This window comes from Helianthus annuus, chromosome 11 (genome assembly GCF_002127325.2).
Source record: "Helianthus annuus cultivar XRQ/B chromosome 11, HanXRQr2.0-SUNRISE, whole genome shotgun sequence".
NCBI classification, from domain to species: Eukaryota; Viridiplantae; Streptophyta; class Magnoliopsida; order Asterales; family Asteraceae; genus Helianthus; species Helianthus annuus.
Genome location: NC_035443.2, coordinates 133,461,734 through 133,533,822, shown reverse-complemented (window position 1 = coordinate 133,533,822; position 72,089 = coordinate 133,461,734). Strand labels below are relative to the sequence as shown.

The 72,089-nt window shown below is 37.3% G+C and overlaps 3 protein-coding genes and 3 long non-coding RNA genes across 11 annotated transcripts; 2 read left to right on the top strand and 4 right to left on the bottom strand.

Annotated features, from left to right (window-relative positions):
• Nucleotides 1–8,439: 8,439 nt before the first annotated feature.
• LOC110890264 lies at nt 8,440–13,788 on the bottom strand. Its single transcript, XR_002564379.2, has 3 exons — nt 13,633–13,788; nt 13,063–13,129; nt 8,440–8,563 (listed from the first exon to the last, which is right to left on the bottom strand). It is a non-coding gene; the product is annotated as an uncharacterized LOC110890264 (long non-coding RNA).
• Nucleotides 8,725–11,273, top strand: LOC110892006. 3 transcript variants are annotated; one of them, XR_004873203.1, is made up of 4 exons: nt 8,725–8,830; nt 10,046–10,149; nt 10,222–10,496; nt 10,835–11,273. It is a non-coding gene; the product is annotated as an uncharacterized LOC110892006 (long non-coding RNA). The 3 variants fall into 3 exon arrangements; XR_004873202.1 differs by having other exon boundaries at nt 10,046–10,294; nt 10,391–10,496; XR_002565755.2 differs by having other exon boundaries at nt 10,046–10,496.
• Nucleotides 13,789–17,914: 4,126 nt separating the features above from the next.
• Nucleotides 17,915–19,750, bottom strand: LOC110892007. The gene is made up of 3 exons (XR_002565756.2): nt 19,595–19,750; nt 19,025–19,091; nt 17,915–18,037 (listed from the first exon to the last, which is right to left on the bottom strand). It is a non-coding gene; the product is annotated as an uncharacterized LOC110892007 (long non-coding RNA).
• Nucleotides 19,751–34,031: 14,281 nt separating this feature from the next.
• Nucleotides 34,032–38,820, bottom strand: LOC110890265 (dnaJ protein homolog 1). Its single transcript, XM_022137860.2, has 3 exons — nt 38,510–38,820; nt 36,769–37,199; nt 34,032–34,608 (listed from the first exon to the last, which is right to left on the bottom strand). Exons 1-3 carry the CDS (start codon nt 38,672–38,674, stop codon nt 34,167–34,169), a joined length of 1,038 nt encoding a protein of 345 aa, XP_021993552.1. The 5' UTR covers nt 38,675–38,820; the 3' UTR covers nt 34,032–34,166.
• A 2,372-nt stretch (nt 38,821–41,192) lies between these two features.
• LOC110890266 (pentatricopeptide repeat-containing protein At5g66520) lies at nt 41,193–43,332 on the bottom strand. Its single transcript, XM_022137861.2, has one exon. The coding sequence runs from the start codon at nt 43,314–43,316 to the stop codon at nt 41,433–41,435; it is 1,884 nt and encodes a 627-aa protein (XP_021993553.1). The 5' UTR covers nt 43,317–43,332; the 3' UTR covers nt 41,193–41,432.
• Nucleotides 43,333–55,953: 12,621 nt separating this feature from the next.
• LOC110890267 lies at nt 55,954–63,184 on the top strand. Of its 4 annotated transcripts, none has more exons than XM_022137866.2 (12): nt 55,954–56,109; nt 57,057–58,286; nt 58,487–58,494; nt 59,491–59,648; nt 59,737–59,797; nt 59,899–59,997; nt 60,090–60,190; nt 60,596–60,709; nt 61,074–61,141; nt 61,941–62,051; nt 62,144–62,354; nt 62,923–63,184. In XM_022137866.2, exons 2-12 carry the CDS (start codon nt 57,064–57,066, stop codon nt 63,031–63,033), a joined length of 2,265 nt encoding a protein of 754 aa, XP_021993558.1. In that variant the 5' UTR covers nt 55,954–56,109; nt 57,057–57,063; the 3' UTR covers nt 63,034–63,184. The 4 variants fall into 4 exon arrangements, with proteins under 4 accessions (XP_021993558.1, XP_021993555.1, XP_021993557.1 ...); XM_022137863.2 differs by having other exon boundaries at nt 59,470–59,648; XM_022137865.2 differs by having other exon boundaries at nt 55,987–56,109; nt 57,042–58,286; nt 59,470–59,648.
• The last annotated feature ends 8,905 nt before the right edge of the window (nt 63,185–72,089 follow it).

The window sequence follows — 72,089 nt, the reverse complement described above, 5'->3', positions numbered from 1 at the left end:
GTGGTCGTTGTGGCGAAGTCTACAAGAAGAATGCGTTCTGGATCGCGTGTGACTTCTGTCCATTATGGTATCATGGCAAGTGTGTGAATGTCACAACCACATTGGCCGATGAGATAGACAATGACTCATAGTGAAGTGAAAGTTAGACGTTGCAGTTATGACAAAGGAGCCATAACCTTGATGAGAGGTATAGACTACATTTAGGTTATGCTCATTTGCGGATTTTGGAGAACAAATAAACAGTTTTTAATCTGATATTGATATAAGTTTACTTTCATTACATGTATATACTATTTCATTTATATTTTGTGAGATGAGGTCATCCTTATGTGCTATTTAATTAGGACTTGCACAAGAGTTGATTTCAGTATTGATCTCAATTTTGAGATTTTTGTTGGCTTTTTAGTCTTTACTTAACCCAATTAATTTAAATGTGATTCCTTCTTTTATTATATAAAATAATGTTTGTCTATATCTATATATTATATAATGACCGAGGGGAAGGGTATACTCAAAATGTATAAAGTGCAACACTAAAATGAAGGTAAATTAGTCTTTTAAATACCAATTACATTTACATCCCTCATCTTTATTACGTTTTAATTCCTCATCTTTAATCAAATTCTAATGAATTAGTTCTTAGTTACACTTTATCCCCTTATGAAAAAACTGCCATTTTGGTCCCTGAGGTTTGGTCACTTGTGCCACTTTAGTTTAAAACTCAAACCTTTTGAATCTGGGTCCCTGTGGTTTCAGTTTTGTTGTCATTTTCATCCAAAAGTAAAATTAGCACAAATTTCTCAGATAAAATCCTGGTTTTTTGTCGTTTTTCTCAGTTTAATGAAGGGCAAAATAGTCACTATAGGTTTTATTATAAAAAATTATTAATTAAAATAACACACATCATCATCTTCCCCAAATGCAAACCCTAATCTTCATCACCTCCTCCTCTTCTTCATCACCACCACCACCGCCGAAACCTGCTACACCTCCCCCGGATCCGACCCCTGCCCCATCATCCCCTTAGCTTCACATAACAAATTCAAAGCCTTTAATACCACAACATCAAGCATGAATATATGAATTCCAAACACAGATAACTGTTTTTTGTACAACACAGATATCCAAAGTGCAGCCAAAGTGAAATAAACCAAAGAGAATAGGAAATAAACCGGGGTAAAAAAGTAATTCCAGCGGATAAATAATCACGAGATCTGGACAGTTCGTCTAAATTATACGTAGCGGATTGTACGTCCATGGTAACCTTAAACTGAGGAACACAATTAGCGAACACGAGTGTGTACTGGTCAACATCTTGCTGGAGATAAAACTGGTTGAGAGATTTGGAAGTGAGGGAATCCGAAGTGAAGGTGTAGACGTGTTTGATGATGTCGGATAGGAGGGCGCAAGTGACGTCACCGTCTTCGATCTGTTGGAGAACGTGGAGCCATGAGTCGCGAGTGCAGAGGAAGAAGCCTAGATTGGTGGGGTTAGGGGTGGTGAGGAGAATGAGAGGTTCGTGACGTTCAGTTCGAGTTAGCTGGTGTGGGTGAAGCCGAATTCGTCCTAAGGGGATGATGGGAGATCGGAGGGAGGTGTAACGGATTTCGGCGATGGTTGTGGTGATGAAGAGAATGAGAAGGTGATGAAGATTAGAGTTTGCATTTGGGGAAGATGATGATATGTGTTATTTAGTAAATAATTTGTTATAATAAAACTTATAATGACCATTTTGCCCTTCATTAAACTAAGGAAAAGGACAAAAAAACAGGATTTTATTTGAGAAATCTGAGCTGATTTTACTTTTGGATGAAAATGGCAACAAACTGAAACCACAGGGACCCAGATTCAAAAGTTTTGAGTTTTGGACTAAAGTGACAAAAGTGACCAAACCTTAGGGACCAAAATGGCAGTTTACTCTCTCTTTAACTTGAGTATAGTTTTTAATTAAAAATTTGATATATTATGTGATTAACCATAGGAATAGGCATTTTTTCCCAAATACCCGTACCGTACTCGTACTGATTTTAGGTACTCGGTACATGTATCGGTACCCAGATTTATTGATTTTGGTATTGGTGCTTTCGGTATTTGTACGGGTAAAAAAGGGTACTTGTACCGATTTTTATATAGAACTTTAAAACTTTTTTTATATTATGTTTTATTTCATATTATGGTATTTATGGTACTCGTATTGATTTTACATATTTAATACCCGTATCGTATTCATATTCGTACCAATTTTACCTATTTTGGTTTCGGTTAACGATTCAGTTATTACTCACCCATAGACACTAGACACTGACAGTGTCTATGGGTGAGTAATAATTGAATCGTTAACCGAAACCGAAATCAACCAAAAACTTCAATTTAACTAATAACCTATTAACCAAAAATCAAATTAACCAAAAAATGGTTATTGGGTTTTTTTTTAACCCTTGCTTAGTCAAAATTAACTGAACCGAAGCATTCATATTTTCATATGTTTCTAGTTTTTATACATCTAATTCATGTATTTCATATTTTATACCTTCGTTTCATGTATTTAAACTTTCATTTCAAGTATTTATACATCCATTTCGTGTATTTAAACCTCAATTTCATGTATTTCTAAACAAAAGTTTTCGCCCAAGTTTGATTTTAGCTATTAATCGAAACTAAACTAAACGAACCGAGCCAAAAATCATTAATATAACCAAATAAGCCGAACTGATTAACCAAAAACCAACTGATTAATAAAATAGACTAACCGATATCTTCGGTTTTGGCTTCAATTGAGGGTAATAGCCGAATCAACGGAATCATACATACTCTGACAGTGTCTGTGTTTTCCGCCGCATCGCGCGGACACTTTTTCTCGATAAGATTTTAAATAAAAAAGTTCATGATGTTACATGGATAACCAAAACTTATATAAATTAGTTTATTTACATAATAACAAATAGAGTAAAATGCCAAAATAGTCCATTAGTTTAGGTCACTTTTGTAATTTTTGGCCAAAAATAAACTTATTGTATCTAGGTCCCTGAGGTTTCATTTTGTTGTCATTTCCATCCGATTCACTAATTAAGTCATGGACTATTTTGGCAATTTAATCATTTGTCCTTTTATTTTTATAATTTTCTTTTTATCTTTAGATAAAAAACAAAAAATAATTATAAATATAATATATATAGATACACACTTATATTATTAAATTTTCTTTTTAACAACAAAAATAATAAATAATAAATTAACCATAATATATATATACATATACACCCACATTTATAATTTATATATACACACATTGACGAAGATTTACTGGGCCAGGGGTAGCCTGACTTCCACCGGTTTTCCGCTCGTAGTGATAATTTTACCGAAATTTTCTTAATTTTTTGTAGTGTAAAAATATTAATTTTTTAAGAGGACGAACACCACCCATTTGTATTTGGAGAGTTCGGTCCTCACTAAGCTTTCGTTCAAGCTCCACCATTTTATATACACACCATACACACTCTCTCTTTTATCCTTCTCTCTTCTCTACCTCCACCTCCATCACCACTAGGGATGAGCACGGTACCCATTCGGTACCGAACCGGTATCGGTACCGAAAAACGGAAAGAGTGGGTACCAAGCACTGGTACCGAATACACCGATTTGATACTGGTACCGGTATTTACTGGTATTTTACCCGTAAATACCGGTACCAATGCTCATCCCTAATCACCACCACCACTGTTGCCACCACAATCACCCTCTATCTCGGCACTTTTTTATAGTGATAATTTTAAATATAATTGATTAGTAGTTACACGATGGGTTTTGGGTCGAGTATACCCAATGGGTAATTATTTTAAATTAACAGGTTTACCTGAAACCTGCGAGGTTACCTGATACCCGATGGGTATTAATCTGCTAGAAACCCGTAAATACCGGTACCAAATGCTCATCCCTAATCACCACCACCACTGTTGCCACCACAATCACCCTCTATCTCGGCACTTTTTTATAGTGATAATTTTAAATATAATTGATTAGTAGTTACACGACGGTTTTGGGTCGAGTATACCCAATGGGTAATTATTTTAAATTAACAGGTTTACCCGAAACCTGCGAGGTTACCTGATACCCGATGGGTATTAATCTGCTAGAAACCCGACGGGTTTAGGATAAGCTTATCTAATCGGGTTTGGGGATGGGATTACGTAAACCCGTCCCAAACCCATTTCATTGTCATCTCTAACCAAAAAATCGGTCGGTCAAACTGGAATTTTAAGGGAAGTTGAACCAGAAGTTGCTTACATTCTTCCAGCTTTATCCTAACTGTTTTATAATATTTACGACGCGGACGAGTTCTTACATCCGACCGAGCACTTCGATTAGTGGATCGGTAAGGAGACCGGCTCAACGACTAGTCCGGTCCCGAAAACATCGCATCTCACCTGCAAAAACCTAAGAGCTTCCATGGGAAATCAGATCACCACATTCGAAAAACTTCCAGAAGATGTGATCGCTGACATTCTCTTTTGTATGGAGGTTGTAGACACTGTTAGGCTTAAGATGGTTTGTAGACTTTTCCAGACCGTCATCTCACACCCTTAGTTTAGGCTTTGGATGGCTAATCAAATAAATGTTGTGTGCTTTGGGATAAAAGAGACTAGTTTGCTTATGCTAGTGAGTCTTTAGGTATGACAAGCAAAGGGATAAGAAATTTATGTTCAATCTCAGGACTCTCACCCTCCCGAGCTAATGAACACTTAGATGCGTGAACTACTTTCAGCTCCAGGTAACCTCTTTATCCTTGTATTATATCTATCTAGGGATACACTGCTCGTTGTAAATCCTTTTAATCAAGTTGTTGAAAAAGTTGATTGGCCTTTTGAAATCACTGAGTTCACAGTTAGTAGAAGATCTGAGTTCAAATTATTGTTTCCTCTCATACGAGCTTTACTTTTAATTCATATAAGTTGAATATCACTACACATAGCCGGTTTATTTAAAATATGACCATGTGAAAAGGAGATGGTGGAGGAGGGTAGTAGGGATGGTGACGGACCTTGAACAAGGTCAATGATAGGGCTTTGTTCCTTATGAAAAATGTGGCCTACATGATTTCATTTACTGATGTGGAGTCCTATGACCCTCTATACACTAACCCTCCTCTAGTCTTCTACGAATCTTCGCAAGATCCTAAGGTGCCCTGTTTCAATACGTCATATTGACCGATGTCTACCTATTGTATTATCTATACAAGTGGTTTGTTATCCTAAATGATGCTAGAAGGATCCATATCCCATGGTTATAGCTATGAAATTAGTCACTTTTTTTCCAAATCAGCAATGATTGAACAAGATACGAGTATATGGTGCAACTTTTGATTGCATCAACAAATGCAAAACCACCATGTTGTTTTCATGGCAATTGACCTTTAAGAAGATGAATGCATACTTCATATCTGTATCTTGAAGGCTTTTAATGGCTCTCATAGGGTCTACCATTATGCTTATGATGTGGGCCAACGAACATCGACCGAAACAACACGCATTGGTTTTGCAGTCTAAGGTGTTATTGGGCACAGAGTTTCATGCTCGAGCTTTGTACTGGAGCCATGAGGTTAATAATCTGAATTGATATATTCTTTTAATATGGTCCAACAGACATGGGCCAGCCAGTTGAATTGGAATTTTAAGGGTTCGAACCGGAAATTGATTAAATCCTTCCAATTTTACCCCATTTATTTTTATAACATTTATGATGCCATCCTGTTTTTACATCCGACCTAACCGGTCCGACCAGTGGACCGGTAAGAAGACTGGTTCGATGCCTGGTCCAGTCATGAAAACATCGCATCTCACCTTCAAAAACTAAGAGCTTCCATGGGAAATTAAGTCACCACATTTGAAAATTTTCCTAAAGATGTGAATGCTGACATTTTCTTTCCTCTAATGGTTATAGACGTTGTTAGGCTTAAGACAGTTTGCTAATCAAATAAATGTTGTGTGCTTTGTTCATAAAAGAGACTGAATTGCTGATGTTGGGGAGCTTTTTGGGTATAACCAACAAGGGGATATGAAATTTATGTCCTGTCACAACTAGAAGTGCACAAACCGGGTTTTTTCAATACCCGGTTCCGGTTATGGAACCAGTTCCGAGTATGGTAGGCTATCACTTATACCGAGTATTGAAAAACCAGTTTCAGTTCCGGTTCCTTGTATAAAAAAACTGGGTTTAAAACCCAATTCCGTTTATAGAACCGGTTCCGAGTATGGTCGGGTATCACTTATACAAGGTATTGAAAGAACCGATTCCAATTCCTAGCATAAAAAGCCATACCCAGTTCCGGGTCGGGTATGGAACCGGTTCTTCAAAAATCCGGGTACAATAATCAGGTATTTTGGTATTGAAAAAAAGTCGGTCCGGGTATTAAAAGAAACCGGTTTCAGGGGAAGGCTCAATTTTAAGGTATTGTACGAATTTCCACCACGTTTGCATGTTCATACAACACCTTTTTATGGATAATGCACTTATACACTACCCAACTACCACTTATTTGTCTCTTAAGATCTAACAATTCATGGCTAAACTCCTATAAATCTCTGATGGTTAAGCTTTTATTTTGTGTTGCAAACAATACATGCTTCTAAGATGGCTAAACTTTTATTTCTCTTGCAAACAAAACATGCTTCTAAGATACTCAAACCATAAATAAACAATATGGATGGGAATTGTGGACTCGATTTTAAGGTTAAAACTTAAACATGTGGACATGTTTGTTGTTTTGAGTTACCTCAAAATAAACAAAGCATCATAGATTCATAGTTTGATGCATCAAAAATGGAAAACATTAAATGAAGTCTACTACAAAAGGAAAACTAAGATCGGCTGCAACAAATTAATATGATAACTAAAAATCACAATATTTCATTATTAAACTATAAAAAGAAAAACATATAACAATTAACATGAACATGTATTCGGGTATTTGGAAAACCCGGTTTCGGGTATAAAAAAAAACGGGTACAGGTACAACCCGGTTCCAGGTATTAAAAAACCTCGGGTACAAGCAAGCAGGTAGGTATAAATCGGGTTCGGTTTCGGGTATGATTTTTTATATACAAATCTATACCCTATGCATACCCGGTGGGTAGGGTCGGGTGCGATTCTGGGTACAAAAAACGGTTTTTTAGTACCCGGTTCCGGTTTTTTAAAACCCGGTTCTGATTTTTTTCCGGTTTCGATTCCGGTTTCAGTTTTTTGTGCACCTCTGGTCGCAAGACTTTCACCTGTCCCAAGCTCATGAACACTGAGATGCCTAAACTACTTATAGCTTCAGATAACCTATTTATCTTTGTATTGTTTCCATATAAGGATAGAGTACTCATTGTAAATCCTTCTAATCAAGTTATTAAAAGAGTTAATTGGATTTTGAAATCACTGAGTTCACATTTTAACAGCTCAAAATTATCGTTTCCTCAACGTACAAACTTCACTTTCGATTTGTATACATTGAATATCACTACACACACATTCATTTCACATATGACTCCATGAGAAGGGGATGTGAGGGAGGTTAGCAGGGATGGTGATGGACCCTCACCATCTAAATAGGTATGATGATAAGGCTTTGTTTGGTATGACAAATCTAGCCTACGTGATCTCATTTACTGATGTGGAGTCATGTGACCCTTTATACACTAAGCCTCCTCTAGTCTACTACGAATCCTCGCAAGATCCCGAGGTGGCCTATATGAATACACTTGGACCGATGACTTTCTATCGTATTATCTATATAAGTGGCTTGTTATTCTAAAAGATACTAGAAGCATCCATATCCCTGGGGTCACAGCTGTGAAAGTAGTCACTTTTGTTTTCATATCAGCAACGATTGGATGATATATAAGTACGTGGTGCAACTGTCGGCCCACCGGCTTCAACAAATGCAAAACCATTATTATATTGTCTTCACATTAGATACCTGATGACTGTCGTAAGGGTCATGCAAAAACCTAAATAAACTACGTATATAGTGTAAGTAGGGTATCGTATCCACGGGGAATTTGTGGTCAGTGTTAAAGAAATTAATTAAAACTAAATTATCTAAATTGGGGGTTTGTTTGTAGATTTAAAAGAAAACACAATTTGTCACGAAAAGTGTTATCAATATTAAGAAGAAGTAACCTCCACCCGGAATCCCGAATACCCGTTTTAATATAAAAATCCGTTTTCTGACTCAAAACACCACATAGACATGGCCTCGGAATTAATGAATTTAATTAGTTAATAGGGATAGTGTAACACTCTTCAATTTATTACTTGAATTTAATAAATAATTCATACGATTTATATAAAATGTGTCTAAATTAAAACATAGTTACCAAAACAAGGTTCCGAGTAATTAAAACTAGTCAACCAACGACTAGTTAAAACATTCATGACCTGATTTGCAGCATATTTACATTCAAAAGAAATAGAAACATTTTTTTTATTTACAAAGTTATGAAATTGCGGAAGCTTCAAAAGTTGTGTTCGGTTCTTCAAAAACTTGCTTGATCACCATCCGTACACTTGCAATACCTAGAAACTGAAATGTTTTTAACAAAAACTAATATTAGAGTTCTTAGAAATCTATAGAATATAATAAAAGAAACCAGTTTCTTCATACGTGTCAGCCTCACATTTAACCTCAGCAGAATACCCAGATGCCTTTATTCGCGGATCTAAACCCTGACCCATGAACTATTGGATCCTATATAATCTGTTCCCATGCCCTATTTTCCATCGCCTCCTGTTTGGTAATCTATCACTGAAGAACGAATTTTTGTCAATCGCTCGATTCGTCCTATTACAGGTAAAATTGATCTCTTTCTTCTTTATTATACGTTAAATATTATCGTTTTTGTTTGAATTTTGTGACGTGAATTCTCCATGTAGATCGATTTAGTGATATGTTTACGTTTCGTTTGTCTATGTTTGTTTTATTTGTAGAGATCGGTCTAGGTTATTGATGTTTGGTTGTTTGGATACTGTTGAAACAAAGCTCCTTTTGGTATGACATGAATTAGGGCTTCCATCAGTTTTTAGAAATTGAGATGTTATTTCTGGTCCCCATTTATATGAATTGATGATTCATGAACAAGGGGAACATACATACCTATGAAGGAGATTTAAGAAGAGAATAAGGGTTAGGAGGTGGTGACGACTGTTGTTGTCTAGGGTTTTGTGTGAGAATGAAGGAAGCGAATAAGTGGCTATTTATTTTGTTATTATATTTGGTATTTATATTTTACGGAATATTTGGCTACACTTTTATAGTGTTCTATGAAGTGGTTGTTTGATTCGAGTTGAGCATCAAGTTGGAACACAATTGAACAAAACTGAGCCACAATTCGAAAGTAATGGAAAAATGAATGGTTATTGTTTTGGTTTATAACTGGTTCAGTCCTAAGTTTGATCATGAATTTATTTTTAACTGAGATTAAGAAACTGCAATTCTAAAATAATATATATTTTAATTTAAAAGAAAAGATTCCAACCGGGGAAATTTGCATCGGATTAAAAACCCATTTTCAAGAATTTTTCTCTCACAGGAGACGTGTACATCAAATATATAAATAAACACATGTAATACACATTATTTCTTCTCGAAATGCTTGTGTACATAGAGAATGTGATAATTTCAAATATATTGGTAGGACATTTCACTACTTACAAAATTATGAGAACCACATATTGTAACTGTACACAACCGTAATTTGTAACAACTTGAAATCAGAGACCATAGCCGTAATTTGGCCAAGCATTGTTTCAAGTTGAGCTATACACATTGTTCAACTTTGCTTAACAATACGATATGGTCTTTTAAATTCTAAATGTGAGAATGCTATGAGACGCATAAGTTATAATGGAAATTTATGTGTCAACGGAGATTATGCAAGTAAATTTGTCTTAGAGCAATGATTCTTATACCACAAACCAGAACAAACTAAGCAATGTCCATTTTTTTTACGTCTTTTAGGTTTCATTTGGTGAGATCTAAATCTCTTTATTTTCTTAATGCTAATAGAGGTACAAAGAAGTTGGACTCGACACCAGCGTTTTGACTAGAGTTGAATATGGGAGTAGAAGTTCACGAGCTGGCTGCTAAAGGTCCAATGCTACAGCCTACAGGTAAGTAATTAATAGATTTCTTCATTTCATTATTAGAGAGGTTCATTTCTTTTCATTAATCATGTTGACAAGAGGACATCATTGACTTACATGTATGATTGTGGTAACTAACTGACTGAGAACAACTAGAGGTGATCTCAAAGCGGTAAACAACTTTTTTTTCTTTTGTTTTTCAATACTTATACTCTGTGCCATATGAATCAGTTGTTACTAGGTACTATCTTTTTGAAAATTTGAATAGAGTTTGAACCTTTGTGGACGCAAAAAAAGATATGAAAAAGGAAGTTCCTGTGTTGATCGATAAGTTTCCAGAATGTGGGTTGCGATCTTTGGCTATTGCAAAACAGGTCTGCATTTATATCATTTTTATTTGCACGCTTTTATAGTTTTTATGTTTCATCATGATTCCTTACTCTCACCGTGATAAATTTTATGAAAGTTTATAACAGATAAAAAAGAAAGTCCTTGTGGTTCATGGCAGTTTGTTAGATTGTTGTCCTTTTTTGACCCACCAAATGGTAGTGTTGAGACCATTTGCAAAGCTCTCAATTTTGGGGAAATGTGATGATGATTATCGGAAAATAATTATATATATTGATGTTGGAGTTAATAATAATAACTATTATCATAGTTGGTATTTATTATTAAAACTTTATAACATAAAATTATTTTTATCAAAATATAGGTGTTCAACTTGATATTGCTAAGAAGACTGGTAGACGACTTGGTATGAGACAAACATGTACCCTTCTTCTTTACTTGGTGGCCACAAGGATTTATCTATAGCAACTTTTTGTATTCAAGAGTTCATTGAGAAAGCTCATGGATTTTGATGAAAACCAAAAGCTCACATTGAAATTGATATTGCTCATGCTATATATGATGCTATCATGGTGCAGACAATATTTGGTGACAATGGCGAATCTCCTATATTTGTTGTAAAGTGGTGGATCTGTTTGAGAGAGGCCATGTATATATATATTTTAGTTTTTGAATATTTGCTCTGCAATTAAATAGTCAATATTACTATTTTTATACTATTTTGGTATTCACGCTCGGTTGGGAAAACATATGTATTGTTATTAGATTGAGAATCGTTTATATTGAAGCCCACACATACTATATTTTATTTTGTATTTATTTAATGAATGTTATTTTCGTTATATTTTTATATATTATACAACTTAAATTGTTCAACTGGTGTATATGGCTATAAACGAACTGAACATTCAACGAACAAGTTGTGAATTGTTCGGCGGGAAGTTTGTAAATGTTCGTTAATTTAAATGAACAAATTGGATTATCATGTTCAAAGGCAAGAATCGTGATTGCGATGTTTTTCGAACCAAGATTTAACAAGTTGTGCAGCTTTATGGTGTGTAAGGTTAAACCTGAATGTAAATTACTGGACTGTAAGTTTTCTTTTCAGTTCAAGAAAAATTCAAACCATCGGTTTGGTTCATTGTTGTGGATTTGGTTCATTGTTGTGGATTGTAGTTGTTTCACTAAACCAAAGCGAACTGAGAAACCATTTGTATAGATCAACTTTTAATCAGTTTATAAAGTATACTTCTTTTACATAATTATTAACTTTATTTATATTTCTTTTACAAATGTTGCTTTTTGCGATAAATGTATGGAATCCCATTAAAACTCATTAATGATGATTAACTTTCTCATGATCCAAAAGTGGAGTCCTCTATTATTGTTAAGTTAGTATTTTAACATGTTTTTTCGTATGAATATGAAAGTATTAGTCATTTAGTCTTGCACCTCCTCCTAGATTAAACTAAAGGGATAATCAAACATATATTTCTTTTGTTTATGTTTTGTTGCGTGTAGTTGTGTACCTAAATATGTAGTAAACGTACAACTATAATATTATCTGTGAAAAAGCCTTGTGATATACTACTATGATGCAAATTGGAATGATTGTTAAACCGCGTGTACACGCGGGCTGTAACCTAGTAATACATAATCGAAACTACGCTCAAAAACGGGTTCGATTAACAAGGATATGCAAAATTTAACATAAATGTCAAGGCTCTACCGTAACTTACGGTTTACGGTAGAAGCTGGATCACTTGTGTCTGCCGTAAGGCAGTATAGAACTGCCGTAAAGTTTTATTTTCTACTGTAAGTTACGGTGGAGACCGTAACTTACGGTAGGTGCTGTAACTTTGTTGTTTGACCCATTTAATCATTTTACCCAAACTTCCATGAACGGGATATCTCTTCTAAACGAGAAGATCCCAATCATGGGTTCTTTATTTTCAACACCCACGCTCCCATCATCGGTTTGCATGTTTAGTATTTCGCTACCCGTCACTCGGGTTCAAAATCTACAATAGCCACTCATTATTTGATTATTCGACCCGTTTGGCTCATCTACGGAATCCTCCATTATGATGACTACCAACGAAACCTAACCAATTCTTGACCTATTATTCAATATAGCGAACATTATCGCTTAAAATCAACACAACTTTTATTCTACATTTCGACTACACATATGCTAATTACCAAAATTCACCCAATGTAACGAATCAAGTTGCATACTTGCATAATTCATCAACATTGGTATCTAACCATAATTACCCATCCCCGGGCTTGTCAATCTTAGCGTATCACATCCATTCCTTGGATTACGTTTTTATAACTCAATCATAATGAGTGACGTTTTAGTCACTTCAACACTTACAAATTCAACCATTGTTTGACCCGTTTGGTTGTTTAATGGGAACCACCATTTTACAACATACCAAACTTGTTCTAACCAACATTTAACCCATTTACTCATCTAGTGTTTTTCGTCACTTCGACTAGACATCCAAATTCATACACTATTCTAAATTTAAGTCTACTAGTAAAAATACATAACAAACATAACGTAACGAAACCGTGGTTACGTACCTTCCAAGCGCCCCCTTCAAACGCGTATCGCCATTAGCTTGTCTGCTTGACGTTCCGATTTCCTTGCCTATAGAGTTCAACCATAGGTGTTTAGAACTCTCTTATAGTATATAACGCATAATTTACCACACTAATCAAATATGCGTTTTTTTTAGTCCACATTCTCTACATTTATCTTCTCTTAGGCATTATATCAAACACCTAATGAGCATGATTTCATACAATTCAAAAATCAAGTTCTTGACTAACTATTTAACCAAGATTTAAACATCATTTCACATGTTCATGACAAATTTTCATATCAACAAATCTGGATTTGCTTCATAGAGCTCAAATACACTAAGTTAACAAAGACAATCCTAGTGTTCAACATAATTCTACAAAACCCACTTATCACCTTCAATGGTGATTATGAATTTCACAAGAAATAGGCGAAATTTCAACAAGTAGTTGACTAGGGTTCATCCCTAGACACTATTTCATTCCAAACAACTAACATGCAACATAAATTCTGAATTTCATGAATTCGCTCAGAAATTTAGATGAAGGTTTTCCATGGAAATTACATACCTTATGATCCTCTTTCAGAGGAGATCATTATTCTATGCTTGGATTGCGATTTGGAACTGAATTTGGCCTTCAATTTAGTCAATTCTTGATAACTAGGGTTTGAGCTTGGGGAGCCTCTCCTGGCTCTGTGTTTGTGCGCGACCAGAACACACCAAGTGTGTGTTTTGGTGTGTTAATTATTATTTTTTTTTTAAACTAATTAGCACATGTTCCACTTTGGTCCCTTATCTTTACTTGAGTTACCCTAAGGGTTTTTATCCAAGTTCCTTTGTAACAACTACACTTATGACTAACTAGGTTATTTATTCCTAGTTAGTTTGTTTTTGTTTACTTTATACTTTATAATTTTAAATATAAAGTTTTATATTTTCGGGGTGTTACAAGTCTAGCCCCCTTAAAGAGGTTTCGTCCTCGAAACCTTCGTTAAGAAGTTCTTTGGTTTGGACCGAACTAACTTAGTTTTGTTTTTCAGACCTTATTTCTTTTAGTCAAAAGTTATCATTTACCTCAACGCATGCATTTTCCACATGTAAGTCCTCATGGACTTTAACTTGTGTCTTGTGTTTTTTTTTTTTATCTTATCGCCTATTTGTCCTAATCGTCAATTGGTCACTCAATAGTATGAGTTTGCCCACATGTTTACTTTATACTAACTCTATATTGACAAGGGTTTTGTATAAATCCCAACACTAATTTGACTCCATACGGACCCATCGGCTAGATTGATTAGTCACCATCACTTCATGCCCCATAGATTTCGGGTCTATCCCTCTTTGCCATAATCGAACTTAGGTAAGTTTACGATCTTCAATCCCGTAACTCATGCTACAACATGACCATATTCTGTATCACTTTTCTTAACCGTGATCGTATCACGTCGTGTTTAAGTTTAGATAATCTTTTTGTTATCAATATCTTCTTTCTAATGTATCGTCTTACACCCATCGGTGTTAAGACCTATGTCTTTTATTATTAACTGTTTTCTAATTTGTCTCATAACACTCATTTTCGTTAAACGTTGTTCCTTACTAAAACTGAATTTCTGTTTAACGTTTATCTCTTTTAACTTATGTCAATTACCCATATCCGAGAATTGACGACAAGAATTTATTCTTATCCGCTATTATATTACGCGGGGAGTCGTATCCAGTCATCTTACTATATCCCGAGTGACCCGAAGGTTCTTTTGCTTAGCCTCGTAGGTTATTTCTTTAGGCTTTCATCCCTTTTTGGTTCATTTCTTTCTATTGTTGACGCTAGATTTATTTAGTCCTTTAAACATTTACTTTGTTTATAATTCCAAAGGTTATGACGATCCCATAGATCATCTTTACTTGTGAAGCTTTTTTTTTCCTATACTTAGAAATACATTCATGGTATCATGGGATCCTTTCGAGCCTAAAATTCATTTATCTTCGATTTTTTTTATTGATTCGACCGTAGTCCAAGGCTACGCCCGCTTTCTTTCGGATCATCCTTCCGACTCTATGGCTTCTTATGTCACTTTCGTGTCGATTTATGTCACTCATACCGTTATTTGATTTACGCCCCTATTCCTTTCAACCCGTTACCCAGGCTCTTTATCTTAATGTTTTTAACACTCCGATTTTGTTGGTTTGCATTTTCCTTTCCATACTCTTTTACGACGTATCACACAGATTCAGTAATATTTCGCACTTATATTATTCGTTTTGCGCTTACTTGAAATATTAGGTATTATACTTTATTCTGCCCGTCCGGCATTGCAATAGTTGAATATAACTATCGAAATTTATGTTTTGCGAAATTTCATTGTCTTTTAGTCATAGCTCTTAGTCCGAGTCTTTTGACTTTTAATATGCGTCACCGTCTCTTGGTTTACGCATATATTCGTAGTCCTACCCATCTATCAGTTAGTTTACCAAAGTCATTATTAGAGTCATCATTCCGACATGCATTAAGATTTCGTTTTGATTTATTCGGTGGTATTAGCGTAACCCGTCGCCTTTATTTCACCAATTCCTTAATTCTTCCATTTATTTTGTTTGACTTGTTCTGATGAACTTTATTACTTATAATAGTCAAACTTTATCCTTGTGCCTTAACATTCTTGTTTGTTAGTTTATAATTTTAATTACCTTGATTCTTATCCCTTCCCTTGGGCTCATTACCTTAATGTAATACGCTCCCGTTATCCGGCTTCCGTTTACCTTTATTATCACACACTTTACTTATTTGATCCGAACAACGCCTTTCTTTTGTTAGCGACCCTTAGGTCTATTTCTTTTGCTAATGTCCCAAAGGCCCATTTCTCAAGTCTTATTTGGTAAAACTACTGCTATTGTTATTCGACTTTTGGGGTTTACCCATCCTTATTCTAATACTTTCATAACGTTTATTTTACTAATCTTTTATATAATCATATCCATCGCTGTGATCATCCTTCCTCATAAAGGTTTGATTAATAATGTGTTATTTGGATGGTTACCCATACCCAAGTTTCCAAATTTGCATTTACTGATACTTTGTTATTCATAGTAGCGAATAACACGTATCATCCATTTGGTTTCTTTCTCGAGGATATGTTTGGTCCGAGTCGTAATTTCTCATCTTTAACCTTAATCCTATTGTAACTATAACAAAATCAATTCGTTTCGTTTTATTATTCCATATCATTGTATGAAATTTATCCACATCGTTTATTTATATAACAAAGTTTCTGCATATTTTATTTGGTTTGGCCAAGTCTATAACCTTGTCCTTGTCGTCTATTTTTATTGCAAATTTCCGGGTTCGGGTGTTATTACACTCCTTCCCAATACGTCAGTTATTCACTTTATTAAGTTCCCGGGTTCGAGTGTACGCGCACTCCTTCCCACGACTATATTGACCGTGATTACTTTTGTCTTGGTTTCACATGCTTACCATTGTTTATTTTCTTATGATATACATTTCTTTCACATAATTCGCCCGTTTCACTACTCATGTATGCCCCTATGCAACTATTGTTCACACTAGTATTGAATAAAATTTATAGTGAAATTAAATTTGTAATAAGTATACCTGGAACAACATCAGATTCAGCTTTATCCTCCGCGGCTATCGTGTGGGAAGACCTTGTCTTCTCTTTCGCGGTATCAGGCTTTAATTTCTTTACGGGTCTTGGGTCCATATCCGACTCACTCCCGTCATCTTTTTCTTGTGAGAGACTATCTTTTAATTCAGTTATCATATCCTCTACTGCTAGCAAAATTGTGGTTTGTAGTCTCTCGGCGAACTGCGGTAGACTGGCTTCTATTGCCTTTCCGACTTCCTCAGAAATTTTAGCTTCCATCTCTTCAGTTAATTGAGATGCTAATTCACTCTCGGTTACACCAGACATTTCTTTCATCTGTTCGGTGACCTTCGGCACAGTATCATTATCGTTGCCTTCATCAGTCATCTTGAATCTGAATGTTTATATTAATTGTTAAACATTTCATTTTGTATCATTTGCATCTTTCGCTTTGGTTTAGCCAAGTTCACTACTTGCTTTAACCGTTCACTTTTGGTGCACTTTCCGGGTTTGAGTGAGTTAACACATTTTTCCCATGCACATTAATTCACATCTCATTTCTTACATAAGATAAAATCTACTAAAACAATAAATTAATTCTTACCGGACGATTGATCAAGCTTGAACCGAACACTTTGTTGACAACCTTAAGCTCTGATACCAACTTGTAACACTCTTCAATTTATTACTTGAATTTAATAAATAATTCATACGATTTATATAAAATGTGTCTAAATTAAAACATAGTTACCAAAACAAGGTTCCGAGTAATTAAAACTAGTCAACCAACGACTAGTTAAAACCATGGTTGTAAAACAAGGTCTCCAAGGCTGAGTACTCTCCGAGAAATCGCTACAAGGTAGGCTGCGAGGCGACTTTCTTCAACTCCGACTAATTACTTGGAATCGATTAAATGCGGTCAACATCGGCCAAAATCAGATCTAATAGGTCAACGTGGGCCAATTTTGACTTAAAATAAAATAAAACACAATTTCTATTCCTATCATACTAAAGAATGAATATCAATTTCACGTATTTTGTTATAAATATTAGTAAATTTATGTTATTTGAAACATATTTAATTTCCGGAAACTAATTTCTTTATAATTTGGCATGTCCGAGTACTCCCCGTGTACTCTCCGCCTAGGCCGAGTACTCTCAACTCCCCGGTCGACCGACTAGGGAGCGCCTAACGACTTTTGCAACCATGGTTAAAACATTCATGACCTGATTTGCAGCATATTTACATTCAAAAGAAATAGAAACATTTTTTTATTTACAAAGTTATGAAATCGCGGAAGCTTCAAAAGTTGTGTTCGGTTCTTCAAAAACTTGCTTGATCACCATCCGTACACTTGCAATACCTAGAAACTGAAATGTTTTTAACAAAAACTAATATTAGAGTTCTTAGAAATAATACATAATCGAAACTACGCTCAAAAACGGGTTCGATTAACAAGGATATACAAAATTTAACATAAATGTCAAGGCTCTACCATAACTTACGGTTTACGGTAGAAGCTGGATCACTTGTGTCTGCCGTAAGGCAGTATAGAACTGCCGTAAAGTTTTATTTTCTACCGTAATTACGGTGGAGACCGTAACTTACGGTAGGTGCTGTAACTTTGTTGTTTGACCCATTTAATCATTTTACCCAAACTTCCATGAACGGGATATCTCTTCTAAACGAGAAGATCCCAATCATGGGTTCTTTATTTTCAACACCCACGCTCCCATCATCGGTTTGCATGTTTAGTATTTCGCTACCCGTCACTCGGGTTCAAAATCTACAATAGCCACTCATTATTTGATTATTCGACCCGTTTGGCTCATCTACGGAATCCTCCATTATGATGACTACCAACGAAACCTAACCAATTCTTGACCTATTATTCAATATAGCGAACATTATCGCTTAAAATCAACACAACTTTTATTCTACATTTCGACTACACATATGCTAATTACCAAAATTCACCCAATGTAACGAATCAAGTTGCATACTTGCATAATTCATCAACATTGGTATCTAACCATAATTACCCATCCCCGGGCTTGTCAATCTTAGCGTATCACATCCATTCCTTGGATTACGTTTTTATAACTCAATCATAATGAGTGACGTTTTAGTCACTTCAACACTTACAAATTCAACCATTGTTTGACCCGTTTGGTTGTTTAATGGGAACCACCATTTTACAACATACCAAACTTGTTCTAACCAACATTTAACCCATTTACTCATCTAGTGTTTTTCGTCACTTCGACTAGACATCCAAATTCATACACTATTCTAAATTTAAGTCTACTAGTAAAAATACATAACAAACATAACGTAACGAAACCGTGGTTACGTACCTTCCAAGCGCCCCCTTCAAACGCGTATCGCCATTAGCTTGTCCGCTTGACGTTCCGATTTCCTTGCCTATAGAGTTCAACCATAGGTGTTTAGAACTCTCTTATAGTATATAACGCATAATTTACCACACTAATCAAATATGCGTTTTTTTTAGTCCACATTCTCTACATTTATCTTCTCTTAGGCATTATATCAAACACCTAATGAGCATGATTTCATACAATTCAAAAATCAAGTTCTTGACTAACTATTTAACCAAGATTTAAACATCATTTCACATGTTCATGACAAATTTTCATATCAACAAATCTGGATTTGCTTCATAGAGCTCAAATACACTAAGTTAACAAAGACAATCCTAGTGTTCAACATAATTCTACAAAACCCACTTATCACCTTCAATGGTGATTATGAATTTCACAAGAAATAGGCGAAATTTCAACAAGTAGTTGACTAGGGTTCATCCCTAGACACTATTTCATTCCAAACAACTAACATGCAACATAAATTCTGAATTTCATGAATTCGCTCAGAAATTTAGATGAAGGTTTTCCATGGAAATTACATACCTTATGATCCTCTTTCAGAGGAGATCATTATTCTATGCTTGGATTGCGATTTGGAACTGAATTTGGCCTTCAATTTAGTCAATTCTTGATAACTAGGGTTTGAGCTTGGGGAGCCTCTCCTGGCTCTGTGTTTGTGCGCGACCAGAACACACCAAGTGTGTGTTTTGGTGTGTTAATTATTATTATTTTTTTTTTAAACTAATTAGCACATGTTCCACTTTGGTCCCTTATCTTTACTTGAGTTACCCTAAGGGTTTTTATCCAAGTTCCTTTGTAACAACTACACTTATGACTAACTAGGTTATTTATTCCTAGTTAGTTTATTTTTGTTTACTTTATATTTTATAATTTTAAATATAAAGTTTTATATTTTCGGGGTGTTACAGATAGTTTTTAAAATTCACTATGCAACCTAATAACCCGTTTGATTGTATCAATTACCCACAAATTTACCAACCCGCTAACAACGCAAGAAAGTTGCAAATACACTTAATAAATGACAAGTAATTCAAACACAAGAAACGTTTACCAATAATCCAACACAAGTGGTCAAGATATACCAGTTTACAAGAATCAGAAAAAACGAATAATTAAGTCAAACCGCGTGAACGTTCATCCGGGCAAAAGTCACGAGGAGTTTAGTCGCTCATGATGATCTTCGTAACTTCGGTTGTCATCCCGAGTTCCTTAGAGTTCATAGAATGGCTTGAATAGATGAAAGTAAAATAATAAATTCGTCCCTGATGTTCAATGTATGACGGCTACGAATGAATATGTAATCCCCAAAATTGCCGTCAAAAGCCTCTTCCACTTTTATTCTATGCATAGCCTTTATAATAATTACTTCCTCTCATGTCTCAATAATCACAACCCAAAGTCCGGCCCATAATTCTCTTATTAGAGAATTTCTCTAATTAAGTGATGGCCCAATAATCATATTTAAACTCCATTTAATTCAAGTTCCATCTTTAGTGAGTGCTGCTGATTCATCCAATTTATTTAACATGCCTCCTGTACAAACTTCAACAAACTAAATCAATACCTCAAAATATTAATTGAACTATTAATTCACTTAATTGTTGCAAGATTATTCATTGTTTTCTTTGTTCTATCGTGACCACCAACACAAGAGAATTTGGTCATTAATAACAATTATGACTTCATTGATTAAACTTATTTTCTTTATAATCCATAAAACATAAAAGTTAATCAATGTAGTGCTTCTTAAACCAAAATCAATGCATTTTAATATTAATTAATATAGACTAGAATGTACATAAAATGCACCGATCAATACCCTTCAATAAGATGAAGGTATACTTCATATCTTTATCTTTAAGGCACTGAACTGCACTCATAAGTCTACTATTATGTTTATGGTATGGGCCAAGGCACATGGACTGAATCAACACGCATTGGTTTGAAGTCGAAGGTGTTATTGGTCTGAGTTTCATGCTTGAGCTTGTGCTGGAGCCATGAGGTTAGTAATATGAATTGACTTTTTCTTTTATCTAGATTTGTAATTACTCGATTTGAAGTATAAGATCATTAGAAAGAAAACAGGTAAATTGACTTGTCTGGTCCGTGTATGCATGTAACCTGGAAATCAAGTAAACTGAGTTGTAATATGAGTTAATTACCAGGGGATTAACGATTATAACATGTATTTCTCTTACTACTCATGACACACATTGAGAATTGAAGTGCTAGGGGTCATAAATAAACTTGGGGTTTCATCACACTAGGATTTTGTGTTATTGAATAGTATAATGAAAACTTGAATGTATGTATGCATATGTTGATTAGGTATGTGTTATGTATATATGAACACCTGTATGAAAATACATAAAGATTAAATGGGAAGCAATAGCGCTTTTAAAAGATAATAGAATATTGATTTTAATGGGTCTTTATTTGACCCTTGTAAGTAAAAAGATACGAAGTTGGGTCGTCATCATCAAATAAAGGTTAGGAGCTGTTTGGTAGCCTCTTAATGATCATTCAGATGCTACCAGTTAATGGTTTAAAACCTCTGAATGAATAAGAGGTAACCTCAAGTCTGAATGGTTAAGAGGTAACCTCTGAATGGTAAATCATCACATATCACATTCTTTTACCTTCTCATTGGTAAAATTCTTAATGGTTCCATTAAGAGGTAGCCTCTTAATGACCATTCAGAGGCTACCAAACAGCCCCTTAGATTCATCCTATATCTCTTATACACACATTAATGTCGCATTTGTATTTTGATCATATAAGGGTTTGTTTACATTGTCAATTACTCTTTTGACCCATCTAAAGCGTGCTTTTGGTTTTAAACCAAATCAAGGTGTGCTTATGGTGTGTTTTTGTCTAATGACCCATTAAAGTGTGTTTTTTTTTTTATTAATAAACACCAAATTAATGTGTAAGGTGTGTTTTTTTTTTATTTTTAACCAAACTAAGGTGTGTTTTCACCCATTAAAGTGTGTTTTTGGTTCATAAACCAAATTTTAGTGTGGATAAGGTGGTTATTAAATCAAATTTGAAGTGGAAATAGTATTATAACTGTAGTTTTGTAAATTGGAATGTAATAGAAGCTACAAAGCTTTTGTTCACTATAAGACCATGTGTAGTGGGGCGTTATGCATCCACATAAAGCCTCTATAAAGCCCCAAACACCATTACGAAGGGCTTTATGAGACAAAAAAAATAGTGGAGCGTGATATATATAGCGCCAAGTATGGGGGAGATTTCAAAGTTTGGACCAATCAAAAATTAGTTAATGTTTTTATAATTAATTAATAAAACGAAAATTAATAATTAGGTATTGATGCGTAGGGGCTTTATAACTACGGGCTCTAATGATATAACGCCCCATAAAGCCCCTGTGTGACGTGGCATGACACGTGTCGTATAACGCCTCACAAAGAGCTTTATGACTACGGATGAAATAGAGGTTCCAATATCCCTAATTAATCAATTAATACACTACACTAAGAATCTTTGTTCACAATTAAAATTCACAAATTCTGAACTTAAAAGAACTGCCAAGAAATATTAATTTCGAATCGTTTCTATAGTAGACTTTTATGTCATGATTAACTTGGATGTGTCAAAATTTATAAGTTAAAAAGAATTACTATTAAGTTTTACAGTTTAAAGTTTATACATAATTACTTCACAATTTTTTTGTTATTTTGATTGTAAATTTGTAGTTTTAGAATCTTACTACGCAAAAGAATAAAAATAATGGGTTAAACAAGTCTTCTTCGTATCAACCATAAATATAAGTGTCGAGTTCAAGTTCATGTGTAGACACGATTTTTGCCTCTGTTACGTGATTAATGTTTTGTGCAAGTCTGCATATGAAGAATTTGGTAATCAGAGAGATTAATTTTTCTCTCTTAATTTTTATTCATGGCCAAGATCATACTTAAATACAAAAGAAACTTGAAGAACAAGAAAAATCCTAAAACAAAGGAAAAGATGATATATGCAAAATAATAAAAGATCTGGCCAAATATATCACAATATGCGATATATCCAATATTCTCCCTCAAGTTGGAGCGTGTAAGTTCAGCATGCCCAACTTGACCAGTAAACTTCGAAGATGTTGAGCTCCTAGTGGCTTAGTGAGAAGATCGGCGATTTGATGTTTCGTACCAATGTACATTGGTTGTACTTCTTTCGACTCTACTCGTTCACGAACAAAATAACAATCTATTTCTACATGTTTTGTTCTTTCATGGAAAACTGGGTTGTTCGCAAAGTGTTTAGCAGCTAAATTATCACAAAACAATACGGTTCCCTCTGTGGGGTCTCATTGAGTTCTGTTAGCAATGAACGAACCCATAATACTTCGCTAACGGTGGTTGCCATGGCTCTATATTCTGCTTCAGCCGAGGAACGAGAGACAACCGATTGCTTCTTTGATTTCCATGAGATAGAGCTCCACCGAGAAGTAACAAGTATCCGGTACGTGATCGCCTGGAGAGGGGACACCCGAGCCAATCTGCATCGCAATAAGAAACAAGTTTCATGCCTCCTTCTTTTGGTAAAAAAAATTCCTTGACCGGGTGTTGACTTTAGGTATCTTAGGACACAGGTAGCAGCGTCCATATGATTTTGCCGAGGATCAGACACAAATTGACTTAATACGTTGACAGAATATGTGATGTCTGGACGTGTAGCCTGTAAATATAGCAACCTCCCAACAAAACGCCTGTATGTATTTGCATCAACCTTTTGCTCCTCCTCTCCTTTGTCAAGTTTAAGATTTTGCTCCATGGGAAACCCACTCGGGCGACATCCTTGTAACCCACTGTCTTTCAAAATGTCAAGTGTGTATTTACGCTGGCTAAGGACTAAACCATTCTTTGTGCGAGCCACTTCTATACCCAAAAAATATTTCAAAACACCAAGATCTTTGATGCTAAACTTTTCATGTAGTTGGGACTTGGTGTATTGAATCATGTCCATATTATTTCCGACGACGATCACATCGTCGACATAAATCAAAGCTGCCACGAAAACCTTCTCTCGTTTGTACACAAATAAAGAGCAATCGGCTTTAGATTGAGTAAAACCTAGTCCCAACAAAGCACTCGTGAATTTATGATACCAATTACGCGAAGCTTGTTTAAGACCATATAAGGACTTTTTGAGCCGACAAACACGAGTATCATTGTTACTTGAGAACCCTTGTGGAAGCTTCATGTAGACCTCCTCCTCAAGATCACCATGCAAAAAAGCGTTATTGACGTCGAGTTGGTGTATGAACCAATCCTTCTTTACTGCCAAAGCGAGTAACGTTCGCATTGTCACCAGTTTTGCAACTGGGGCAAAAGTGTCGTGATAATCCACACCTTCCATTTGCGTAAAACCCTTTGCTACCAAACGCGCCTTATAGCGGTCAATCTCACCATTTGGTTTATACTTGATCTTGTACACCCATTTGGAATCTATAGCTCTTTTTCCATGAGGTAATTGTTCAAGTGACCATGTTCCATTTTCTTCAAGAGCTTTGATTTCCCTTTTCATAGCCTCTCGCCATCTTTCATCCTGTGATGCCTTGGAAAAAGTTTTCGGCTCATCATGTGACGAGATGGCCGCAAGAAAAGCTTCGTGTTTATTAGAAAATTTATCATATGAAATATAGTAAGCTAGAGGATGTACCGTAGAGGAAGCCTGATCAGAGTTTGGGTGTGCATGGTTGACAGAAGGGGGGATACTCACTTCGAAGTCCTTAAAACGAGCTGGTTGAGTTCTGGTCCGCTGAGATGTGCGGCCCAAAATACCATGAGTGGGCTGATCGTTGTTGGGTTGTTGATTATTTTCAACTGCATCGGCCCGTGCTGGTGTTTCTGGTGGGCTATGAGGCTCATCGGCCCATTCTGACTGGTTTGTGTCGCCTATCGTTTCTTGTTCATGGGCCACATTGGAACTACTTTGGACATTCTCATCACTATGATCTTTATCATTCTGTGGCTCATTTAATTTTTCGGTTTCAATGTGACATTCACGTTCAAAATCTTGTTGATATGTGGTGAGTATCTCGTTGTCACCTTCATCAACACTTTTCTTTTCATTTGAAAACGGAAATATATTCGCCAAAAATTTCACATCTCTGCTAACAACAAGCTTTCTTTTTTCTAAATCATAGATTTTATAACCCTTTGTGCCAAAAGGATAACCCAAAAACACCCCTGCTTTCCCTCTAGGAGCGAATTTATCTCCTTTTGTGTCAGTGATCTGAAGTCGTTGCTGCCATAGCCTTCCGATCCTTTTGCATGATCCCCATTCTGTAAAGTCCACCAATGCACTTACCCATTCCAATCAAGTTCCTCGTCCTCAAGCCCTGCATGACAAAGAAATCCGGGAAAAAAGTGATGGCACATTGTAAGTCTTTCGTTAGTCTACTAACTGACAAGAGATTGCATTTGAAATTTGGTACAAAAAGAACCCCTTTGATTTTAATTCCCCCCTTAAACATAAGTTCACCATTTCCTTTAACAGGAACGGCTTCACCATTTGGGATGGTGACTGGTGTTTCTTTATTATTTGTGGAGAGGTTCTCAAGATACTCCCGAATATAAGTCATATATTTGGTCGCCCCTAAGTCAACTACCCAGTCACCTTCCTCGCTGAATTTACCTGCCATGTTTGCCTTTGGAGGATTATCCGTTTTCTGATCACCGGTCTTGCCAAAGAGCTTGAGAAACGTGTTATATTGCTCATCGCTTAGCCCTTGTATATTGCACGGGTTTGTCTCAGCCACAGCTGCCTTTGGTTTTGCCATCTCTTTCTTTCCCTTTCCTGGCCACCAATCCGGGTAACCAACTGTCACACCCCGATTTCCACGTGTCTCACCGGTGGGCCCGGTGGGGGATTACCGTGACGATGTTGGCAACAATATAGTCAAACCACACAATTATATAATGCACAGCGGAAGCATAAGATAAATATTTAAATTTCAACCTCTGATTGTAATATCAAAATGTATTACAGGGGTTGGATATATCCACAGTGGATCGTAAATAGATATAAAGTATTGTTCCATCAGATACTGCAATCAAGCTTGCGAGGCTTATCCCGACGCTAGGGAGCTAATACCAGCCAATTTACGTTTAGGTACCTGCACTTAATCTTTTTGGGGAAAATACGTCAGTTTACACTGGTAAATACATTCAACTGACACATTTGAAAATGTTTATTAAAATTGATTTGAATGCACAAGGCACAAACTCTTTTATAACTTGGGAAAATTCATAATGATCTTGTGAACGTTTTACATGTTCTTTTATGCGTTCAGTAGCCCGGGTCGTGCCGGGTTAAAGATTTATAGACACACCACGTTTGCGTAAAACCGTAGTACAAAAACCAACGGCTACGTCTTTTAATTTTAATGTCGACACTTTATACCGGGTGTACGCCTACACCGGGATGTCGATGGTCGTGGCCATTTCGTAAAATGATGCCGAGGATATCCGGGACAACGGTCATTAAACCCCCCAAAGGCTTATAAGCAACAAAACTGTTTAAATGAGCCGATCATATCTAATCAATTAACCACCTAAGCGATGGAATTATATAATGCTCAATCAAGCGGTATTAATATACCGTAACCCAAGCCCATATAGGGGAAATAAGTTAAAGTATTTACCTTTGCAAGTATTAATCCTTAATTTAGATCAAGTCACCGATAGCTTTTACTGGGGCTCCTAATCTGGAACGAAGGTTTTAATTAACCTCTTAGAGTCCTAACGGTCCTTATATTAGCCGTAGCTTAAACCGGTTGATTCCGATATATATATATAGATATGGTTAATTCGCACGAAAAGGCGAAAACCGAGAATGGAGTATGATTTGGACCCAACAAGTTCGGAGACTTGTTTTATATGGGTTTATAGTTCATACTCTGGATTTTGGGGTTCAAATAATATAATTTGACCCATATCGGCTATTGCACGAAAACTAGTTCCATGGGCCGTACCGTGTGCGCAAATAGGCGAAACGGTTAACCATAAGTGTCCTACGCTTATTTCCTAAGTCAATATGCCTTAAAAGTATTTTGGTATCAGTAGGATACCTTCCGTAATGCCCGTAACGAGTTTAAGTTAATATTATGCCCCGTAGGGGCTTTTCGGTCATTTTAAAGACTTTTAAAGAGCTTTTCGGGTTCTACAGGAAATCTGAGTTTCCCGAACAGTTTATAAAGTTTAAAATACTTTATTTATTATTTAAAATCAGTGGCAACTGGAATCGGGTCAAAAGACCTTGTAGAACTCCCGTTTTGGCCAAAAAGGGCATATTCGGTATTTACCGAACCGTAGCCATAACCGCAGGTTATGAGCAAGGTAAAAATTATTAAAAATCTTTAAAATTCCCAAAATATTATTTTACCACAGTGGGTAAAAGTTTTGGTGACGAAAACTTGGGTTAGATAGGCGTTATGCTAATTGCGCCGTTAATTACAAAACTTTCTTTAAATTGCGCTAATTAGCATAACTCTCATTCTAGACCTCGGATTGACGTGAAACTTTAAGGACATGCTTATAATTTAACAAGTAAGGTTTTGGTCCGTTCACGTGTCCGAAATACTCGTTTTAATTTTAAAAGGCCGTTACGGTCAACTTTTAGGCGAATGACGGAAATACGTAAAAGACTCGGATAACTCATGAACCGACCACAGAGGCTTTTACCAACATGTGACCTGGTCCTAAGAGAGTCCTAAGGTATATTTATACCTCACTAAAACGGGTCAGAACTGAAGTCAAAGCAAAAGTCAAACTTTTGCGACATTCGGCTCCGAACCGGTTCTATATAGTAAATGATCGATTCAAACGAGCGCAAACATGTTTATATACTTATTATCATGTTTTATGATTGTCAAAGCAGGTTCCATAACATATATATTACAGATTATGCATAAATCGCTAAAATAGCTTTCTGATGACTTTTTAACCGCACGTTTGACTCGATAATTGACATAGTTAGAGTGGTGATCAGGGGGAACCTTTTTAGAGGTTTAATACCCACATAAATACCAACTCATAACCACTTTTGATTCGTCATAAGACTGAACCATTACTGATTTATTGTAAAGTCAAACCGTAGTTACGACGGTTTGGTTTTTAGCTAACAACTAAGCATAAACTGAACAATGGATGATCAAGGTAACTTACAGAAGTTAGAACTTGAATATGGAGCAGGGAAGAAGACTTGAGAACACTTAGAATGATCAGAAAGGTGAGTTTTGTGTTGTGTGAATATTATGAACTTAAGGCATGCTATTTATAGCCAATGCCAAGCCTCATTGATCATTACAAGCACTACAATCAGACCAGAGGTGATGGTAGGTGTCCCCTAAGTGTTATGGGTTGAGCATAGGGTGCCCATGCCCCATTTGTTGGTTTTTGATCGTTCAAGACTCCAAAAGTCAAGAAAACATCAATATTCTGCATCTGGGCACTTTACGCGGCCCGCATGGGAGTTCCCATGCATTTTAATGCGGGTCGCCTAAAGATCAAATAACAGACGCGAAACAAAGGAGGCTCGCGGCCCGCCTCAACTAATCCTTAACCTTCACGCGGGCCGCCTAAGGTTAAGATTTTAGGATTTTTAAATCTTTTTGTAATGATTACAGAATCTGGCCATTAATAACGAAATCTTTCGTAATGATTCGCCTGACCTTTCGGTTTTGAAGGGGTAACTTTGCGGTTTGGCCCTCGGTTATTTACCGATAGGGGCCTCGTGTTAATTACCCGCATTATTAAGTCCCCGGTTTATTTATTAATTATATTGGAAAGCCTTAACTTTCACTGTTGACGCTTTTAACCCTTCTTCTACGAATTCGATCGTAACTTTCTCGTTTCATATCGAAACTTCGCGAAATTCATATATATTATTTTAGTGAGGGTATAATACCGTTACAAAGTCTTTGGAACGTTAAAGGGTCACTCAGAGGTATTATTAAACATGTTGACACAGTTAACCCCTGTAGTTTGTAATCTCTCACTTTCTTTCGCGTTTTGTGTTTGTACGATCTATAATTTATTCGTTTGAAGGTTTAAGCATTATTTAGGGATACTATACAGTATATTTACCCTTGTTGACATTTATAACCCTCGAATTTATATACTTTCAAGGTTTGTCAAAATTAGTCCTTTATTTATTATAGATGCCACGTGTAAACAAATGACACGTGTTAATACATCATTGGACACAAAAATTCGAGGTGTTACACCAACTAACTTGAAACACCCGTCCCGAACATGCCCATCTCTTCCACAAAAAGTGCAGTGTCCCACCTTATTGTTTTGCCCTGCTTTGTCATTTTTCTGCCAAGGTTTCTTATAGTTTTGGTTGTCACGACTAACCTGCTGAGACGTTTGGAAAGCCGCTGCATCAGGAGTCGCCGCCATCTTCTTTCCAGCGGCAATGTTTCTCTGCTGCTCATCTTCGGCTACCAAATGATAAGCTGTACCGAGGCTTGGAGTGGGTTTTGTAGCAAGTATTTGAGTTCTCATAACAGAAAACTCAGCATCGAGTCCCATCAAGAATTCGTAAAGCCTTTCCTTTTCCTTGAGTTCTGTAATCTTCTTTACAACATTGCAAGTGCAGCCATCGCATTCGCACCGTGGCGTTGGTAGAACCGAGTCAATTTCATCCCATAGGCTTCTTAGTTTGGTGAAATATGCTGAAACAGAGACCCCTTCTTGGCGTGTCTGCGTGACTGACTGCTTTAGTTCGTATGCCCTTGGGGCACTTTCTTTCCCGAACCTCTCGTGTAGATCCTTCCAAATCTTGAGGGCTGTGTTTGCGTATTTTACGCTGCTTCTAATCTCTTTTTCCATTGCAGTTGTGAGCCATCCTTTGATCATGGCATCACAACGCATCCACTGCATATACTTGGCATCGTTCTTGTCGGGTTTGAGAAGGGAGCCATCGACAAAACCAATCTTGTTTTTGGCAAACAAAAAATTGGTCATCTCTTGGCTCCAGTCATTAAAGTTGCTGTCAGAAAGGTTTTCGTTTACCTGGAACTGTTTTGGATAGTCAGACGGGTGTAGGTAATACGGAGAATTGGTGTCGATCGTTTCTCCATTGTCTTTGGAGCCTTCGCCTTTCTCTCCGGCCATAAGAAGTCGGCTGTTTATGATCTTAATGTTGTTGTATCTGCTCTGATACCATGAAGAATTTGGTAATCAGAGAGATTAATTTTTCTCTCTTAATTTTTATTCATGGCCAAGATCATACTTAAATAAAAAAGAAACTTGAAGAACAAGAAACTTGAAGAACAAGAAAAATCCTAAAACAAAGGAAAAGATGATATATGCAAAATAATAAAAGATCTGGCCAAATATATCACAATATGTGATATATCCAATAGCATATTCAGGGTCTCACCCGACGACACTTCCACATGCATGGATCATTGATTCGCGGGTTGTATTGGTTCAAGAACCCTTGATTACTACTATACATAGTTGCAAAGGTCTTGATGTAACGAATAGTCAAATGAGTACCAATTATAAACCGAGTATCAAATCCAAACTAAGGGTGATGGCTAGATTCTTGTCTCATATATTTGTGTGCTTTGCATTCCCTTTTCTTAAATTAATTACAACATAGGCAACATTAGTTTGATTCATAATCAATCAAATCTTTGTGTTTTCACAATTAAATGAAATGTATAACAGTAACCACTTACGTCTAGTGAATACGATATCCTACTTATCTGCTTTTTTTCAAATATATTCTACTAAATGAAAAAAGTGTGTCTTGACACTTGCATTCAACCAATTACATTCATAACCCGTAAATCAAAAAGAACATTTGATAAGCACAGATAACATATGATACTGTTTAACATGAAAAATCTCTATCAATAAGAATATAAATCATGAACCCATAGTTTTTATATTTATAATGATAATAATAATAATAATGATTATAACTCAATCCTTAAAAGCCCAAGTTGGTTTCTAATTAGGCCCATATAATTTAAACTATTAACATTGGTGAGCCGAGCTATGACTTATTTAAGCGAACTCAAGAAATCTTTGAATTATTAAATAAAAACAATTGTATGAAAGTACAATTGAAGGAAATGCAAGAAAGATATTTAGCAATAAGCCTAAAGTTGGCAGAGGTGGAGGGTGAAAGGCAACAACTTATAATGACTTTATAATCTACATTATGGAAAAATTTAAATTGGGTCTTTCTTCTCTCTATAGTTTATTTTATTTAATTTTTTTTGTTGGGTTTCAAGAGGATATTACATGAATACGTGTACCGTAAAGATTTGCATGCTAAGTTTCTCGGTAATTATAATCCTTTTTTTATATTCATTATATCCTTTAATAGATGGTGAGATGTGTTATACTTTATGCCTGAAAAGTAGTATTTTCTTGATTGCGTACAAGATGATAGGGTACGGAGCTAAAAGCATCTGTAACATTGAGAATCCACATGTAACTTCACAACACCGTTTATGATGAAAGGTTAAGATAGGATTTTTGTTCTTTTTCCAATTTTAAATGTCTTGCAAGCATCTTTATATGACATGAGCTATTAATGATAGTATGGTTAGTGGCTCTTATGGGACTTGGTAAGGTTTAAATTCAACTTAGTTGTGTTCATAGGTTCATTCATATTGTTACTATATAATACATTAATGTAACCCGTCCACCGGACGGGTATTAAACTAGTTTCTAATAGTTGTCGCATAAATAAAAGTTATGCAATGCTTATAATAGTAAAAAAGAAATTATTTGGAAATCCTAATGGGTATCTTCTAACAAACTAACGGTTATACTCGATATTCGACGGGTACTGGGTCGGATATGGATATGGGATTACTAGTGTCCAGCCCAAACCCGACCCATTGCCATCCCTAGCTAAAGTTGCACATCTCTATGGGCATGGTTCATTATAGGATTTTGTGGAAATGTATGATTAAGGTTAAGGATTGCTACCACATCATAAAGGTGTGTCTTAGATTTCCGACACTCTAGGTGGATATTGAAGGTGATTATCTTCTTGTTTTTTTGTATGTATGTTGTTTTATGATGTTTTAACTTTTTTCTCTTTTAATATGCTACTCTGACACTAGTTCTTTTGTTATTGGTTTTCTTTTACTTTTAAACGGAGGGATCTCTGAAAGTAGTCTCTCTATTTCTCGGAATAGAGGTAAGGTTTCCCTATATCTTATCCTCTCCAGACGTTAACAACGACTTTGTTAGATGTGGAATCTACTGGGTATGGTTATTATTGTTGTTTTTTAATCATTATTTTGTACAGGTTTATACTTTTGGTTGTGTATATATATGTAGTTTTAGAATATTAATATGCAAAAAATAATGAGTTAAATGGGTTGTGTTTGTGTTAGTCCACACATATCGGTGTCTTGTTCGAGTTTATGCGTTGACAAGATCAAAATTGGGTCAGTGACGTCGAGTTGGGTACGTGACATGTTTGGTTTGACCCGCTAACCGATCCATCCCTAATTAATCAGTTAATACACTACACTAAGAATCTTTGTTCACAATTAAAATTCACAAATTCTGAACTTAAAAGAACTGCCAAGAAATATTAATTTTCTAATCATTTCTATAGTAGACTTATAAGTCATGATTAAGTTGGATGTGTCAAAATTTAAAAGTTAAAAAAATACTATTAAGTTTTACAGCTTAAAATTTATACATAATTACTTTATAGTTTTTTTTTTTTTTTGTTATTTTGATTGTAAATTTGTAGTTTTAGAATCTTAATACGCAAACAAATAAAAATAATGGGTTAAACGGGTATTGTTCGTATCAACTATCAACCCATAAATATAAGTGTCGAGTTCAAGTTCATGTGTAGACATGATTTTTGCCTTTGTTACGTGATCTATGTTTTGTGCAAGTCTGCATATTCGGGGTCTCGCCCAACGACACTTCCACATGCACGGCTTATTGCTTCGCGGGTTGTATTGGTTCAAGAAACCTTGATTACTACTATACATAGTTGCAAAGGTCTTGATGTAACGAATAGTCAAATGAGTACCAATTATAAACTGAGTATCAAATCCAAACTAAGGGTGATGGCTAGATTCTTGTCTCATATATTTGTGTGCTTTGCATTCCCTTTTCTTAAATTAATTACAACATAGGCAACATTAGTTTGATTCATAATCAATCAAATCTTTGTGTTTTCACAATTAAACAAAATGTATAACAGTAACCACTTGCGTCTAGTAAAATACGATATCCTACTTACCTGTTGTTTCTCAAATATATTCTACTAAAATGAAAAAAGCGTGTGTCTTGACACTTACATTCAACCAATTACATTCACAACCCGTAAATCAAAAAGAACATTTGATAAGCACGGATGACACATGATACTGTTTAACATGAAAAATCTCTATCGATAAGAATATAAATCATGAACCTATAGTTTTTATATATTATAATGATAATGATGATTATAACCCAATCCTTATAAGCCCAAGTTGACTTCTAATTAGGCCCATATAATTTAAACTAATAACATTGGTGAGCCGAGCTTTAGCTTGTTAAAGCGAACTCAAGCTGAAATTTTAGCTCATTTGAGATTGTTCTCAAAATAGCTCAAGCCGAGCTCAAATAAGTAGGCTCGAACCGTGCAGAGCTCAAATAAGTAGGCTCAAACCAAGCCGAGCTCAAGCTTGACCTTTATAAAACATGATGAGCCGAGCTCAGCCCGACTCGTTTACACCCCTAACGACACCATTACTAAATGCAAAGAACCACAAAAATGAACATCAGTAAGAATGGAATCACATGAAGTTGTACACTAAATTAGTAAATTCCCACAAATGTAGCATTGAATTCTTAAACCAAAATATTTGGAATGACCAATACATATATAAAGAGGGGAGAGGGAGGGAGGGGGGGGGGGGGTATGGTAGTTTATCCAACACCACAAATGGAAAACAAAATCTTTCCCCAGAAATAAACCATAAAAACTTACAATACCATGTATAACAAGATCCCTTTTAAAAAAAAATAAACACTCTAAAATAACTACCAAAAACAAATACATAAAAGGCTTCCATACTTCTTCAGGAAGACGTCAACAACCGCTTGATCCCGGTTTTCTGTTCCGCAGTAAGCTTTGTTGGGAACTTGATGTTGAATTTGACCCTCAAGTTGCCCTTTTTCGTCGGTTCTTTGGGTATAGGCATCCCTTCGCCTTTAACTACTTCTTCGTAAGTTGGGCTGATTACGGAGGTGATGGGAACCGTTAAGGTTCGGCCGTCAAGCGTTGTGAGTTGGGCGGTGTAGCCGGTCAGAGCTTCGGCAAGTGATATCTTTTGGGTGACAACAAGATCGTTACCATCCCGTTTGAAAACTGCGTGCGGTTTCTCGTCGATGATGAAAACAAGATCAGAAGGGATTACACCTCGTTGTTCGTTTCCTTTTTCGGGAAATGTAATTTTTGTACCCTTTTTCCACCCGGGTTTGATCTCTATTGTGAGAATTTCTTCCACTGTGGTCGGTCGCCTACAGTCACAGTTACACAAGTTATTTTTACTTTATACAGCCTTCTTAATCATAAGTTAATTATTATAGTACAAAGTATAGTACACGGATGGTCCCTTTGGTTTACCAAAGTTTTGGATTTGGTCCCTAGCTTTCCAAAAGTACATATATGGTCCCTGTAGTTTGCACTTTGTAACGTATTTAGTCCCTAGCTTTTTCTAAAAGTACATGGATGGTCCCTGTGGTTTGCACTTTGTAACGCATTTAGTCCCTAACTTGGACATGCTAAAACCTTTAGATTTGTTGACTGGGGACTAAATGTGTTACAAAGTGCAAACCACAGGGACCATCCGTGTAGTTTTGGAAAACTAGGGACCAAACCCAAATTTTTGGTAAACTACAGGGACCATCTGTGTACTTTACTCTTATAGTAATATCGTTTTCTGAATTCATAATTAACTTAGTTAGAGAAAAATGGAAGAATCAGTGTTTATGGGTAAAGCCAACCCGTGCGCCCATCTTGCCACCTATGTCATGATGCATTAAATACAAGATCTAATGTGTGTTGGGCGTCTTAAGATAAAAATCCGTATTTGGTAATATTTTATATTTCACATTTATCATGTTCAAGTCGGGCTACCAAGAATAAATAAAGTACAATGTCGGGCATGTGGACGCGTAGGCCAATGTAAGTACTGAAAGTTTAAGAGATCATGTTTATCAAGAATAAATAAAGTACAATGATAGGCGTGTGGGCCAATGTAAACGAAACTTATAATCAACCTAATTGTAAAAATACAATACTATCACATTTTACATACCCAAAACTCAAGATAACATGCAGAATGTGATGTTACATTTATTGTTCATCTGAAAAAAGATGAATGCAGGTGATTACACGCAATATGAAATAAAGCATAGGCTGCAATTCCATATACGATACACGATTAATTAAGAATATAAAAGAGAATATCTTCACTTTTTGCTAATAAAGACAAAGCCCAATATTAAAATGGATTTCAGGCAAAAAAGAGTGGCAACATTTATGACATTAATTAATTAATTATACCACAAAAAATAGAATATTTAACCTACTAGTAACCAAGTTTCTTCACTTTTCCACTAAAGTCACACTATTTTTTTTTTCAAATTAAAAAACCACTCAAGTTTCAATATTGTTTTATTCTTGTGAATTTTTTTATAAATGTTTAAAAAAAAGTGACCTAAAAGAAACAAATAAGAAACTTGGTTATTATTTAGTTGTTATTTTTTTCAACTTTAACATGAAGTAGGAGGTAAATGAGAAGAAAAAAGTTCTAAATGATAAACAAATTGCATAGGTGTTCCATGTAGGTCAGTCAATTTAAACATATATAAAAAACTTCACAACAATGGAACAACAATGAAGCTTAAGTAGTTTTTGTAGTTGGAAAACGTATGAGTGACTTTATTAGAACAATATTGAAACTCGGTTATCAAAGCATGATATTATCCCTAAATTAAACAAACACAATACATGTATTGTACATATAAAAGACAAAGTATTCAGTGACGGTCACTCGGTCCGGATATCTTATTAAGTAGAATTTGGGGGTTTTAACTTTTAACCAATGTATGCATTATTACTATTACAAAAAAAAAAAAAAAAAAAAGATATGAAGAGCATCTATGTGATTCCAAAACACACAAGAGTCAATAAAGCTTTCCAAGACATTAAAAAGCTAACTAGTATAGTTGTTAATAGCGAATAGCAAACGATAGCGACAAGCAACCTATAAGCTACGTAGCGATAGCGATGAAATAGTGGGCGCTATTTTATGTTTAGTAATACGCTAGAAGAAAATTTTAGAAATGCTTTATATATATATATATATATATATATATATATTATATCCAAATATTGTGTTTCGATACGTGTATTTAACAAAAAAACCTAAAAATCCAGCTATTATATACGTATATTTTATCGCTATTTATATTAAAACAAAAAAAAACTGAAATCCCACTACTTACTCGCTATGGAGACCCCAAAATCAGATAGCGATGAATGAGCGCTTCGCTACGCTATTCGCTATAGCGCTATTAACAACTATGTCAAGAAACATGCAATTGATGACATTCAATGCACAAGTAACTTCAAAACATAACGAAAACGAACCCAAGCTAACAATCAAACCTTACCCGGTAGCATCAGTGGCGTCCCTCGAGATCTTCATCTTCTTTGTTGTCCCCTTATACAGGTCCTCCAAGCTGCACGGCAACGTCCGCTCAATCGCCGCCCCTTTCCTAGGCGGCATACTAGTGGACCCTTCACCGCCAGCAGCCCCTCTAAACTGAGAAAATATATCATCACCAAACATATGCCTCGGAAACTGCCCACCCGGCCCACCACGAGACCCGCCCATATCCCCCATCCCTCCAAACGGGCTAGAGAACCCAAAAAACTCCGAAAATATGTCGTCCGCGTTTCGAGGATTAAACCGGAATGTTGTTGAACCACCGTCAGTCGACATGCCGGAAAACCCTCCGGCACCCGGTGGTGGGACCTGCCCCTTCAAACCCTCTTCGCCATATTGATCGTAAATTGCCCTCTTTTGCGGGTCACTTAGCACCTAAATGAAATAAAAAACTTAACTAAATTAATCAATCCATTATGAAACTTAGAGGCTGTTTGTTTACCTCTTAATGAGGCTCTTAATGGTTCAGACCTCTTACTGGTTCAGCACTTAATGGTTCAGACTGTTTGTTTCACAAGCAAATGTCTGAATGGTTCAGACATTTGCCTCTGAATGGTTAAGATTTATACAGAGTCTGAATGGTTAAGACCTCTAATCTGAATTGGTCAGACATTTACCTCTGAACAGTTAAACATTATACAGGCTCTTAATGGTTCAGACCCCTTACTCCCCTTACTGGTTCAGCACTTAACCATTCAGATGTTGCCAAACAGCCCCTTAATAAGTCTCATTAATAATAGATCCCTAGCGCATTAACTCACATAATCAGTATTCAATAACAAATTCAAGATTCCAATCTACAACCAATCGATCGAATCTAAAACTTTACGGAACAACTTATTAAAATCAAACCTAACCAAATTAATCAATCAATTTCAATACTTTATAAATCTCATAAAATATCATAACTTCCCCTCTTTTGCAGATCACTCATAACATAAATGCAATCAAAACTTTAACCAAATTAATCAATCAATTTCAAAACATCATACATTAATATATCATAAATTCCCCCTCTTTTGCATATTACTCAAAACCTTAACAAAAATAATCAATCAATTTCAAAACTTCATACACTAATATATCATAAATTCCCCTCTTTTTCGGATCACTCAAAACCCGAACCATTAAAACATGACAAATCCCATAAACAATCAAAAATCACCCTCTTTTGCAAATCACCCAAATCAAAACCTAACCAAAACCAATCAAGTTAAGAACTTTATAAAAACCCACAAAAAGACAAATCACATACCCACAATCCAATCACAAAATCAGTGATTCCAATCAATCAAACCCAACAATTCACCAAACAAAACATCAAACAAACAAATACCCAGTATATAATTTTAGTTATTAGGCAGATCACTCATAAGTGATCATAAAGTGGCCTCATTTGCAGATCACTCAAAACATAAATGCAATCAAAACCCTAACCAAATTCATCAATACAGTTCAAAACTTCATAAACCTCAATACCTCATAAACAACTGCAGATCACTCAAAACCTAACCAGAACCAAACCAATTAATCAAATTTCAAAACTTTATAAAAACCCACAAAAAAAATCACATACCCACCATCCAACCACAAAATTTGTGATCCCAACCCATCAAATCCAACAATTCAGCAAACAAACAAATACCCATATGCAAAATCAACATTTAACCAACAAAAACACATACATCATAGGCTTCAGAGATGGTTTTGAATTTGGCTTCTGCATCTTTCTTGTTGTTAGGGTTTTTATCAGGGTGCCATTTCATGGCGAGTTTTCGGTAGGCTTTCTTCAAGTCATCGTCTTTAGCACTGCGATCGACCTGAAGAACCTTGTAGTAGTCCACACCCATGGTTTGTTACGATGGCTGATTGTGGTGAGGTTGGGTGGAGATTTTATGGTGGGTGGGTTCAAGAAACTTCTGTGTAGTGAAAATGGGGTGAGGGAGTAAAGTGTGTTGGAGTTTTATTTGGGCTGTTAAGGCCCATTCTTTTTCTAATAGTTATCATGCTTTTTTTTACTATAAATATATAAGGTTTTATGTTTTAGGGCCTGAATTTGGTTGGTTTACACCTTACTTGTCGGTATGGTATTAACACTCAGTATAGCAGCTGAAAAAAAACATATAGAAAATGAGATTTTAGTAGTATTGGTTTGATCTGTTATGTTATGGTATTGAAACCGTAGATGAAAGAGAAAAACTCAAAACATAAAGTCGTGATATACCAAGAAAGATATCTGCATGTGTGTTACAACGATCGAACACCATAAAAATGAATACTAGTACTAGTTCTGATAACAGTGATACTGGTATTATTGTTAGTATTGGTTTGATACGTCACGGTATCGGCGCTATAGGTTATGATACCAAGAAATATTTTATTTTAATTCAAACTCTGTTTTCAGTAAAATTTATACTGGAATGTCAAGAGAGAAAAATTAAACACAGCGATGTATTCATGGTTTTTTAAGTTAAAGAGCAAAAATTATTAGAGGAAAATCAGATTGAATGGGTTAAAGGCATATATAATTTATAGTATAAAAGGGAAAATGAATGAAAAAATAGATGAAATAGGTTAAAGGCATATATAATTTACTAGTATGGTGCCCGCGCGATACGGCGGGGATGACAATATGCATTGTGGTACTTGTTTCTCGTAATTTTCTTATTCGTATAATATTTGTTGTACTGTTATTGTGGTGGATATATATCATAAGCGAACTCATCGATTAGTCCATTTCATTGTGGTGTGCATGGTTCGGTCAGTTCGTGTTTTCTATTAGTTTATAAATCCTATCTTGATATATTGTATAGTACGTCTGTTATTTTTCATATTCTTAGCGTATATGAACCCGCAAACCCGTTTAGGTTAACGGGTCGGGTTCGGGTCAACCTAGTCGGGTTGGCGGGTTGATCCGTTTAACACATTTATACTATATTATATTTTTTACAATATATTTTATGTTATATATTAAATGGAGTGTGTATTTTATGCTATGATTGTAACTTAAAAAGAGAAATTAACATAGATTTTATAATTTAAACATGATATTATTATATACATTTGTGTTTTTAAGTACACTGTAATTTTAGTATACAAATTTCAGAAAAAAAATAAAAAATTCGGGTTAAACAGGTCATGTTCGGGTCAACCCATGAAATTTCGGGTCGTGTTCGGGTTCATATGTATGGTACGATTTTCGGGCTCGGGTCGGGTTCGAGTTCGTGTAAAATTTTCGGGTTTGGGTCGGGTTGAAACCGCCAACCCGCGAACACGACCCGTTAGTTACATGTAATGATAAATTAAGTAAAATGTGTTTTGGGTATCAAAACAGTATAAAGTAATTAAAACATGGGAGAAAATTTCCTATATAATAAGAGCATGACCAATAAGGTGTTTTTAACTTTCTTTTTTTCTCATTTTTCCGCGTAAGTCATTCTTTCTTATTGCGGAGCTCATTTTTGACATTTGTATTTTGATCTTGTTCTTGGCTAAAAACAAGAAAAAATGGATTAAGGTGGGCCCCTTATACTTTTTAATCATAAAATATATATAGAAAGAGAGGCGAGTAGCTATAAATAATATAAAGTGGTGATGATGTGGCAATATATTTTGGTGTTTTTGGGTTTTCTTATTCGGTGAGTTTTGAGTGTTTTTAGAGAATAAATTTTTCTAATGTAGCATGTGACATGTCATGTTTTTACGCGTTTTTTAGTTTCTTTATTTTGGATGGTCGAAGAGTATTAAAAGTGAGTGTTACATTGTTTCAAATATCAAATTCTCGACTTGAGGTTTATTTTGTTTCAATGTTGATTTGAGGGTTATATAACTCATTAATTTTTTACTTGGGAGGATTTCTATTTCCTTCCTAGTTTTAATCCGGTTCAGAACGTCGGTTGTATGGAAACGGTGAGGAAGGCGGCGCTAGAAGGCATCATGGTTATCTCATGTTGGAGCTTGTGAAAGGCTAGGAACAAGGCGGTGTCTTCGGGCTCTATGCCTAAGGTGGACGACATATTCAGTGAAGTTAAGTCTTTAGGCTATTTATGGTTTAAGAATAGATCGAATTTCAAGACCGTTCAATGGTCGGATTGGTGTAAATTTGTATTTATGTAGTCTCTGTTGTTGTTTGGTCGGCCCGGTTTTCGGATCGGCGGTTCTAATGAAGTTCTCTTTTTTTTTTAAAAAAAAAGTTAGTAACTTCCATTGCCGGCATGTTCTGTTTGTTAGAAAGCAACAACACACAAACTTTTGCATTTTGCTTGATTTTTATATAATGTCCTATGCTATTTTTAACTTATATTGCTGGCATATTTTGCTTGTTTCACATTGGGATCTTTTGCTAAGCTAGATTTTTATCACATATTCTGCAAAAAAAAATTACAAATTTTTAATAAATAAACAACGTTAACGTATGATTACAAGAACAATATCACCACGATAAGAATCTAACAAAATCGATTAGAGCCAAATCATACACCGCGTTTTGTCCCTTTAGCTAAACTTCGACTATATGCATTTGACCAGTTTGAGATAAAATACAATGCATGCAGGACCGCAATTACAAGTTCCCTTATGTCGCAACCAAGCAACACGAGAGTGATTCCATTACCAATAATCTTTGCACGAACACACACCATTTTTGAAGCAATGAAACCGGTTCCTATCCCTTACTACTATCTCCCTATCAACAATCTCCGAAATCAACTTCAAAGCAGCATGACAATCTTCACAAACACGAAGATTCTTCATGATCCTAATCGGAGTTCCCTTCGCTGTATTAATTAAACCAAACACAGCCGCTAACTTTTCACTATGTCGCAATACAAATTTGACTTTTTCGCTCTCTTCTATGTCAAGAACAATAACCGAAGTGTTCGGTACATACCCTCTCAACCTCATTTCTTCTAACAACTTCTCCCATCTTTCTTGTATCGCTTCGGTCTGCGGATGAGACTCGTCTCCAGCCACAAACTCATGCACTACACCGTTAACGGAAATTGAACTTGACCCGGGTGTTTTCTTCACGCCTTTCTCTCTCATCAACTTTCTCACTCTTGCAGCATCTTCCCACCTCTTAGCTTCTGCGTAAATGTTCGATAAAACAACATAGTACCCATCGTTAAGCGGATCTAGTTCAAGAAGATGTTCGATCACTTCTTCGGCCAATTCAACGTTCTTGTGGACCCTGCAGCCGCCAAGAAGTGCGCCCCATACCACCCCGTTTGGTTTAACACGCATACTTTTTATGAACTCACGCGCTTCTTTGAGTAACCCGGCCCGACTGAGAAGATCAACCATACAACCGTAGTGTTCGATTTGGGGAACTATACCGTAATCTTTACTCATGCTGGTGAAATACTCGTGGCCCTCGTTTACCATCCCCATGTGGCTACAAGCATGTAAGAGTCCGATAAATGTTACCGCGTTTGGTTTGATTCGTAAATCGATCATCTTGGAGAATAACGTTAAAGCTTCCTCGCCCTTTCCGTTGATCGCTAACCCTTGGATCATAGCCGACCACGACACAACCGTTCGCTCCTCCATCTCGTCGAAAACACTACGAGCCGCTTCTAGACATCCGCATTTAATGTACATATCCAACAACGTGTTGCAAATGCGAACGTTTGTTTTAAACCCACTTCGGTTCGAGAACTCATGAATCTTTTTCCCTAAATCATGCACGCAAAGATCCGCACACGCTGCAAGAACCGCCACCACCGTAACCTCATTCGGACGTACATTTTCCTCTTCCATCTTATTAAAAAGCTCAATCGCTTCCTTCGGTTTTCCAATGTTAACAAACCCCATGATCATAGCCGTCCACGACCTCACATTCCTCTCCGGCATCCTACCGAACAACGCATACGCCTCATCCACATCCCCCCTTTTCACCAAATGCTTAATCATTATGTTCCACGTAACAACATCTCGGTCAGGCATTTTATCAAACAATTGGCGCGCACTCTCAAACTCACCCGAAACCACATACAAATGCACCATACCATTTAGCAAATACAAATTGGATTGAAACCCATGTTTCTCAATAAACCCATGAACAATCTTCCCATATAACCCGTCCTCAAGTCTCGTACAAGCTTTAATAAAATGCGAAAAACTAAAAGCATTTAAACAAACACCTTGCGTGCATAATTGAATGAACAAACGAACAGCATTATTAGGGGTATCACTATCAGCTAATTGTTTCAAACAATGGTTCCATATGTCAGTCTCGTTAGTGCAAGAGAGTTGAATGAGTTTTGTAGCGTATGGGAAGCTGGGAGTGAGTGCACAAATGGAGGCTATATGGGTAAGTTGGAGTATAGATATGGGTGTGTTTGTTTTGATGATTTGGGTGTGAAATTGTTTGAGTTCAAATGGGGTTTTGAAGGTGTGTAGAAGAGGGTTTTGTAGTGGGGGTTTTGGATGAGGATTTGGTTGGTGGGTTTGAGGAAGAGGTAGTGAAGATGAGGAGAGTGTGTATCGATGCATTTGAGTTTCTAGTGGAATGATTATTGTAAGTCATCGAAACAATATAATGATTGTATAGTTGAAATTTAATAATTACTGCGCGTTACGACGAAATCGAGCAAATTATAATTTAACACATATGTTTTTTGAATATAAGACATGTCGTTTAGAAAGCCAAGCCATTAAAACGTATTTTGAGTACAACTTCGTTTTTAACAAAACTTATAACGGAATGTTAAAGGAAAAAAATTAAGCACAACTACGTACTTAAGTTTTTATAAAAAAGTTGCAAACGTAATTTATTAAAGAAGTATCAAATTAATTGATAAATTAATATATGTTCTATAAAAAGAAAAAGAATTATTAAAAAATTGGTAAAGGAATTATGTGGTTTAAAAAAAATAAATAAAAATATGTTAGTAAAGTAAATATAATAATAAAAAGCTATATATTATCGGTAACAATATATATATATATAATAAAAAGCTATATATTATTATAAAAATAAAGTTACTATTCATGACCCTTCGGTAACAATATATATAATATATATATAATGGTTGAGGTTGAGCTTGAGCTTGAAGTTAAATGAAGATAGGGTCGATTATAGATTGAAAAGATTATTAGCGAAATCAATTCGTAAGGTTTTTTATGGTATAACTATAGAAACAAAAAGAGTAGGGTATCATTGAGTGATTGGCGCAAATTTGTAATTATGGAATCCTGTTTGTTTTGGGGCCGCCTCATTTTGGGGTTTGGCGCTGTTTCTAATGAAGTTCACTTTGAAAAAAAAGGTCGATTAATGTTGGTTCATACAAGGCTAGATAACACTCTAAGGCCATGGGGTATGGGGCTTGGGTTGGGGCGTGGGTTGGGGGAAAACGCCCAAGCCACCATCCCGGGTGAGCTTGGGTTGAGGCGTGGCCCTTGGGGCTTGGCCTTCAAGCCGGGCGTGGGGCGGTATGGCCATGCTAGCTGGCTGCCTCCCATTCGCTCACCCGCCACGTCATAGCGGACATTCAAAATTTGAATTTAAAATTCAAACGGTTTGGACCTTTGGGGACACCAAACATATATTGTAACCCCAACCCACTGGTCCCCCAATCCCACGAACCCAACCCCACCGGCTACCCACTTCTCTCGAAACCGCTAACCCACTGTCCCCCCCCCATCCCACGAACCCAACCCCACCGGCTAACCCACTGCCCCCCCCCCCCCGCTATGGCATCCTGGACCCATGAAGAAGAAATGGCACTCGTCAATAGCGTCATCGACGCTATGAAGGGGCGGCCACCGGGTGTGACATTTGGTGCGCACTTTGGCTTTCGGGACTGTGCTCTCGCCTCGATTTGGGCGAACGGCACGCATCCTTCCAGTTACGGTGTGACTTCAAGTCGTTGGAGTCTGTCGAGACTTTAGTGAGAGTTTTGTAAAACCAAAATAAAGCACAGAGCAAGTCGTCAAGGTTCGGGTTTCACCCTTGACTTAACAACTTCGTTCCTGTTCGGATTAAATAAAGAGGAATTATGCGTTAAAGTATGGATTTCACTCCTTATTCAACACAAATTTTCCCCCGTTTGTAGATAAAAATGCGGGTCGAACAAGCGATTTAGTCGAGAGTTTGCGGTTTTCACACCTAATCTCGACCTAATCACTCGTTCATTTGGAGGTAGTGTGCAGTGATAGTGTAGTGTTCAGCGAGTGCAAGCGAGTATAGCAAGTAAGCTTGTGCGGAACCCTGCAAGGCAGGCACAAGTTGGTCTGTTGGTACTTAGACTATAGACTAGGTCGTTTCTAAGACATCGGCCCGGCTAGGTCGAGTCTCGCCTAATTCCCTATAGTTATGGCTCTGATACCAATCTGTCACACCCAACCAATGGCGGAATCATCGGGGCGCGACACTGAGCGAAACAGATTGTTCAAGAGATTCCACAACAACTATTAAATTACCAAATCTTTAACGTTAATATCCCATACTACTAACAGATAAAGTAAAAATAGTTATTACAGATAATTGTCTTAAAAACAAGTAAATTGTTCCGACAACTCAGATTTTTTTATTAGGTTTGTTTCTAGACTCCATCCTAGCTTGGTTCTAGCAAATAACAAGCAAGCATCCTAAGCACCTGTCACATATGTTAAAATAGAGGTCAATACACATAGTGTAAAGGTGAGCATACAAGTTTGATAGATATAATAGAGTTCGAAATCATTTACGCATAACCAGCATGTAACATGTATAAAGTGAAGGCTAGTAGGTTATCGACAGAGAAATATGCATAGATGTGACTGCGAGTTGTAGAATGCGCAACCCATATCCCCCTGGGACACGTGAAGTAAAGCCCTTAACAACCCCTGTCCACGACAGGTGCCGAGTCCAAACTATAGTACTATCGTTGCTAAGGTGTCAGGCAACAATCACTGTGTTAACATAACATATAATCATTCATCGAATAACACGTAGCATGCAATAACGGTTAGCGTATAAATAGTGTTTGCGTTATGTGTCGATTGTGATTTAGAATAAGTAACGTATGTAACACCCAAAAGTGCGTAAAGCAAAAAGGGATCGAGTATACTCACAGATAGCGTTTAACAAGTAAACACTCTCTTGGATTAAAGGGAGCGCTGAGAGAGATTAGCCTGAACAGTTAACGATAGCATAAGCGAGGAACGACGCGTAAAACAGTGCAAAAGTACCAAGTGTCGATTGGTAATCCGATCGGATGGCCACTCGATCGGATGTCAATCCGTTCGGATGGTCATTCGATCGGATGGCCATTCGATTGGATTGACATCTGTTTGGAAAGGATGTGTTTGTGTATGATGGGTTTGAAGTTTTCGTTGTAGCATTTTGAAAACAGAGAAGTATCTCTACCTTTTAGGTCGTTCGATCGGATAGCGATCCGTTTGGCGAGGTATTTCTCAGAGAACAAGTTCATAGCAGGATTAACATCCAATCGGATGGTCTACCGATCGGGTGGCAATCTGTTAGATCTGACTATACATTGAACATGTTGAAAATTGTTAAGTGTTGAGACCAAGTGCAGTCCGATCGGATTGCGGTTCGATCGGATGGCGATCCGATCGAATGGCAATCCGATCGGACGGCAATCCGTCCCGTGACCTGATCGTGTTGCTAACTTGAAAATTCGTTAAGTTTTGTGGTTGTTCGAAACGATATGACAACGTGCTAAACAACAGAAAACCCGTCAGGACCCAAGTGTCCCGATCGAACAGGAATCACCCAAGTCCGATCAGTCAACTGTTCGAGACGGTTGTTCATGTTTAACCCGAAATCATTTGTCTCTTGGATAGAATTCAGATCTTGAACCAATACTTCACTAAGACTGAGTAGAAGATCAGAACCAGCTCTGATTCTGATCTTCTACTCCTTCTTAGTGATGTGTTGGTTCAAGCTCTGAATTCTATCCAAGAGACAACTGATTTCGGATTAAACATGAACAACCGTCTCGAACAGTTGACTGATCGGACTTGGGTGATCCTGTTCGATCGGGACACTTGGGTCCTGACGGGTTTTTTGTTGTTTAGCACGTTGTCATATCGTCTCGAACAACCACAAAACTTAACGAATTTTCAAGTTAGCAACACGATCAGGTCACGGGACGGATTGCCGTCCGATCGGATTGCCATTCGATCGGATCGCCATCCGATCGAACCGCAATCCGATCGGACTGCACTTGGTCTCAACACTTAACAATTTTCAACATGTTCAATGTATAGTCAGATCTAACAGATTGCCACCCGATCGGTAGACCATCCGATTGGATGTTAATCCTGCTATGAACTTGTTCTCTGAGAAATACCTCGCCAAACGGATCGCTATCCGATCGAACGACCTAAAAGGTAGAGATACTTCTCTGTTTTCAAAATGCTACAACGAAAACTTCAAACCCCTCATACACAAACACATCCTTTCCAAACAGATGTCAATCCAAACGAATGGCCATCCGATCGAATGACCATCCGAACGGATTGACATCCGATCGAGTGGCCATCCGATCGGATTACCAATCGACACTTGGTACTTTTGCACTGTTTTACGCGTCGTTCCTCGCTTATGCTATCGTTAACTGTTCAGGCTAATCTCTCTCAGCGCTCCCTTTAATCCAAGAGAGTGTTTACTTGTTAAACGCTATCTGTGAGTATACTCGATCCCTTTTTGCTTTACGCACTTTTGGGTGTTACATACGTTACTTATTCTAAATCACAATCGACACATAACGCAAACACTATTTATACGCTAACCGTTATTGCATGCTACGTGTTATTCGATGAATGCTTATATGTTATGTTAACACAGTGATTGTTGCCTGACACCTTAGCAACGATAGTACTATAGTTTGGACTCGGCACCTGTCGTGGACAGGGGTTGTTAAGGGCTTTACTTCACGTGTCCCAGGGGGATATGTGTTGCGCATTCTACAACTCGCAGTCACATCTATGCATATTTCTCTGTCGATAACCTACTAGCCTTCACTTTATACATGTTACATGCTGGTTATGCGTAAATGATTTCGAACTCTATTATATCTATCAAACTTGTATGCTCACCTTTACACTATGTGTATTGACCTCTATTTTAACATATGTGACAGGTGCTTAGGATGCTTGCTTGTTATTTGCTAGAACCAAGCTAGGATGGAGTCTAGAAACAAACCTAATAAAAAAATCTGAGTTGTCGGAACAATTTACTTGTTTTTGAGACAATTATCTGTAATAACTATTTTTACTTTATCTGTTAGTAGTATGGGATATTAACGTTAAAGATTTGGTAATTTAATAGTTGTTGTGGAATCTCTTGAACAATCTGTTTCGCTCAGTGCCGCGCCCCGATGATTCCGCCATTGGTTGGGTGTGACAGATTGGTATCAGAGCCATAACTATAGGGAATTAGGCGAGACTCGACCTAGCCGGGCCGATGTCTTAGAAACGACCTAGTCTATAGTCTAAGTACCAACAGACCAACTTGTGCCTGCCTTGCAGGGTTCCGCACAAGCTTACTTGCTATACTCGCTTGCACTCGCTGAACACTACACTATCACTGCACACTACCTCCAAATGAACGAGTGATTAGGTCGAGATTAGGTGTGAAAACCGCAAACTCTTGACTAAATCGCTTGTTCGACCCGCATTTTTATCTACAAACGGGGGAAAATTTGTGTTGAATCAGGAGTGAAATCCATACTTTAACGCATAATTCCTCTTTATTTAATCCGAACGGGAACGAAGTTGTTAAGTCAAGGGTGAAACCCGAACCTTGACGACTTGCTCTGTGCTTTATTTTGGTTTTACAAAACTCTCACTAAAGTCTCGACAGACTCCAACGACTTGAAGTCACATCGTAACTGGAAGGATGCGTGCCGTTCGCCCAAATCTCAAAACTTAACAACTTTCAAGACTGCAAAAAGGTCAAATCTCGGGACAGATCGCCGTCCGATCGGATTGCCATCCTATCGAACCGCAATCCGATCGGATTGCACTTGAGGTTCAACACTTAACAATTTTCAACATGTTCAAATCTGACGGATTGCCACCTGATCGGAAGACCATCCGATGGGATGATAATCCTGCTGTGAACTTGTTCTCTGAAAAATACCTCGCCGGACGGACCGCCATCCGATCAAACCGTCGTTCGATCGAACGACCTGAAAGGTAGAGATACTTCTCTCTTTTCAAAATGCTACAACGAAAACTTGAAAGCCATCATACCCAAACACATCCTTACCAAGCGAATGTCAATCCGACCGAATGGCCATCCGATCGGATGGCCATCTGATTAGATGACCATCCGAACGGATTAACATCCGATCGAATGACCATCCGATCGGATTGCCATCCGATACTTGGTCACTCTGCACCGTTTTACGCGCCGTTCTTCGCTTACGCTATCGTTAACTGTTCAGGCTAATCTCTCTCAGCGTTCCCTTTAATCCAAGAGAGTGTTTACTTGTTAAGCACAATCTGTGAGTATACTCGATCCCTTTTTGCTTTATGCACTTTTGGGTGTTACATACGTTATCTATACTCAAATCACATCGATCACACAACGCAAACACTATTTATACGCTGACCGTATTTACATGTTACATGTTATTCGATGAATGCTTGTATGTTATGTTAACAGAGTGATTGTTGCCTGACACCTTAGCAACGATAGTACTATAGTTTGGACTCAACACCTATCATGGACAAGGGTTGTTAAGGGTTTTACTTCACGTGTTCCAGTGGGGATATGTGTTGCGCATTCTACAACTCGCAGTCACGTCTGTGCATATTTCTTTGTCGATAACCTACTTGCTTTCACTTTGCTACATGTTACATGCTGGTTATGCGTAGACGATTTCGAACTCTATTATACTATCAAACTTGTATGCTCACCTTTACACTATGTGTATTGACCTTTATTTAACATATGTGGCAGGTGTTTGAGATGCTAGGATGTTGCTTGCTTTTCATGGAATCAAGTAGGATTGAGAGTCTAGAAACAAAGACAAATTATTTTATTTTAATCTGAGTTGTCGGAACATGTTATTCGTCTTTGAGATACCGCTATCTGTAATAATGTACTTACTTAATAGGTTATGGTATGACACATAATATTAACTATTCGGTAAAGTAGTTGTTATGGAATTTCTCTTGGACAATCGGTTTCGCTCAGTGCCATGCCCCGATGTTTCCGCCATCGGTTGGGGTGTGACAGTTTGAACCTGATATCTCGAACCCGTCCAGATGCATTGAACTAGCAATTACCCAACAACTATTTTAATGACTTTTTTTACCATCACAATACATTTGATGTCGATTTTTTGATCTTTTTTTCATTCCAAATGTTAGAATACGGGTATGTTTGGCAAAAGTAGCTGTTGGTTGGTAGCTGGAAGCTGGTAGCTAGTGGCTGGAAGCTGTTAGCTGGTAGCTGTAGCTTTTTAGATATATTTGGTGTTTGGCAGAGTAGCTGAAGCTTTTAATAAAATATATAAATGACCAAAATGGACATAACTAAAAATTTAAAAAGTTTATTCATTAAAAAGTTCATTATCTTTAGAGGTTAAAAAGTCATTTTTTCCTAAAAGCTTGTAGCTCATTCTAAACGCTAATAGTAGGAACGTTCAACCAAAAGGTTTAAGCTCCTTCAACCAAACAAGGCTTTTTATTGAATAGGACCTTTTTCTTAAAAGCTTAAAGCTAGAAGCCCCTAAAAGCTCCATGCCAAACATACTCTAAATATGCATTAAAGGTGTTGGTTAAATCACAACACTAAAAAACAAAAGAATAAACGCTCCCGAAACGCTATGGAATCGAAAGCGAACATCAATATGTCAATATGGGTTGTTCCTCTACTAAACTTACTGAAGATGACGAATCAAATGTAAAAAAAGTTGTATTTCATGTCGTAAGTTTTTTTTAATAAAATTATATATTCAGTTTAGTTATTATATTACAAAATAAATAAAGTAAGAATTTTTAAGTTATTTATGTTTATTATTTTTTTTGAGAATTTTATATTAATAGAGTTGAACAATAGGGTTGAACTCAGTTTGTGAACTCAACCCAGTCCCAACCCAACCCGAATCCGTTTCATAGGGTTTGGTTATGTGGTCTCCCAACCTGGTTAGAACCCAACCCTGTTTGAGTGCATGCCAACCTGATTTGAATATTTTTAACCTAGCCCCAACCAGGTATGAACCCGGTTCGGGTTGAAATCCTAACCCGATTTGTGCACCTTTACCTTGAGGTTACACCACAATATGCCAAGTGTCACAAATTCATCTCATTTATTATATTATATAGATATAGATTTAGGGTGTACGGTGTGGGACGCGGCAACGGTCGGCAAACACCGGCGCCGATGTTTTTGGGACGCGGCAAAGGAAAGGAATCGGGGACAGCATGCCGAATCGGGAAGAATGATTTTTGACCGTTGTTTTGTCCTCCAACGGTAATAATAACGTTAAAGGTAGAAAAAAAATTGTTTTGAAAAATTACACCATAAATACTACCCAAATATTTTGAAAAATTACACCATAGTCTTAGTCTTGAACTTTCATTCTGATCCTCTTTTACATTTCAATCTACAACACTTTCAATTATTTTGAAAAATATGGAAGGCTCAAAGAAGGGTGAAGGCAAGAAGAAAATGGTAGGGTCCGGTTCAAAGTCGAGGGCTCAAGATAAACGTGGTTCGGGTGGTACTAGTGTCCCGTTTAATCCGCAACTTGGGTTTGCGAATCAAACCCAACCTCCATTTTATTTTAACCAACCCATGCATCAACCTTTCAGTTATGATACCCAACCCACCCAAAATTGGATGCAATACGGTCCGAGGATGACTCAAGCCGGTTATTATGATTACTCCCCAGAAGCACAAAATGCTTTTGACCCGTTTGCTTTTTAAAACCCAATGTCACAATCACCGAGAGACGTACAACATGAAGCCGATATGGAGTTCGTGCCGGAAACCCAAGAACAAGAGTTAGATGATGATGATGATGATGATGTTGCGGATGAACCGGAAAGAAAAGGAAAAGCCAAACGGGAAAGTTGGTCGCCTAGACAAGAAGAGGCGTTGGCAAAGGCTTTTGTTCATTGCACTTTGAATAAAAAGAAAGGCAATCAACAAAAGAAGGATGGCTTTTGGAAGAAAGTTCTAAACCACTACAATGAAACGGTCGGAGGAAGTAACCGAACTCACCACCAAGTTCGCTCAAAATGGATGACGATGCAAACAAAAATTAACACATTCAATGGTCTATATCATCAAGCGGTAATTTTTTTTATACGGTTTATTTTTTAACGAAATATTTGGATTTAGTTGTTGATAATTTATTATTTTAGGATCGTTTACGTCCTAGCGGGAGTGACGATGCTTATGTAATGAAACAAGCGCTAAAGGATTACAAAAGCAAAGAAGAAATTGATTTCGCTCATGTTGCGGCTTGGGAGGTTGTTAGAACAAATCAAAAGTGGTCGCCGGTATCTTTGTTGAATGAAGAAAGCTCCGGTTCGGGTCTAAAAAGAAAGTCATCGGATTCGGGAAATTATACACGAGGATCACCGAATTTCGAAATCTCGAGCGGATTCGATATTCCCGACATAAACGAGGATCCTTCACCACCACCACCAAGACGACAAACGAGAAAGGAGAAAAAGGACAAAGGGCCGTCTTCAAGAAACGAAGATCCAAGAGATATAACACACAAATTCGAAGAGTACAAGGCCATGAAAAAAGAGATAATGGAAATTAAACGTATACGAGAAGAAAAATATTTGACCTTGGCAACGAGAGGCGTTGCGACAAACAATGTTCGACAAGGACTTGGAGACGTATAATCGGCCTACCGACAATGTTCACCCTGCGATGTTGGAAATCACACTCGCTAGAAAACGTGAGATCGCAAAAAAATATGGATGGCCTTGTGATTTTTAGTTTTTTTTTAAGTTAGATTTTATTTAAAATGTAATCTTTTATTTTTATTTAAGATGTAATGCTTTATTTTTAATTAAAATGTGATGCTTTATTTTTATTTTTAAAAAGTTTATGTTTTTTTCATTTTATCTTAAATATAAAAAAAACATAAAATAAAAAAAGTTTGCCACTCAGCAAGTGTTTAAACCACTGCCAACAATTTTCAGCAAAGTTTAAACACTTTTGACTGATTGACATGGCGCGCTCTGATTGGTCGGTTTTTTGGTTTGCCACTTCAAAGTGTTTAACCACTCCTTACACCCTTAGAAGGTTTAAGCATTTCAATATCCTTTGGACAACTTTTGACCCATCTGACACGTCGAAATAATATATAATCTCTATATCAACTTAATTATAGGTAAATAGGTCGACATTACCACCTTTAACCCATTTGATCCATCAATATGAAATATAGTCTATTATTATTACATATCTAGTTTCTTGTGAGAGTCGTAAAAAACGAATATACCATAGCTTCTGTTTAATATCTTCAGAAACTAGTAAAACCATAGCTTCTGTTTAATATAAATGCAGTCAAACTTATAAATTACATATAAATGCTGACTTACTTTTGCAGGCGGTTGTCCAAACTTGAAATGTTGAAGCGTCGTGGCAAGGGACCGCCTAAGAAAGGACAAGGAAAACAAGCCGCTAAACATAGGAAATAGAGGTTATTGTATTTGGATTTTTCATGTTGGGAGATTGCTTAAAAGCTATTGAATTTGAATAACTCATTTGCTGTTAACTACATGGTTGTTGTTGGTAATAGGCCAACATTCATTTTCTTGATCGGCTAACACTTGTTCCTCCTTTTAGAATGTCGGTTTTAAATACATATAACGTGGATGTGTGCTTGTTATATTGAGTGGTATATTACATCTATACTATATAATAAAAGAAACCATATAAGGGACACATGACATTCTACGGAGTACTCTATATGAGATTTTTCCGCCTAAAATATTATATTATAATTAATTAATATATCCAATCATTCTAGATTTATTTAATCCGTTTGGATATCTAATAATATATATTAATCATGATATTGGATAATTAATAATATGATATACTAATTTTATCATGCATAAAAATTTAATAATATGTTAATATTATCCTGCCTCTTTTTTACATATTTTATATTAATTAAATAAATAATAAATCAATATTAAATCTTATCTTACTCTAAACTTTGAACAGATGCTATACAAAATTACATTTATTTAACCCATGTATTACACGGGGATTCTAAATTTATAATTTCTTTGTTATTTGGTATATAAAATTATATTTATTCAACCTATACAACACACATGTTTTTTAAAGATATAACTTTTTTAGTATTTAGTACACAAAATTACATTATTCAATCCGTATAATACACTGGGTTTTAAAAGATATAACTTTCTTATTATTTGATATAAGAAAATTACATTTATTCAACCCATACAATACACATAGATTTTAAAGATATAATTTTTTTAGTATTTCATTATATAAAATTATATCTATTCAACCCTATAATAAACGAGTGTTTAAAGATATATTGTTTTATTATTTAGTATATAGAATTACATTTAGTCAACCCGTGTAATACACGGGGTTCTAACCTAGTTCATACCATAAAGACTATGCATTTATTATCAACTATATAAGAAATAAGTGTAAACATATCTAATCAAAGAGTAAACTGCCAAAATGGTCCCTGAGGTTTGATCATTTTAGACACTTTAGTCCAAAACTCAAACATTTTGAATTTGGGTCTCTGTGGTTTCAATTTTGTTGCCATTTTCATCTAAAAGCAAAATCTGGTCAGATTTTTCAGTTAACATCTAGTTTTTTTTTTGTCTTTTTCCCCCCTTTTAATGAAGGTTAAAATGGTCAGATTTTTTAATTTGTTATAATAAAATCTTAAAAGATCATTTTACCCTTCATTAAAAGGCAGGAAAAAGAAAGAAAAGTTGGGTGTTAACTGAAAAATCTGACTAGATTTTGATTTTGGATGAAAATGCCAACAAATTGAAACCACGGGGACCCAAATTCAAAAAGTTTAAGTTTTAAACTAATATGGCAAAAGTGACTAAACCTCAAGAACCATTTTGACAGTTTACTCTCTAACTAAATCATATCTTCTAAATGGAAAGAATTTTATAACAAATTCTAAGTGACATATTCTAACATGTTAACCTAAGTCATGAGACTGACATTCGATGTACCCTTTAAAAACCAAAGATTGTGCTTAGCTACATGAGTACATTCTAATGTCCCCCCCCCCCCCAGATGAGACATGTCGATATACAATGCTTACGACATGATGTGCTAATACACCCAAGAGATATGCCGATGAGAATCTTGTAATGATTAATTCCCTCCTTTGTTAGGAATGTGTATTGAGGTATGATATTAGTTTTAAATTTCTTATTGTAGGTATGAGATGAGTATGATATTAGGTGATACCTGATCCAATTACATAAAACATAATACTTGTTTACCAAAACTATACTTGTAAAAAAATTCTCTTTGTTTTTATTTTCCATTATATAGACCAAATCAATTTGTTTGGTTTGGTAAATTTAGACCTCATTAAACAACATACGGAATCTTTTCTACCGTCTTAAAACACCATTTGATTTATGAATTTCGTTCATCAAATGATATAAAAAGGATGCTTGTCCAATAAGCTATAAGAATCTTTATACAATATATATCCAATTTTTTTACTTCATAACAAATAGATTTGCTATATATACACGTGTGTGTATGGTAATATTTATATTCAGGTGATACTATTTTTACATAGTTATAACGAGAAGTGCTTAAATAAGATATTTTGTCCCAAACAAGTAACAATAACACTCTTCTTCACTTGCGACTATATATTTATGAAACCTTAATAGTGAAACTCTCCTGAAGTGTGTCACATTTCTTAATAAACACGCGTTCAAATAAGATATTTTATCCTATCTTTGCTTTTTATCATGGCATAGATTCTTGAAAACCTAACCAAGTGGCAAGTAACCACTATATGGATGATTGTCATGAACATCAAAACACAAAAATCTAAAAACAATCAAATCATAAATAAATAATAAAAGTTACAACTTATTGTAGCTCTAGAATACAACTTTTAGACCAACTTTTGCAAACTTATAAAAACCACATGGACTAAAACACACCACCATTCAAACATCTTCTTTTTAACTCACACCGTCACCAATATTTCATTTATTCATCTCCATACTTCACAATTTCACAAATTCATCGATCCAAATTATCCCCATTTGATCCAACAATTCACCCTTCACTTTCCGATTCAACTTCTCTGTAAGTTCTCCTCATTTTGCTACCTTCAATCCGCTTCATATCCTCCAATCGCCTGCAAAAATTTGAAACCCTAACCCTCAAATTTCATCAACATTTGAAATAGGTTAAATTTATCATATTTCGGTGTTCTAGGGTTTCGATTTTGCTTATTTTTCTTGTAATTTCTGTTTATTTGCTACAATTATGCTACAACATTTCAAATTAGGTTAAGTTTTCCTGTTACGGTGTTCTAGGGCTTTTGAATTTGGATATTTTTGCTACAGTTATTTGATTTTGTGGATTTGGTGAGTACGGCTCATTGTATGTATTTGTGTTTGGTAGTTTGATTGTGTTTGTAATTATGAGAATCTGTTGTTTTGTTGACAAGTTTTGTTGCTATATGGTTGTATTGTTTGGGGGTTTTGATGCTCGATTGACAAGTTTTTTACATACAGTGTAAAAAATAATGTTTTGGTTCACTAAGTTTGATGTTTTTGTAAAGGAAATGTATGTTTTCTTCTTAGCTGACTACAATACAGGGGTCCGACTCTCGCTTGTTTTAATAATAGATCTTGTGGACATATGGTTGTATTGTTATGGAATTATGTTCATTGTGAAGGTGTTGGAATTGAAAATTTTAAATTACAATGTTAAAGGTTATGTTTTTGTCTAAAAATCAGGTTTTCCTCCATTAAAGTTCATGTTTTCGTCTACGCTGACGACAATCTCGTGGTCCAGCTCACACTTTCTGAAAATGAACTCACTTTTTAGGGAGGAAATTCCGGAAAATTATCAGTTGATAGAAATTGATGTGCCTTTTTAGGGATATAGTGATATACACATATGGGAATGCAGATACACTATATAGGATATGATGTTTGATGTCGGTTATGGAAATGTTTGCTTTATTTCGCAGCTTCATATATGATTGTATGATTTGTTCATTTTTTTAGGGTTTGATTTTGCAGGATCAGTATGAGCGGTACGCCTAGTAAGCGCGTGCACGAGGATAGTGGAGGTCATTCCTCCCTTTCCAGATATTCCCATCCTCCGGATGATTCCGGAACATACTCCGGCATCGGGGGAGCAAACTCGAAACTACCAAATCCATCAGCTCCAACTGATTACCACACATCCTTCGATACGGGGCACGATGCGCGTATGCCTAAAGTCCCCCGTACCGAACTGGATAGCAGAAGACCACCGTTGCTTCAAATGTATCGTATGCAGCAGCCGTCATCTTTGACCGATTCTCAATCCGATCATCCTGTCAACCCTGAGGAAAGAGCTGAGATCAGAGATTCTATGAAGGTTGAGAATCGTGATGTGAATGCGGAATCGAAAGAGTTGTATCAGGGTGCTAAAATCGAGAAAGACGTTAGGTATACGGGCAGAGGGGATGATCATAAGGAAACAAAGTATGAGAGAAACGCGTATTCTGATTATAGAAATGAAGTGAAGACGGATAAGGATGGGTACAATCCAGTGAATAGTAACGTAAACGTGAAGGAATCGAAAGAGCACCATAGGACATGGAAGTATCCCGATACAACTAGCGGAAACATGGATCCATGGCATGCATCTCGAAGTAACACCGAAGGCTTGAATACCGAAGCGAAGGATCATAACGCTGAAGCTCATGAGACGGTATCGGAGAACAAGGTTGATTCGAAAGGCGATGATGTGCTCAAAGAGCGGGATCGGAAACGGAAAGACGCGAAACACCGGGAATGGGGAGAAAATAACAAGGAGAGAATCGAAGCTCGGAATAACGAGATGAAAGATCCGACAAAGGAAGATAGAAAAGACGCACTAAAGGACAAGGAGAAAGTGAAAGATCATGGTAAAAGGGATACATGGGTTGTAAATGAGAAAGACGGTTTACAACCGCATGAAAAGGAAGATGTGGATGTATCGTCGTCGAGAGGTTTGGATCTCGGAAAACAGAAAAGTACGGATAACGAAAGGGGGACTGAGAAAGATGCTGATACTGAAGGGGAACGCTCCGAAAGACGAAACAAAGGTTTCGATAAAGATTCAGATGACGGGGGTGCTGACGTGGAAGGGAGTGCTGACAGAGAGAGAGAAGGGTTTAGTTACGGTGTTCAGCAGCGGAAAAGGATGCTTCGGCCTAGAGGCAGTCCGCAGGTTGCAAATCGAGATCCCCGCTTTAGATCTCGTCCTCAAGATAATGACGGGTATGCTCGTTTATATAACTTGGTTGTCCGTTGAGCAATTCTTTTTTAAGTAGTATTATTGATAAGTGATTTTATTCCTTAATAGCCTTGATGCTGATTTCTTGTCAATTATAACTGTCATGCTTATGTAAAGCTCATTTATATGTTATTTTCAAGCTTAAGACATATACTGAAATACGCTATATTCTAAAATTTTGCAGGTCTACAGGTAAGCAGATTATCTTAAACCATTGATCAGGATGTTTTATGCTGGCTGGTTGGTAGTAACTTGAAGTTATCCATGGTGTATGCGCGCGCACACACACACACATATATATGTAGGGGATGGTTATCTTGAGAACGCTAAATATCGCGAGAACCACGAGAACGAATGAAAAAACCAATCAAAATCAATTTTTAATACAAACCTCATTATAACTAAAATACAATATTAAAAAAAAATTTACTCTTTAAATAATTCTTCTCTCATTTCAAAATCGCTCTTAATAATATTTTTTACACGTGTAAATACAACAAATTCACACATGTGTAAATATTTCTAATATTTTATTCGAATAATAATGATAAGTGTATTTTTTTTTTAATTTGAATTGTTTTTGACCAAGTTCTTGTGGTTTTTTCATTCATTCTCACGGTTCTTACAATATTTAGCGTTCTCAAGATAACCCTCTTCTCTCTCTCTCTCTATATATATATATATATTCAATTTGTGCTGTATAATATTTTGTTTGCTCTCATGTCTCACCTTTTGTCGTAGTTTAGTTTATTCTACTCTATATAAATCTGGTACAAAATAGTCATGTTTTAATCTGACGGCTCTTTTATGTTATGTTAGTTTAATCATGTGATTGTTTGATGTACATAACAATACATCTAGTGAGTACTAACTATTAAGGAGTGCAGTGTAATAACTTAAATCCCCTCATATATATTATATAGTCCTATAAAGAAACATGCACTTTTTTACCAAGTTTAATTTATTAAAAAACGCTGAGCCCCACTAGTAAATCGTAGTTATTAATATGGTAAATCTTAATTACTAAAAAATACCAAGGTGCATTCAGTAGTACATACACTAGTATTCAAAATAGCATGCTAATAAAGTGAAACTTTGCATTTTCGACGGATTCCTTTGTTCCACAAAAATGATAACTTCTTTTATGGTTTGACACATTAAATGTAGGGAAAAGTGATGTTTCAACAGTTGTGTACAGAGTTGGTGAATGCATGCAGGAATTATTAAATTTGTGGAATGGATATAAATCATCCAACGAAACTGATAAAACGTCCGAAAGCTCAAAAAGCTTTCCCACCCTTGAAATTCGTATACCCGCCGAGCATGTTACCGCTACAAATCGCCAAGTAAGATATTTGCTTCCCGTTGCACTTATTTAATTTTGAACAGCTTATCTTGATGTTTTGTTGTATACTTGTATGTTGGCATGTGCAGGTTAAAGGTGGACAGTTATGGGGCACAGATATATACACTCATGACTCTGATCTTGTTGCAGGTATTTCGTCTTTTCACTTTTTTGTATGCGTAGTCTTGTATTAGTGGCTTTTATGACACTTATAACTTATGCCTCTTTGTTTTTTTTTTTTTGTTTTCTAGTTTTAATGCACACGGGCTACTGCCGCCCGACTGCATCTCCTCCTCCACCTGCTATTCAGGAGTTAAGGACTACTGTCAGAGTCCTCCCTCCGCAAGATTGTACGTTTATATTCTCCGGCTAATTTACTGTTACCCAATTAAAAAAATATTCATTTTTTTCTAATTCAGTTATATCTCTGGTAAATATGTAGGTTATGTTTCTACTTTGCGAAACAATGTTCGTTCTCGTGCATGGGGGGCGGCTATTGATTCTGGTTGCAGTTTTCGTGTAGAGCGATGCCACATTGTCAAGGTGAGACTTCTTTTTCTTACAAATATTATTATGAGTAAAGTACACAGATGGTTCCTGAGGTTTACCAAAATTTTGGATTTGGTCCTGTGGTTTACAAATATTATTATGAATAAAGTACACATATGTTCCCTGTGGTTTGCACTCTGTAACACATTTAGTCCCCAACTTTTTCCGAATGTACATGGATGGTCCCTGTGGTTTGCACTTTGTAACGCATTTAGCCTCTAACTTGGATCTGCTGAAAGCTTTAGATGTGTTGGCTGGGGACTAAATGCGTTTGTGTACTTTTGAAAAGCTAGGGACCAAATCCAAAATTTTGGTAAATCACAGGGACCCTCCGTGTACTTTACTCTATTATTGCCATTGGCTATCCACTTATTTCATCTGTTTTTTTTTTACTCTCAGAAAGCTGGTGGGACAATTGATCTTGAACCTTGTCTTACACATACGTCAACTGTGGAACCTACTCTTGCTCCTGTGGTTGTGGAACGCACCATGACTACTAGAGCCGCAGCTTCGGTATTATATCTTTCATCATTTTATGCATCTTATTCATAAGCATTCATTAGTAACTCATCTACTTGTATGTTATATTTATTCTCTACATAATAGTAATTCTGCAATCAAAAATAATATTTCACTTATAGCCATCAAGTTGAATATGAGGAACCCATGATTTATAATGATAATTAATTACTTACTGTAGGATATTATTCATATATATTTTCAAATATATAATATTAGAGTGTCATCTCAAACCTCATCTTGTTCTTGCACTTATGCATTGTAATATTGTATTATTTTTTGTTTATCTGTCTCAATTCTCAGTTACATGTTCATTGAAAAGTATACTGCTTATATTAGTTGTCTTTTTTCTTCATAGAATGCGCTTCGTCAACAAAGATTTGTGCGTGAAGTTACATTACAGTACAACCTTTGCAATGAACCTTGGTAAACCCTTTTCTTTTCTCTTTCTTTTATTGACCCGTTACATATTCGCAGATCTATATTCTTTCAGTATCTCACGATCTTGTCAACTAGGGGTGCTCATAAACCGTTAAATCCGACTGAATTGCCCTGACCACAGTAAATCTGCTGGTTCAGGCGGTTTAAAGAACTGAGTTTTGACGGTTCAGCTACGGTTTGGAACTTGGGACCAGTCGTTTAATCTATATTATTGTTACCTTTTCATTTTTGGAGTATGCAGTTATGTATATGTAATATGTATAATATTTATGAACACTCTTTACCGTTATAAAATAATTTAATACAAGCTAAAGGTCGTGGAAAAATGGAAAAACCATTCAAACCGCTAAAACCGAGCCCTTTAGCTTGCGGTTGGGCCCAGAATTTTCATAAAAACAGGCCAACTAGAGTGCACAAATCGTTTTTTAGAACCTAAAACCGGGTAGGAACCGGGTCCAGGTTTAGTCAACAAAGTCAAGAACCGGGTAGGGTAGGAACCGGTTACGGGTACGTTCAGGTTTTTGACTGGTTTGGCCGGGTTTTTTTTGGGTTTTGGCCGGTTCGGTTTCTTTGGTTACACCCGGGTCTGGAACTGGTATGTACCCACAGGTTGGGTAGGGTAGGAACCGCCGAACCGGTTCCGTGTCGGGTCCGTAACCGGGGTTTTTTGTGCATCTCTAGGTCAAACCAGACTGTCAACACCGATATCATCAACAACTCCTTCCTCAACTGCATATTATTCGACTAACGTATGATTTTTTAATGTATATTTGTGTGTTTGAAGGATTAAGTATAGTATAAGTGCCATAGCAGACAAAGGTCTGAAGAAGCCTCTATTTACCTCTGCTAGATTGAAAAAGGGCGAAGTTCTGTACCTGGAAAGCCCTACACAAAGGTACCACCCCAGTATCATGTTGTGCTGTAACGTGACTAACGTCTTACTGAACCGAATCAATAACAAGTTTTTTCGTGTGTGTTTTTGTGAAGGTTTGAGCTTTGTTTTAATGGAGAGAAGATGGTGAAGTCGGGAAATGAAACGGATACGAATGGCGTGGACAGCGATAATAACAACAATAACCATAATAATAATGGTAATAACAATATGATGGATGTATTCAGATGGTCTTTGTGTAAGAAGCCTCTTCCTCAGACGCTTATGCGCTCCATCGGCATCCCTTTGCCGCCTGAACATCTAAAGGTATAATCTTTCATTTTGTTCCATTTCCGTTTGATTCCATTCCGGGTTTGAATAGTCGTATAGTTTTTTTGCTTGGTTTTAAAAAGCGTGCCTGGGGTGATCAGGAAAGCGCCCCAGGGCCTTGAGGCAGTGCTTCATGCACACATGGCTCAAAATTGGTCAAATTTCTAACACACACACACACACATATATATATATGTATGTATAGGACCAGGTTCTGATGAGAACTCCCGATTGAAATCTTACTTCCCTTGCGAACTTTTTAACCATTTTTTCCACAAACGTCGATGAACATCTAAGCATCTAACTAATGATGTAAATAAAAAATTACAAAATAGCATAGCGTTCTTTTACACCAGGTTTTTGGTCACTTACACTGCTGTTAAAAAAAAATACAAAAACATATGACATCACACTTTTTGGCGGGTTACACTTATGCAAATTGTTGTTACACTGATGTAAAGTTTCGTATTAGATATATATTTTTTTTATTTAAAAGTTGCATGATTTTAAAAAATTAATCTCACATGCATGAATCTGATGGAATGGAGTGTTGGTGTTTGGACAGGTGTTGGAAGAGAATCTTGATTGGGAGGACATCCAGTGGTCACAAACAGGTGTTTGGATATCAGGAAAGGAGTATCCTCTTTCCAGGGTCCATTTTCTATCCCCTGTCTAAAATCATCATACCCTTCCTTCAACTTATGTTTTACAAACAAGACAAACCATGTTTGGAAGATTTTACATTATGATAGATGTTTGTTGGATGAATTTGGAATTTTATATTTAGTCACATCTTTTTAAGCTATCTATAATTTTTATTTACTTCATCTTCTCTGTATCTTATTTGCTTTCGTGTATAGTGGGCATCTTGGTAGATTTGATTACATTTATGTTTTTTTTTTGAGCGGCAAACACACTATATGTGTATATATAGAGCCCAACAAGGAGCTGGGGAAAAACGATACAAAACGTTCAGCAAAAAAGAAAATTACAACATACTCGATACATCGAACGAAACCAATTCTCCCAATCAATCGAGGGCAGATTTGAGCAATTACAGATCCACAAAAACACATCCACTTTGATGAGCTGCATCGTTCTCCTGACTGGTATGAATGTCCCCTCAAAACATCTTAACCCACACAAAAAAGTTCCACCAAATACTTCGAGCGAACAAACACGCCGCAAAGATATGTTCCACCGTTTCTTCTTTGTACCCACATCTATTTGAGCGAACAAACACGCCACAAAGATATGTTCCACCGTTTCTTCTTTGTACCCACATCTATCACAGTGGATGTCTGAAATACCCACTCCTCTGTGACATAACTCCATTCTTAAAGCCACCCGAAAAGAAGTCTTCCTCATTAGTAAACAGTAACATATTTTCTCTCCCGTCCACTCACAACTATTTATAATCATTTTTTATAATATAAAGAAAACCCACACATAATTTGGTAGAAGGGATGGGAATCCTCTTATTTCCGTATGTCCGCTTTATTTTGTGTATATGTTGTGTGATTTAAAAAGTGGATCAAGTTTGTAAGTTTTGAAAATAACATGGATGCATAAAAAGAAGTAAAGAAGTATAATTTAGTTTTGAGGTATAACAATATCAAAATTGATCAATGATTTCTCTCATTCTTTTAATTGGGCTAATGGCATCTTTAAATAAGCCATATTATTCCACTACAATAGTTGTAAACTAAAAGGATAAATGTAGATACGATTTGAAGGGATCAGTTGGGAAATCGGGAGAAAATAACACGAAGAGAGTTGAGAAATAGCAGAAAATGTGTTGAGAAAAAAGTTCTAGTTGGTGACAATTTGAAGAACAAAGATATTAATGTGAGAGTTGATGAGGAACCATCTGCAATTTGAAACATTCGGAAATGCTAATGAATGAGACAGTTATTCGGGTATGAACCGATAATGATATTAGCTATAAAAGTTTTTATGGGTTTGGAAAGTGTATGGTATTTTGTGATACGCGTCTAAAGGTTTGGAGCTATTAACGTGAGTCATACTCATATCAATATAATAAAGTTATTTAAGTTATATTCTTGCTTAGAGCTCTAGTTGATTTTGATATATAATCCGGTTTACAGGATATTATTATATTGAGTTTGGGAGAATGAACATAGCAACAAGTAACTTTAACATAAAGTGGTCTAATCATGAACCTGATAATTAATAAGTAATGGACACACGGGGTAGCTCAGATCTCACAAAAATGACTAAAACACGTATTAGCTTAAAAGGTTAAAGGGTTGAAAGCTTCATAACCCGGGAACTATGGTAAACAACAAAAGGAACATGAATAGTAACATGTCACTTTACTGATTGCTTGACCACTCTCCCAACCGCAAAAGCAGAGCACATGCACAAGAAGCTCTCTTTTACCCACAGGTCCAAACCTTTCAACCCCAAAATGGGTAAGTCTCCCACTGCAAAAGTTCACTAGTCCAAGGTTTCCCCTTTGAGAAACCTCATCCCTTATAAAAAGGAGACCATCGTCAACACAAGGATCATTCCAGAATCGGTAGAAGTGGCACCAACTCTCCGATTCTTCTTCTTCTCTCCCTTAGGAACTTGCTCTCAGCTCCTTTCTATTCTTCACTTCAAAAAATACATCACCTTCCTTCTTCACATTCTCAGCTGGTTTCTTATCAGCTTGGAATAAAAGGAAGAACAACGAAAATACTAGTGAACCTCTCTTCACGTCTTGCAAACGTGGGGGACCCCACGACCTGCGTTAGGCAAACAGGAACCCTCTAAGCCTTTTGCCTAACCAGACTTATCACTATCATTGATCTTGTATTTGTTGCATCAACACCTGACGAGTACGTAGCGCATTTTTCTAATAAAGCATGGAACTGGATTTGCTCATACCCTACTTATTTCCATCCCTAGAAAAACAAGGTGATCGTTGAATTTTTATAAAAGACAACATGAAAAGTATGGACGTCAATTCATGTCATGACCTAAAACACGATACAAACAGGATATGAAAATAAAAAGGCGACTAATATAATATATTTCGTTCAACATGTCAATTTGAGTACAATTCGTTTAATAAATGACTTAATATGAATATGATCCTTTTAATAATTGGGTTAACCTATCAACCTGTTTGAAAGTTGTTTTTGGAAAGTTCATGTATATATATAGGGAGGGGCTCATGCGAGAACTCCATTTATTGCGAGAACCGTGAGAATCAATGTGAACACAACCTAAAATAGCTAAAAAACCTGTGACAACTCGAACCTTAGACTTACTTTGTGTAACGATACGTGTTTACGAGAACGTTATTAATTGAATGAATACTTGATATGTTATGTTTATGTGCATTATGTATGTATGTATGTTATGTGTTGCACGAGCCCAAACCAAACACTAAACCCGATCGCACAAGGCTAACTGGTCACACAAGCCCATTTCGGGCCACTCCTTGTAATCGGACACCATAGGCAGCCGAGTTGGGCTCGGCCCATTCTCCACTCGCAAACACTAAACCAAGTTAGGAGGTTTTGTTCTCTCATTGTTACCAAAACACTCACACACACAACCCTACTTCCCTCTCGTCTCTCTCCCTCTCGGCTTGAGTTGAAACCCGGCGGCAGGAACACCCACAACTCGGATCACCCTCTCCCCTCTCTATTTCGGTTAGTATGTTTTGATTCATGATCATTCGGATAGTTGTTGATGATAATATTCTTGTAACCGGTTAGTATGTTGATTATGCTAGCATGATGATTATTGTTTAATGATGTTTTGATATGCGTATTATATAGCCTTGCATGTTTGATCTAGGGTTCGTGATTAGCATGATTGGTTATGTTCTTACTAATTGGTTATATGTTGTTGGTTGGGATTTGTCGGTAAAGATGTTTGCTAATCGGCCACACGTTTACATGAACCGGGTGTGTGTTGATATAAATCCGAATAGATGCAACGTAATCGGCTATAATAAGAATCGGTTTGATTAGGTTGCATGGTAGTTTATGATTTGGTAAATCACATGATCCGAGTTATGCTTGATTAATTGCGAAATCTGCATTCTTGATGATGATGCTATGAACGTGTATGAATGTGTTTGATTTTGTTTGAAACTGTTGTTTGATCTGATTTCCGAAACTGCCTTAGATGTTTGCTAGAATCACGGATAAATCGTTGCATGAATTATGGAAATCAGTTACACACTTGGTTGCGACCCAGATTGCGAGTCGGGAACCCACAGTCTCGACTCGAGACCACAACAGCATGAACCGAAACCACGGTTGCGAGTCCCGTTGCGACTCGTAACCAGACCATGACGAGCCGAGACCATCCCTTGCGACTCGAAACCTCTCGTTGCGACTCGTAACCCCCGGTTGTGACTCGAGATTTCTTTTGTTGCGACTCGAGACCGGCCACACTTATGCACTAATTGGACTGTTTTGTTATTGGGCCACTCATGTTTTATTTGGGCCGTATTCTGATGGGTTTAATTATTGGGCCGGGTATGTTTGGGAAACATATGGTGGATCGCACAAGACGATTGGACTTGTGCGAGTCCAATCTTGAATATGATAACTGTTGAACATGAGGTTACGTATTTGCTACGATTCGCGTGTGTTTCCTATATGCTATCTTATGTGACACATACGTGCATTATCTTAGTCAAAACCTGACTTGTATTACAACCATGATAGGACGTGATTGACCATTTACTAGCTTATCTATACTCTTTGTGTATCTGCCGAGCAAACCAAGGTGAGTTCACACAGCCAAGGCATGGGATTCCCGAGTTGAGAATTGGGTTGGATATGTTGTTATTGAAAGAGTTACTCGTACTTACGCATTCACTAGACTATAGACCATCGTCCTCAGGATAGTCAGGACACGTTACGTAAAGCCTACGTAACCCAGTCTTTGCCATTTGTCTCCCGGGTCGGGAGGACACGTTACGTAAAGCCTACGTAACCCAATACCTACTACTGTCTTCCGGGTCGGAAGGACACGCTGCGTAAATCCTGCGTAGCCCCCACGCGTACCACTGTCCTCGGGGAAGGGCACGTCACGTAAAGCCTACGTGACCCAGTACGTATTCCTGTTCTCGGTTTAAGAAGAACACATGGTTGCACTAGTCTAGTAAGTACCACAATGGGAATCCCCCATTATTAAGGATAAATGTGAGAATCCCTCACCGATAGAATATACTTGTATGGGAAGCCCCCACCAGTTGATTATACGCATTACTATTACGAACTTACTTTCTGTGAACTCGCTCAACTAGTTTGTTGATTATTTGCTGCATGCCTTGCAGGACCTTAGGTACATTATGGAGCTTGCACAGGGAGGAGCAGGTCGTTGTGGGATGCGGGTCATGAACGATATTTGAACTTATAACTATTTCGAGTTTACATTACTATGCTTCCGCTACTTAGACAATGTTTGGTTTTGAAACATCAATCATGTCTTGATGAACTACCTTAACTACTTTTATTATTATTAAATGCTATGTTTGATATGATTGATGGCTTGATCCTGGTCATGTCACGCCTCCAAGCGGTGGTACTCCGCGGGTGGATTTTGGGGGTGTGACAGATTGGTATCAGAGCCATTGGTTATAGAGAACTTGGTTTTAATATGGGAAAACATTTTTATTAAAACCAGACTATAACCAGAACAGTGCTCTCAACGATCCACAACGACGCTTCGCTCCACGTGCAAGACTCGACATCCTAGGTAATAAGGTTTATGTTTATTGTCTGTATGCTAGAACTGCTTAGAACTTTGCTCGCATTACGTTTAGATACACATGATACTATAGCATGAGAATCCCTACGTGCTTACCCTTTTCTGTCATCGCCCTACTCGCGAACCACTCTCACTTACATTACTTTTTACAATGAAGATCATGTCTGGACGAATCAACACGACTCAAGCCCAGCTAGAGGCTCTCGTTCAAGCTCAAGTTGCTGCGGCACTTGCAGCTGCTCAAGCAGGTAGTATATCCTGTAGTCATAACTTACGCTAGGATCTTTAGATCCTACACTCCTAAACTAGCCCTCGTATTTAAACTTTGCCCTATTCGTACACAATAGGTCAACCAGCGCAGCAAGTTTGCACCTTTAAGAACTTCATGGACTGTCGTCCAAGTACCTTCAGCGGCACAGAGGGGGCAGTGGGACTCCTCCACTGGTTCGAAAAGCTAGAGTCAGTATTCGAAATGTGCGAGTGCCCTGAGGCTCGCAAAGTCAAGTATGCAACTGGCACCTTGGAAGGAATCGCGCTAACCTGGTGGAATGCGCAGGTGCAAATTCTGGGGTTGGCAGCTGCTAACGCCACACCCTGGAACGATTTTAAGGAACTTATCAAGAGGGAGTATTGTACACGTGAAGATATTCACAAGTTGGAAGACGAGCTGTATAATTTGAAAATGGTTGGGTCAGAGATCGAAGCGTATACTAAACGGTCAAACGAGCTGGCCGTGCTGTGTCCAACTATGGTGGACCCTCCATACAAGCGCATTGAGATGTATCTCAAGGGATTGGCGCCAGAAATCCAAAGCCATGTCACATCGGCTAATCTCGACAACATCCAGGAAATTCAACGCCTCGCTCATCGCATCACCGACCAGGCAGTGGATCAGAATAAACTGCCTAAGCGTGTCAACGCTACTGCTACAGTCACTCCTTCAGCTACTCCTGCTACTACTAGCGACAGCAAAAGAAAGTGGGATGGAGATTCCAGTAAAGGTTCAGCATCTGTTCAGTCTCAAGCTCAGCAACAGAAGACTGACCACTACCAGAGTCCCAGTCAGCAATCCTCTGGTGGTCATAGACGGGGAAGATATCAGGGTTTTCACCCCAAGTGTCACAATTGCAACAGGCACCATAGCGGCCCATGCAGCAAGGGTCGTTGCCAAAGGTGTCTCAAGATGGGGCACGAGGCCAAAGACTGTAGGAGCCCTCGTCCTGCAAACCAGAACCAGCAACCGCAACAACCAGCTCCACATAACCCACAGCAGCAGCAGCCACAGCGTGGAAACCGGGGATGTTTCCAATGTGGGGCTGAAGGTCATTTCAAACGCGACTGCCCTCAGTTGAACCAGAATCGCAACAACAATAACCAGGGCAACGGGAACAACAACGGTGGGAACAACAACAATAATGGCAACGAGGCTAGGGGACGCGCTTTTGTGCTAGGTCGAGGTGACGCAGTGAACGATCCCAATGTGGTTATGGGTAAGTTTCTCCTCGACAATATTTACGTTACTGTTTTGTTTGATTCGGGTGCGGATACAAGCTATATGTCTGTGAAAATGTGTCAACTGCTAAAACGTGCACCAACACTTTTACCCACCAAACATGTAGTAGAGTTAGCTAACGGTAAAAGTCTAGAAGCCACGCACGTAGTTCAGGGTTGTAATCTTATCTTAGCTGGTCAAGCTTTCTCTATCGATCTCATTCCCATAGTTTTGGGTAGTTTCGACGTCGTGATTGGGATGGATTGGCTATCCCAACACCAGGCAGAAATCTTATGCAGCGAGAAGATTATTCGCATTCCTCGTTCGGGTCAGGAACCTCTCGAAGTTCAAGGCGACAAGAGTGGTGCGGTGGTTGGCATCATCTCTTTCTTGAAGGCTCAGAAATGCTTACGTAAGGGCCACACAGCCATTTTGGCTCTTGTTTCAGATGCATCGGCGAAAGAAAAGAAACTGGAGGATATTCCAGTTGTACATGACTTTCCTCAGGTGTTTCCTGAAGACTTACCTAGATTACCGCCTCATCGACAGGTCGAATTTCAAATCGAGCTCGCTCCAGGAGCAGCACCCATAGCTCGCGCACCATACCATCTAGCTCCATCAGAATTGGAAGAATTGTCAAAGCAGCTACAAGAGCTCTTGGAAAAGGGCTTCATTCGTCCAAGCTCTTCGCCTTGGGGAGCTCCAGTACTTTTCGTGAAGAAGAAAGACGGTACGTTCAGAATGTGCATCGACTACCGTGAACTCAACAAGGTGACGGTGAAGAACCGTTATCCTCTTCCGCGCATCGATGACTTATTCGACCGGTTGCAAGGGTCGAGTTACTACTCCAAGATAGACTTGAGGTCAGGATACCATCAGCTGAGAGTCCGGGATGAGGACGTCTCCAAGACAGCCTTCAGAACTCGTTACGGTCACTACGAGTTTCTTGTCATGCCATTTGGGTTAACAAACGCGCCTGCCGTATTTATGGATCTTATGAACAGGGTGTGCAAACCCTATCTTGACAAGTTCGTCATAGTATTCATCGACGACATTCTGATTTACTCTAAGAGTCAGGAGGAACACGAGCAGCATCTTCGTCTTATTTTGGAACTCCTTCGGAAGGAACAGCTGTACGCCAAGCTTTCTAAATGCGACTTCTGGCTTCGTGAAGTCCACTTCTTAGGCCATGTGGTGAACAGGGATGGGATCCATGTCGATCCATCCAAGGTAGATTCGATCAGAAACTGGCCTGCACCGCGTACACCGACAGAAATACGCCAATTCTTGGGTTTGGCAGGTTATTATCGGCGGTTCATCAAAGACTTCTCAAAGATTGCTCAGCCGCTTACGCTACTGACACAGAAGGGTGTCGTTTATCGCTGGGGAGAGCCCCAGGAGTCTGCTTTTCAGTACTTAAAGGATAGACTTTGCAGTGCACCTATCCTCTCATTGCCAGAGGGCACGGACGATTTTGTAGTATACTGTGACGCATCGATACAGGGTCTGGGTTGCGTATTGATGCAGCGGGATAAAGTTATTGCCTACGCCTCTCGTCAACTAAAGATTCATGAACAGAATTACACGACGCACGATTTAGAGCTGGGAGCTGTTGTTTTCGCGCTTAAAATATGGCGACACTACCTGTACGGTACCAGGTGCATGATTTACACCGATCACAGGAGTCTCGAGTATATTCTTAAGCAGAAGGATTTGAACATGCGCCAACGACGATGGGTTGAATTACTAAACGATTACGAATGCGCTATCAAGTACCATCCAGGCAAGGCCAATGTTGTGGCTGACGCCCTCAGTCGAAAAGACACTCTACCTCGGCGCGTGCGAGCGCTACAGCTTACTATTCAGTCTAGCCTTCCTACACAGATACGAAATGCTCAGATAGAAGCATTGAAGCCCGAAAACGTCAAGGCTGAAGCCTTACGCGGCTCACGACAGCAAATGGAACAGAAGGCAGACGGCGCCTACTATGTAACGGGGCGTATTTGGGTCCCACTTTATGGCGGTCTACGCGAACTTGTGATGGACGAAGCATACAAGTCTCGCTACTTGGTACATCCAGGGTCGGAAAAAATGTACCACGACATCAGCACTACTTATTGGTGGCCTAGTATGAAGGCCCACATCGCTACGTACGTTGGAAAATGCTTGACCTGTGCGAGAGTCAAGGTCGAATATCAGAAACCAGCGGGCCTACTCCAGCAGCCTAAGATACCTCAGTGGAAATGGGAAGAAATTTCCATGGATTTCGTTACAGGCCTACCTAGATCCCAGCGTGGGAATGATACCATATGGGTGATCGTGGACCGACTCACCAAGTCTGCACACTTCTTACCTATAAAGGAAACGGATAAGTTCTCCACTCTCGCAGACGTCTATCTTAAAGAAGTTGTTTCGAGGCACGGGGTGCCCACGCCCATCATTTCGGATCGCGATGCACGATTCACGTCAGAGCTATGGCAAGCGATGCACAAATCTTT

Bases quoted from the DNA above. Each gene is read 5' to 3' on its own strand.
- LOC110890265 (XM_022137860.2), bottom strand. From the start codon at position 38,674: ATGGGTGTGGACTACTACAAGGTTCTTCAGGTCGATCGCAGTGCTAAA. The intron at 37,200-38,509 runs GTATGTGTTTTT...TATTTCATTTAG, and splicing joins CCATCTCTGAAGCCTATGAT to GTGCTAAGTGACCCGCAAAA. The intron at 34,609-36,768 runs GTAAGGTTTGAT...CTGTGACTGTAG, and splicing joins GACGCCACTGATGCTACCGG to GCGACCGACCACAGTGGAAG.
- LOC110890266 (XM_022137861.2), bottom strand. From the start codon at position 43,316: ATGCATCGATACACACTCTCCTCATCTTCACTACCTCTTCCTCAAACC.
- LOC110890267 (XM_022137863.2), top strand. From the start codon at position 57,064: ATGAGCGGTACGCCTAGTAAGCGCGTGCACGAGGATAGTGGAGGTCAT. The intron at 59,998-60,089 runs GTACGTTTATAT...GTAAATATGTAG, and splicing joins AGTCCTCCCTCCGCAAGATT to GTTATGTTTCTACTTTGCGA. The intron at 62,052-62,143 runs GTACCACCCCAG...GTTTTTGTGAAG, and splicing joins CTGGAAAGCCCTACACAAAG to GTTTGAGCTTTGTTTTAATG.